Consider the following 62,356-nt stretch of genomic DNA (forward strand, 5'->3'; position numbering starts at 1 on the left):
ATACGGCTTTACGATTGATCCAAACTTGGCAGAGCGCAACGCGTAAGAGTACTTACGTATAGTACTAATATATATATATATATATATACATATATATAATTATATGTTACTAATATGTTAGGTCAAAATTTGTAAAAAAGTGCGCGTTAAAAAAAATTAAAGAATTCTATTTATTTGTCCTTTATTAAAATATTGTGTATTATTTACTTTGCGTATAAAGTATTCAATGTTTATTTTTCTATAATTATAAAGAAAGTTTTACAGTTGTGTTCTGCATAGACCCAAGTTTATGTCTAATTTACTTTTAAAAATAACATAATTTAATAAAAAAAAAAAAAGAATTTTACTTTCTATTTTACAGACTTCAGACTGTAGGTACAAAACCTTAAAAAAAATTTAAGTGAAATTATCAAATTCAAAGACAAATAATATAGTAATCATGAATAATTAAAAACACGTGTATTATGTTAGGTATTATAAAATATCGCTACCAAGTATCATCAATCAACTGTAGTTTAGGGATATCCAATCTACGCCCTCTAAGCGCAGTAAACTAATTATTGTTTAGAAAATAATACATTAGTTTTTATTGTTTGTAATTATTTATTAATTTGTTGCAGACAATTTAAAAAAATTATGCCAAAACATATCTCAATGTTAACCCTCCGTAAAAAAAGATTGAAGACTCCTAAACTAAGCCATTATCTTATATTTATGTGGAAATAATCATTTTATCTTACGCTGTACATATTTCATATCGTTAGTAATAAATTACATTGATAAAATAATAATAGGAAAGTCCAATATTAACTAGCTGTTCTATCGGACTTAATTAGATGTTTTATCTGAAAGAATTCAGTCACAAATTCAAGACTGAACTTAACGATTTTCTTTATAAATGTATCGTAATAATTTTATACCAAATTATATAGAAATGGTATATTTTTGGTACACTATCTTATGTTTTCATGACAACTGCAGCTATATAAAATTACATCAGTCGTGTACCTGAATATAAAATCCATAATTTTTTTCTCCGGCAAATGTATTTATAATTTCATCAACTCAAATATCAAAAGCATAAAATAGCACTAAAGATAATAAATGAAATCTTTTTTCTATTAATATATTCAAACGAAACAAAACCTCCTTAATGTTGAAAACTGAGATCAGTCGAACCTACTGATAAAGACTATATTATAAATTATTAATTGCAATGAAACCACAACTCTTAATATTGACTTAGATGAATCATTAATATGAATATTTGCAACTATAATTAATAGATTATGGACATGATGTAGAGAATAATCAAGGCTACATTCAAAGTATATTTATAATTATAAACAAATACATTGAATACATCGTGATTGCGGATTACAAATTAATAGTAGGCTGTTTATACCTATATGCAATGACAACTAACAACAGAAATAATACATTCGACTCTTTATTTACCAATACTCAGAGTCAGGCAGAGGTGAACTTAGTAATTTAATAGGCTTTCGGCTAGGGCTCGTCCCCGAGGCCGTATGTCTAAAAAACTGTATCATCAACTATTATAAACACGTACAAGTGTTATGTTAGAGGTATTCACATATTATCTATACTATGAAATGCAAATAAGCTATATAATAATATAAAATAATATACCATGGTATGATATTATTATGAACATTATGACTTGGCCCCTTCCTAACCAAATCTGTGGAGTCATCCCTACCTTGAGTGGAGTTTATTGTAAAAGCTCTAAATAAATAAACAGAACAATATATTTTTTGTTTATTAAACAATACTTACAATCTTAAATTTTCCAGAAAATAAGTAATAATAAGCAATAAGCAAAAACTATAGTCTCTACTAAACTCTTATGTACTATTCACATTATTATTAAGGTGTAATAATTCACTCACCGTTATACTTGTGGTATATAATATGTACATCTAATCATAATACGAGTAATGATAGTTGATATTGCCGAAAATTATTGTTTTGATATATAATTCATCGTTTAATTCCATACCTACTCGTATTACTACGGATTATGATGTATAATTCCAATCTACGTGTAGTTAAATTTATACTTAGAAACATATTTGATAACATTATTATGATCGATTAACCGTTCACAGATAGCATAAAAACCTTCTTTAGATTCTATGCAACGACTAGAATACCGCTTAATTTTTTTGAGTGTTAACAATATTATAATATGTTAATTAATACAATAATGAAATACAAATTATTTATTAAAATTTTTGTTTTCATCATGTAAATTTAATTTTAAATAGAAAAATAAATCGCCATAATATTTACATACGTTTATAATATATTATTTTAATATGATTAAACTTATCTGTATTAACTGTTAAATAATATATAAGTGTAGGACTCCTGGACTGTAGCTAACTAAATCATCCCCCTCCCCCTCTGACTAAATCTAACTCTGAAGTAAGGAACAATACCCGTTTACCCCCATCGAAAAATTTTTAACAATAGTATGGTGGCGATACTTTTTTACTTTTTGTCTGTATACCGCGAGGGTCGTTACCGCGGCAGTATACTTATACCAGTTATACCTACTCCCAACCGAATTAAAAAAAGAACGAAACGATGGTAAAACCGATGGTTTATGACGGGTACACATTGACAACACATCATTATACACGCATTATTATGTGTATATTAACGAAAAAAAGTGGTGTTTGTTTAAATTGGACTGTTTTTTTTTTTCATTCTCAAACGTCCAGTTGATATTTTATTTGATATACTTGATAACATTCCTCAGAGCTGTAAAACACGACCAGCGATAATAATTCAAACGAATCTTGATAATAATGTGTATACGAGAATGTATATTCATGAACGAAAGCTACAAACAGACGGGTTCGATGTAAATGCATTCACTACCCCGTGTCAACCAATTAAAAATATATATATTTGAGAATCGTTATCCTTAGGTAGTACGCGTCGCACAGCGGTATATAACCCTAAACCACGGTATAAAAAACTCTTTCTATGCTTATATATATAACTTAACTCTGTTCGAAAAAAATGAACAAACATAAAATATAAAGCTATGTTGTTGTATTTAGTTATAGGTAAATTGACATCAGTGTACCTCGCTTTGTAAATTAATCTGATCGAGTTAATAGTAATTCGATTGAGACGGCAGCACTTGGTATATTTTCAAACGGGAATTCCCGCTTCTGCCAAAAATATACTTTTCCCTTTAAATAAGGTATTTAATAGATGTTTTAAAACGGAAAAATAATTGCAATTTGACAAATTTCATGAAACTTTTTGCATTTGACGGAAAAAGAAATCGACCAATTTATAATTTACCGGAAAGGAAACCGGCAATCGAACGTGGTTCAAACAATGATAGGTAAAAACTTTTCTTCAAATTACTCGAGTATTTTGTTAAAAACATACTAGGGACATTGCCTTTTGTCGTACATTTGAACAACAAACAATAAATTTGATATTATTTTGTTTTATTTAAAAATAAATTCATAACAAGTCAGCTAGTCTATACATAACATTTTTTTTTATATTTTATTTCTATAACCGATAATAACCCTATAAATAAACAAAAAGTTATTGGATTTTCGTAAGATTAAACGAAATATGTATGTGAACCACTCTTGACAACTTGTATCCGGTTATACGGGGTAGAAAAAATAACTTGAAAGTTAAAACACCACAGGAGTCTCGAGGAATTTATCAATATAAATTTTCTAAAAATCGGTGAAGAAGTTTTTGAAATTAGCCGTTAGTAATAAACTAATTTCACATTTATAAATAATATTGTATGGGCATGTATAATATACATTATAGCTATATGTATATTACTCATAATTTTAAGAGAGAGTTGAAGAGCATCCCATAAATGTCTTGCGGTCTAAACAAAATAATTTAAGAAAAAAGAATAATACTCATTAAATTTGATTTTCAAAGATCGAATCGAATTCCACTCAGTACTCGCATGCCATCTGAACTCGATATGTTTAGCGCGTAATAGGCACAATTTTATCCGCGCCGATTGGTTTGTTAGCCCTATAACTACACTCTGTTGCTATATGCATTTATGCAATATGCAATTATTTATATACATATATATATATATTTTTTTTTTTTTCGACGGACAAAGTCATATCATATTATATTACGATTAAACTATATTGCTGTTCGCCGGTTCTGAAGTTGGACTCTGGAATCCATCCACGTGCGCGCGGTTCGAACCTGCACTCTGTCGCGCGCGACTCTATATACGTGACGTCGTGTAATTATATTCGAAAGATCAACGCGCGCTCCGCGTGCTTGGGATTCTGTCGCCACGCGGCGGGAAACGGAGAAACGGTGTAAAAATAAATCGAATAGTTTGGCATCGATACCGCACGGTCTCATTGACAAACCCTTGAACTGACGCGACGAACGCCCGAATATATATATTATTGGAGACGATACGGACCATCATATACGGATTTGAATTCTATTTCGATTATATGGCGAAAATAAAAACAAAACGAATCTCTCTCTCTCTCTCTCTCCTTTTTACTCTCCCCTCGCCTGTACCCCTTCGTGATATATATATATATATATATATGTAATACATCCCCCTCTCCTTACCGTTCGACCGTCGATTTCTCGTCGTTGATCGTCGATCGCGCAAGGACCGCGGTGCAATAGATCTGCAGCGCAGACTGCTGCAGGCTTTTGGAGATGTTTAGTCACTTATTACTATTATTATTATATACACCACGCGATGATTAGTGTGTCTACAGGGAATATCATATGCGTTCGAACTCGTCCGCGGGCGCAGACGCTAAACACATTTCTCTAAACATCGCGTATAATCTTGTTTGCATGTCCTCGCCATTAACAAATCTTTTGGTAACGTGCTAATGAAACGCGAGCGCATGCTCGTGATTTACGGGTCTTGCGTTTGGTCGACGATAAATTTCCGAAAAAAGTCTGGTGCCATAAAAACGTAAAATAAACTACAATATATATAAATAAACGTACGTTTCCGTCAATGACGCGTCGACAAGAGAGATATTTAAAAATAATTTAGATCTATAATAAAAGACATTATTACGAACACATACCTATACATATACAATAAAATATACTTATATATATAATTAATGTGTTATATACATATAAATATATGCCATATGCGTATTGTGAAGTATATAAATCGGCCGTACAGTTCTTAAGAATGCTGCAAATTAATATTTTGAGATTTATATCGAAATACAAGACATGATACATATAGGTATGTATAACGTCAGTATAGTGTAAATGTATGAAGATCCGAGATATCAATTTGTTAAGCCCCCACCCACAGATATTCTAAAAGTAAAAATCACTAAATCTTCTAAAATAGAGAAAGAATGCATTTATTTATGTGATAAAATATTTTTTTCACAAATTATTGCATAGAATATATTTATTTAATTTTCTTATATTTTATATGTTGTTATATTATTGGCAATATTATCGTAACTTATTATAATAACTTAGTAATATTATTTTATAAATTATCATCATATTTTTTTCCAAACAAGTTATGGAACCTTTTTTCATTTAATATTATTTAATGATTAGAGTTCCTACGATTTTTTGATGAGCTTTAAAATTAGATGTAACTTGTAAAACTTCTGTAAAAATAAACAATTATTAGTTGATGGTTTGGATTTTAGTGAAAACATTATTTAAATGCCCCTTGTACTTACACAGTTACGCCACTGAAAACAAATACATAATAAATACATGTAATTATTATAAAGGTTATTATTCGTATCTTTTATTATTGTTTATCTAAAGGTAAATGACTTAGAAAACAATTTGCTTTAAATTAAAAAGTACAATATTTCTTATAAGTTTATATGCATATATATTATATATTATCTACATATATATTGTCAGTAATCATCGTCTTCTCTGCTTCAGTATAAATGCATAAAATGCTGTTTTAAGTACAAAATCATTGCATATAATATAGAAGTGTGGGTTGCTTAAGCTGCAGAGAATGTATGTCAATAATACAATTGATTTTCTTTGATACACATTAAAAACAATGTTTATGGAATAAAATGTACCTACCTACGTATATGAATTAAATAAACACAATACAACATTTATGTGCATAAATTATGTATTTTATAATTTGTTTTCTTATTTAATACAATATATTTTTTTATTTTTTTATTTTTTATCTAGGATATTATACAATTTATACTAAAAAAGTGTACAATAAGCATAATGTATGTTTTTTTTTTTTAATTAAGTTTAATGACTTGAGTATCTTAACCGTCCACTGAAGGTACTTCGGCGTAAATTTACATTATTTGGGTATTTAAGTATTCATATTAGATTAATACAATATATGAAAATTAATGTACGTTTGTATGAGGCATATAGATTTAATAAGCTACTGAACCAATTGGCACCAAATTTTTCACATTTATTTCTTTGGATTCGAAGAATGTTAATAGCTTCATTTTCTAACTCCTATAAACTAGATTGCCTATAAGAGTGGGATTCATGAAAAAACGATTATTTTTTTAGTTATATTAAATATTTACCATTGATAACCCTATTAACCCTATTATTATAAAAATAAAATAGTTATTATATAAATTAGTAAAAACCAGAAATAAAAAATAAAAGCACAAAGGAGACTTTTTTAAGATTCCATATATATTAAAATTGCAATATCCGTATTTTTTTAGTTTATAAACTCTAACATAGACTTAAAACTACTCGATCTAAAAGTTATCAAATAAATTTAGAGCCTAATATAACTTGAACCACTTCAGAAAAATACGGAGTGCTATATCCAATATGATACAGGTGGATTGCCCACCTCGATATAATTATTAGTTGTTTATTAGTTCACAATACAAGTGTAACTTACGCCGATTTACTTGTGAAGTACTCTAAAACGAAGACATGCCAATACTATTTTAGCGTATTTTATATTTGTTCATTTTTTTCCGATCAAAATTGGGTTATGTAGTTAATATAAAAAATGTTTTGTATACTTACTAACTAAAAGTTTTTAAGTAGGTATCTAGTGATTTATATTATACTCAAAATACTAAATAGAAATTACTATTTTTTAAATAAAAATTTAAAGAGCAAATTTTAATGGTTTCATAGTTTTAAATTGAATTACATTTAAACGATTTTTTTTTTATCATTATATAGTTATCACTATAATCGCAAGAAATTATTATACTTTAATGTTTTTGAGAAATAATGATTGAATCATCATAACTATATTGTATATAGATATTTTTACAATTTACCTAAATTACATTTATTTTATTTCATATCTATAATATATAAGTATGTATAAATGAATGTTCTTTGTTGGTTGATTGATGATTCGACAACTAATGGAGTGTTTTCAAAAAATGTTGTATCAATAGATTCCTTGAAATTCGGAGAGTGTTTTAGCTTATTTTTTCAACCTTTATAAATTGCTGTAGGATTGCTTACAGTGCTTATAAACATAAATTTAGTTTTGGCTCACAAAATTTAATATTTTTTGTTTATTTAAATGGGTACTATTGGTTAAAGATTATATTACTAAAATAATAAGTAAAAATATGGCTTATAATATTTTTTACAAATATACTTAAATTAAATAAAACAAATATTAAAATCAAATATTTATGAACAAAATTACAATAACGATTACAATTATTATTTGTTTTTTTAATAGTTGACATATTTTTTGTATAAACACATAAGATGGATACAAATCTTAATGATACTGAATTTACGTCAGCTAAGTTGATTGTGTCTCCAGTTTTTTTTTTGTTTATCTGCATCAAAAATATGTACAGAATTAATAAATAAAAATCACGAAAAGAATCATTGTTATAGTATTATAGGTATATTTCAAATGGAGCAAAACGGAAAACGATAGAAAGATATATACATAAATTAATTTTAACCCGTGTAAAATGATATAATACAATACTAGAGCATATATTTTAAATTTAAACCCATGTTCGTTAATTTTTCTTTAATTTCTGTTAAATACTATACACATATTTTGTCATCATCACTATATATTTGTCCGTTTTAAATCAGTTATATATACATACTGTAAAGTAGCGACCACGATATAGGTAGATAATGTACGGTATCGACTGTTGCAGTGTAATACTGCAGGTTACGCCAGCTACATTTTAAAAGGGCGTGTATATTATAGTAACATATAGCGTGATGGTGATGAGAACCGAAGATCAATCTATCTGTCAGAGACAAAATAATGTATAATGTACGCGCGCGTCTCACGAGTGTGTATATAATAATATGTATTCCAGTTTTGAGGTCGTAGGTAAAATGTATACGCCGCTGCGAAGAAAAGGTACATAGAAAGGGTACATAATATTATATATATATAATATGTATTTGTGGTTTGTGGTTTTTGTAAGCGAGAGGAGAATGAAAAAAACATAATAATAATAATAATAATAATAATAATAATAATAATAAAATAAAAACCCACGCAGGAGAGAAACGGACGGAGAATAAGCGGTCACTTCAAAAGGATATTCTGCAAATTCTTCCGATAAAAAGTTCCCTTTCATGTCCAGCCGCTCCGTCCGACCAATTTAAAACTCGTTAATTGTATACGCTGCGTATTATTACTGCCCGTGTGACGATTTTTGCAATACGAAAAAAATAGTAATACTCTACCACTGTAGCAGAGGACACCGCCATTTTATGTACTATATATCTATAATGTATAGTGTTGTAGGTATACATATCTTTTACGTCTATACATAATGTATATAACAAATAAATACTCATATATCTGTGTGAACTTTCACTATCTAAGTCTTCGATTGGATACGTTTTTGTTTTATACTAAAATAATATATTTTATTATCAATAAGTACAAGATCGCATATGACAATCAATAATTATTTATATTTTATATTCATCAACCACTGTCCACTATAATGAGAATTTTTTTTCGTAATATTTATTTTTATAGAATTTTACTGTTATAATGATTTTGAAATAATTTAATCGTATATAATTGATAATAATATGTAATTATGAATATTTAATGTAAATAAATTATCATTTATATTTTTAAGTCAAGAAAAAATACATGTCTACGAGGTGTGAAATGTCCGAAAATCTAATCTTGGGTAAAAGTAACTAAACTTTACCGATAACTATTACCTATATATAATACCAATCAATTAAATTTAACTCGTTCATATTTATAGTATATCGACAGTGTATGATATTAAAAATACATTTTTAGAAATTATTATTGGCATATTAAACACGAACGTACGCTACAGTGAGTCTGCCAATGATGTTTAGTAAATATTTAAGCATATACTTATACACGATACACGATTTGTATACATTTGTAAATGTGTAATAATTAACGAATACACTATACACGTTAACATAATTTCATATTTTTCTGTAAGTATAACTGTGAAAATGAATTTATAACTCTTGACATTATAATATATTTATTCATATTTCAAGTTATGCCATTCAACGGTATGCCCGGAGTCCCGAGCACGCCATGTCGAGGGAAATATTATTAGCGTTTCGACATAAAACAGCAATGGATTAACTATATATATATATATATATATATGTATCAATATTAAAAAAAAATATGAAAGAAATACATAAATTCTTCGTAATAATGTATAATGGGGATATAAATAAAATACATTTAATAATATCAAATTTATATTAACAATGTATATTACGTCGATACTACTGAAGTGAATTGCTGAGTATATATATTATACGCTGACCTTTCTAAATTTTATTTGATTTCCAAGATCATATTATATACTTATCCGAATTTTGAATTTCAAAATAGTTTTCTATCTCAAACTTATGAATCATTAAAAAGTTATTTGAGTTATTTTAAAAATTTCTTAATTATTAAACAATAAATTTATCTTTCACATTTTTACAAAATTCGTAACGTTTTATAATAATATTAACCCTGTTGGCCCTTGTATATACTATGAAATAACAAATTAATATTAAATTTATATGTTACATCTATATAATTACATATCAACTCATATACTGTCGATCAATTTTAATATGTTTAATGTAATTTCTAACCATATATGTTTACCTATTTATTATGTGTAGGTAATATTATATAGTAGGTATACAAGGCAGCGTTTATCGTAATAATACATTACTATTTATTACTATATATTGGAAGGTTGAACGTTATTTTTTTGACAAGACTCACATTTTTATGAGTTACATATACTCCTTCTCCCCCCACCCCTCAAAAAAAAAAATAAAATATTTTTTATCGTTTTGCTCAATATTCCAGTATAATATACTTTATACAATATGCATACATTTGTATGGTGGTACATAGTTTCGTATACGTCGATTATTTCGGATGTACAATAATTTATCAAAAGCTTTGATTCAAAACACACATAATTAAAATAATATATGAGATCTTCGTTGATATTGCATGGTGGTCTATACAAGAAATACACGAAGTGATCACCGCTGAAGAATCATTTTCTGTCTTTTCTTATTCTAATATATTATGGCTTAAATGTTTAATCTAGTTTCTTATGTTGATACACTTTATTGTTATTAGCCTATTAATATTTAGTATTAACACAGTATTTATTTATTTAATAATAAACTTAATAATATTACTTTGTATTAATACTAAAATATACCTAACACAATGTATTTTTTTTTTTTTAAATTGAGAATAATGTATTTATTTTAATCTTTTAAATTTTGTTTTCCGCACATTTCGGTCGTTCTTGCAGTTCTAACTGCAGCTTACAGATGTGCATCGAGAAGGTTTTATTAAAGCTGTTCAACTTCGTTATGTTGAAAGTAGTTTCCTGATTTTTGTTTCCCCGAAAGGTTTTAGCACTATACTGACTTAAGGAGAATTTGTTATTGAAATCTAGTGATATGTTTTCGGTGTTGTCGCATTTTACTCGGTATTTGTAAGAGAAAAACTTAACTGTTTACCCAGTGATAGGTGACGGATGTAGCGGTTTTGGAGGCCTTTGAACAATCGGTATTATTAATGTAGGAAAAGACGGCAACAGTGGTAAAGGTGGTTAGGTTATACATATGTATATCTTTGCTCAGAATCGTTTTTCGTATACAATGACGTATCATCAAATTTAAATTTAACACAATACATTTACAGTGACCCACTCGACACCAACTGTACAACAGATAGTTATTCATTTTCACAATATTATTGTTTTTTAATAATTAAAAATACTCTTTTGCTGTTGAAACTTATTGGTGATATGTCCAACAAAACATGACTAACAAAAATATATAGGTACCTACAATTTTATTTTATAATTAATAAATGTTATACATTTGTGGCCTATCTCTGAGTACCTACCCTTTAAAAATATATATTTAATGTGTATCTCAAATAGTTTCAATACTCAGGTTATTAAATATAAACAAATATTGTACACAAAACGGTTAAATAGAATGTAACCTAATTTTCTATTACACATTTAATGTGTTCATATCTAACACATGATTCAACATTAGGCAAGAAAGCAAATATGATCGTAGGACGTAGGCGCATATTTATGATTTAAAATAGTATATATTACGAGTATGTACCTAAAATATATATTCTTATAGGAATAACGTTTTTTGTGCTTTATAATATTGTACATTTTTAACGATATTCTATTAATTCATAATTGTATTGTTTTTATATAATCTTTATATAATCTTAGACAATACGCTTTTAATTTTAATACTAGCGGGGATAACAACGAATAGGTAAGGTTTGATATAACATAATATAATATATACTTTATAACGCCATGGTTCGTTGCGTCTGGAGATTTCTAGACAGATATAACGTCTCTGTGCAGGCTTGACGATTAATCAACCGACAAAAAGGTAGTGGTCCACATTAACATGTCAAACGTGTTTTTTTAATTATTTAAAACCGTATTTATTATATCTGTATATTTTAATTTTTACTCAGCTACTGGGTACACTGCAGTGGTATTTTACTGTCATAGTCGTCGTCGGTTTTTTATACAATCGGAATGCATGGTTGTTGTTGACGCCGTCATAAATTTTTTCCGTTTACGTTTCTCGGGCGCAGAAATGATTTTGATGTACCTTTTTTACGTACCTTTCTACACGAGCAATAACATGATACAGTGTTTTATATTTTGACATTATTTGTACATGCATTGAATAATAATAAATAATAGTTATGTAATGTAAAATCATTGTGACTTACGCAACCCTACAGGGTTTGTTCCAAAAATTATCATCGACATCACGTGTATTTTAACAACCCCTTAAACATATTTATAGGTACAAATAAGATAAGTTTATAAGTTTCCTTTTTTTAGTACCAAACGCTCCAGAACATTTTTTAATGTATATTTTTACCTAAGTAGTAAAATATGATATATATGTTACGGGTAATGTTAACATTCGGATAATGTCGACATTATCCGGCTAATGTCGACATTAGCCATCCATGTTGGCTAATGTGTAATTTTTCGTTTATAAACTTGAAATATCAACATTATCCGGATAATGTTAACCTTAGCCAGTCAATTTTGGATAATGTTAAAAGTTATGTACTATTTAATTTATTTAAGTTTCATCACTGCTTGGTATATTAATTTAACGTGACCACTGACCCCAGCTTATCTTACCGATAATCAATCGATAATAATAGAAAAAATTCTGAAATTTGTTTGATAAATCAAGCTGAAAAAATGAAATTTAGGTCTATCCATAAGTTTCCCCCAGCTAACGTCGGAGATAGTGTGAGAGTCACTTTACCCGATGTCGACAGAGGACGAGCAGACCCAAGAAATATTTTATTTGCAGTTGTGGCTATTGAGGACGAACAATATTATAAACTTGGTAATAAATATGGTACTTTGCCACAGTTATATACCAGAAACCAGTTTGGTGTTTGTCCGATATCATTAATACCGCTTGATGAGGTGGTACCTATAGAAAAATCATTGAGGGAAATTGCTGGTCTAATATCAGACGGTAGTGGTGGTCAAGGATACAAAAGGTGTTCATGCAAAGGTAAATGTGATACCAATCGTTGTAAGTGTAAATCATCTAATATTTTGTGTAATTCAAAATGTCATGGAAGTATGCCATGTAATAATAAATAATAACACATTCATTCTATTCTTAAATACTATTTAAAAAAAAATCTTAAAATATAAAATAAAATTTAATATTGTATTATTAGTAGATTAGGTTATTAAAAATGAAAAATAAGCTCATTTAAATTATACTCGTATTATGTATTTTATGGTAATTAGTAATTATTGTATCTTTTTTTTTTTGGCATATGGTTAATTGTATCTAAAATATATTTAATATTGCTAATAATTTAAAATGATTTCCTATCATGCATGATGCAATTTTATAGTTGTTAAGACATTATCCATAAGTCCTTGGCTAATGTCATATTAACCGGTTAATGTTAACATTAGCCGGCATTTAATAATATTCATGGCGGGTAATGTTAACATATGGCTAATGTCGACATTAGCCGGATAATGTCGACATTATCCGAATGTTAACATTACCCGTGACATATATATATATATTATATAGAGTTGTAATTATTTTGTATGATTTTTATAATATTGCAAGTATTGAATAACTATATATAAATACCTTCTAAGTTCTTATACATTCTACAACTAGATTTAATATAATATAAACATAAATTCTGAATGCTAAATATAAAAGTCATTATTCAATTCTTATATTGTGTCATATTACTTATTAGTACTAATGTAATTATTATTATAAAAAAATGATTTCATATACTAAAATTTGAATTACATAATAATGTAGATAGTGGTGTATACGTATAAGACATTCCAAAAAAATATAAAAGTTATTGATTTTTTGTTTCAACCAGATCTTAAAGCAGTAATAATAAGCAATACTTTTATGGTTCATACCTTAGCTATGTTACTTTAAGGAAAAAAATAAAAGGTATTATAATATAAGTATAATTATTATAACACCTTTACTAACAATAATACTCATTCTTTAAGTTTTATTAATATCTTAAAAATGTGAAAACGATTGATTTATTTATTCATTTATACATATATATGTAAAAATAACGGCTAAAAAGGCACAGATCAATAAAGAAAAAAAATTACAAATATTTATAAGGATAAAGGAAATTAACAAAATTACCAATTGTATAATAATAACAAAAGATTTTTTACTTCAAATTTACTTCAGAATTATAAAAAAAAAAATTAAAATCGTTGACCTCATTACAAGAGGTTATAGTAATATATTAAGTGGTAATTCAAGCCCGTAATAATAACGGCGTGTCGTATAGAACAAGTTAGCAGAACGAAAAGAAAACTGTGTAACATTAATAAGTATCGACGATAAGGCTTTAGAACAAAAAATCTATTTTTAATAATCTATTTTACCATAAAAATTATAAATGCATAATACGTAGAAAATTTTTTTTTAACTTTAGGTTTTCCTATTAAAATTTGCTAAGCTAACCTTCATATTTTCAAAAAGCTCAATTAAACGGCATATTATCATATTTTTTTTTTTTTTAATAATAAGTATTATCAACAAATATCTTATTATACTAGCCTTATTACATGCTATGTGACATTTAAGTTATAACGGTTCTATTTATCGGCGATCAGACAATATCCGTTTTCTGTTCCACACCAATTCAAAAACGTTTCGTGAAAAACTCATGTTCGGAGAAACCTTACCAGTAAATATATGAAATGTACCACGAAAAAAATCAACTGATATTTCGTGAAACGTTCTTTGCGGGTATTTATTGCAACAGCAATATTGCGCGTGGCACTCGTGCTCACAAACCACTGTGAAATGGAATCAAATATAGCATCATCATCATGCTCATGCCCCATGTATTAAGGTATTTTTATTATACAGTTAGTTGGTGTGAAGCTTTTATTTCTAATAGCGGCCATTTTTTATTTATGTACCCCAAATGACAGAAATCATAATTCATAACCAACAAATTGGAAAACCTGTATAATTTAAAGAAATAGCAAGGTATGTGGATATTTCAAAACATTTTTTTAATATAAATTTCTTATGTATGACTAATGACCTCCCTTTTTTTAATCTAATCATAATATATATTATATATATATATACCTATGTTTATATAATACATATAATGTTAATAAAAATGTATAGATGATCAAATATTCGTAGTATATCTTTTATACTTTATAGTAATGAATTCATTAATAGCAGAGGTAGGTATTGTACATACGTTGTTTGTTTATCAAAAACTTTTTAATAAACATTAAATTTATAAGAACAATTAATATTTTATACATTTTTGAAATAAATATTGAAAAAACAAAAAATACACATATACAATATAACAATGTTGTATAATCTGTATGGATATGGTAGCCTGTGTAGTCAATGAAGCTAAATAATTATTTTGTTGTATAAAAATAAATATTTTATTATTTTCATTGTTAAAAAATAAAGACCTATAACCGCTACTTCTAAACGTTGATCGAGTTTGGGCATTTTATTTGATTCCCGTAAAAAAAAGTATAAACGAATTGTGTCCACTATGTTGGTGAAATTTTTATTTTCGTTTTCAAGTGTTCTCCATGGTATATTTATAAAGGGGGCCTGGATTCTAATATTATTTTTTCAATATAATATATTGCGTAATATTATAAATTATAATATAAATGGATTTTTTCCTGATTCCTGGTGGATTTGTATCATAGTCAATAAACATTCGACCTTTTTACTATACTATACACTTAAGCTTTGTTTTATAAATAGTTATAATATTTGGTTTCACAATATGTTCTGAATTTACTAAGCTAATATAAAATACTTGATTAGAGTCAAGTAATAAGACGTATTTATTTAACAAACATAAATTAATACCAACATTTATTTATTACTCTTTTAATTATTAGAACCTCTGAATAAAATACACTCAACTCATGTATTCCCTGATCGAGGACTGCCAAAGGTTTACAATTTAACATAATTGTATAAGCAATTATTATATTTTACTATGTATATGGTTATGAATAATATATAAAACATAATATTAAATGATACATCGATCCTGGGCGTATGTAGGATGCTGTCTAGCAAGACGATACTATGTGGAATAATGTCAAAAATGCAGCGCACGACGGTTGTATTCTTTGTAAATAATTCTTTTATTCTTATTTATATATTTTAATATTTATATACATATATTGGTTTACGTTTCCCGCGCTTGTAAATTTCGTTAATTCCGTACAGTCCGCGTGATAAATGGACCGTCGCCGTGCAGGGTGAACGATGCCGGTGTATAATTTATTTATCACACACACACATACACACACATATGCACAGAGAGAGCAACTTTTATCGCGTACTCTACACACACGCTGTTAATGGGCCGATTAATTGAAGAGGGCGGTTATGATGAAAAACGACTTATATTGTGTTATTATATTGGACATGGCGCCAAATGACCGTGTAATTGGTGGTGTGGTATCCGAAATAAACGCGCGGAAAAGTTATAATGTCGTAATATAAGAACACGCTCATCGCGATAATTTAATACTCATCCGACAAAAATATAAATTTAAAATATATATTATACTCACACGCACGCACACATATAAAAATATACGCACCGGAAACGCGTTTCGAGACAAAATTATATTATATACATGTATGGTATATAATGAGAGAATTAATCATCCGTCTTTTTCATATATTATATGTATACGCATAATATTTTATGTGTATGTTTACACGCGGCCACAGGGAAACGCACGTGCAGCAGCTACGGTTAAGCAACGCGTGTCTAGTATTATAATATATATATAGGTATAATAATAGACTTTATATATAAATGCTTAAGACAAAGATTTTGCACGTATTTGTTTTGAAAGACCACGTACTATACACAGAGCGATTCACCAAGCGTGTTCATTTAATTTGTATCCTTTAAAATTATAGACTATATTAGATTCTTACAAGTACAAACTCGCTGAGTTGGATATAAGGAAGGAAAAAGATGCTTTATAAATGCCATGGCTTTAAAGATTCTATCTTGTTTATAAAATTTATTAAAAAAGTATGTAATATTTTATAATCGCTGTAACAGTAGATACATATTAAACAATTATTTTATATATTTATAAATTATACTTAACCATTTTAAAAAACAATGACTATTTATTTTATATGACTTATGAATGTGCATTTTTTGTATCTTCCCCACCCCATTCCTAGTTTCTCCTTGCCTATATAAAAATTTGATTATCATAGAAACTATTCGTTTAAATAAAAAAGAAAATTTTCTACCAAACATAAAATTCAATAAAAATAATACGGAAATTAATTTGAAATTTTTTTATTTATTTGGCCACAGAATACTCCTTATAAAAAAAATTAAAGTAGGTACCTATTTAAAAAAAAAGATATTTACTAAAATCAATATTTTTAAAAATCCAAAAATCGGAATTTTAATACATTTTCAAATATAGTGTAAAATAATATATTTTAACGTAAGATTTAAGTATTTAATTAAAGGTAAACTTACGATAAAACTAAGAGCATTTATAATCTCAAGCTTAGTTTTAGTGTGAAGGGATAATCTTAATAGTGACTATTCGCTGCTTACCATTTTACAATACATATTATTAACTAGAATGAATGACTCACGGCGTATTGAAATTATTATAAAGCCATCTCTCCCTGCATCCCCTTTTATTTAAAAATTTTACTGAGCATGCTACTTCACTATTTCAGTTACTATAACGAATATAATGTTATTTTTGCTTAATATTTTTAAATAAAATTAAAAAATGTATTCGTACAACATAGTAATTGGGTACTTTCTACCCAAGCAATAATATGTGTAATTTGAGGTTTGAAAATGTTCATCTATTAAACTAACGTTATACAATGAAAACGGCGTCAATAATTATTTTGTAAAATAAAATGTTTGTATTTAATCATAAATAATTTACACGTATTTTTCATCATTTTTATAGCCAATTACAAAACTTGACATCGTTAATAAACCATTATCATGTATTGGTACAACGATAGGTCTATATTGCATGCGCGACTCGTGCAGTATACATTATGTACTCGCACAGTCATACTTAAATTTCATTCTTGTAAAAATATTTTTAAAAATTGTATTAATAAATACAAATACAAATTCGTCTAATCGGAAAGCATTTAAAATACGAGTACATTTCAAATAGTTTTAAGAATAAACATTTAGAAATAAATAGAATTTAGAAATACTTAGCATGTATTAAGATACTTGTATTTAATGTTATTTATTGTATTGCACTATGACTTATAAGTACCTACCTACGTAAAAAAATTAATTTTGTAACTAGTAATTGATAATTTAAGATTGTAATGTCATAATTACTTACCATTAACAATTTATATAACCTGCTTTGTTTTTTAAGTGAAAAATAAAAATAAAATTTGTTATTCTTGTTCTGAAATATTTTAATATTAATTAAACAATAAACAGTCATTATTGAAATATAAAATTAATAACCGTTTCATAATCTAATTTTAACTATAAATAAAATAATATATTCATTATTATTAAAAAAACAATCTGAAATGTGAAGAATAATTCTTCTGAATTTTGAAAAATATTTGATTTTAAAATAAATATATGAAATATGTTTAAGAAAATATTTAAAATAATTTCTAAATATTTAATGCTAAAAGTATTTAAATAAATTTACTATATAAAATAAAATCCTTACTCAAATACTCTTACTAAAAAACTTTACAAGAATGCACACTTTATATTATTTACTTCACATAATGTGCAAAAGTCATTGTATTGTACATACGCAGTAAACACACTATTGTACGCATAATAAAATCATAATCTATATTATAAAAGGTATCCATATATATATATATATGTTTATATAATTTTTTTATGCGCTTATATAATATACAACACGATTGACGTAGAATATTTATTGCTTTGCAAAATTAATAATCGCTCGCTGTTGTCGTCCGATCTAGGGACTGGTATAATGCAAAACTCGGCAATTTAATATATTATCTGCACGGGCATATAACGTTATTAATAATGGTAATAATAATAATAATAATAATAATAATAATAATAATTTGATGATTGAAAACCGGACGACCCTTTACAGCTATTATAATAACCCGAGAATCTTCCTGCTTCTTCATCCACAAGAATATAATATTATATTATTATTTTACGACAATAGGACGTGTACGTGAAAGCCACAAATTCTCCTCGACGTACGCACCCTCTAATAAATAGATATAAATATAATTTACGCATACCAAAGAGTCGATAAAAATAAATGATGAATGTGAGAAAGGGCTGACGATCGCCATGAGTACTATTTAACTGATTTACGTACTAATATTCCAAGTTAGTTCTTGTGTGTTTTATATAGCTTAAAATATTTGTATTAATATCTTTGTACAGTTCTTACCTATATACAATATTTTTACAAGCGTTTTTAAACTGGATTTTAATCTAGTCTTGAAGAAGAGGTGTTCCCATATTATTTCCATTTCTCAACGATTATGGTAATTTTTAGACTTATCCGTAGAAATCTGTTTTGGAAGGTTTATACTTTTTGATTTTTATGGGAGAAGCTGCAGACGCCCAACTAGACCAGTGTACACAAGTAATACGGCCGTATTTAGGATATCGAGGGTTATAATTTGAGCATTAATTTATAATTTACTATAGTGGGTAGAGTTTTTATTCTATAGGTAGTATGGCCTTGTGTGAGTTTTTTTAGCATAAAATTTCCAAGTAAGTTTTTCTATATTTTAATAAAACAATTAAAATTATACAAGTACAAATACTTCAAACCGCAATAAAACATACTTGTCAAAAAAACGAAAATTCACTTTGAAAATGAATGTACTTAGTTTCATCTGTGTAAATGAATAGTTCAGCAGTATGATGTCTATACTTGTAATATTATACATACGCGTGAAATACGTCTGTATATAGTACAGTTCCGATTAATCCAGTGTGATGCGTTATTGCATTTTACGACACGCCCCGAATAGTAGTATTACATATTACTATTATTATGCATGAGCAAGCAGTATACGCGTTTAATATAATATGTCCGAATAATAATGATAATACGTCGGGAGCGTGTGTATTGCAGTCCACCCCTCGTCGTAAAGTGCGCGCGACCATTGATCCGAAACTAATTTATTATTTGTTTTATTAATATACGCATACGCCAAACAGGTGCTTTGGGTCGTATATACATTTAATAATTCGCCCGTTTGATTTATCGAGTCCCCTCCGGAAGAGTGGTGCGATATTACAATACATTGTGTGTATATAGAGTACCCGTGGATATAATATATGGTGGACGAGTATTATAGCTCTAGTGTTGAAAGAAGAAGGCGCTGTGCTATTCAATTCATATTACACAAGACATAATTTATTAATTATTAAATATACATATATGCACACGGTAGAAAACCACGAACGGGGATTGTATATTTATATAGGTTAACATATTTTTACTGAAGAAAACAAATTTCGTGTGTATAATATAATATCATAGCATGTATAATAATTAATATGTATTGTGCGGTATTTATATACATACCTAAGTCATAAAAGTTTTCAACTCGCGAGCGCGTTCGATAGACGTTAATACCGTTAAATACTGCTTGTCAGTTGTCGTCCACGATTCTACCGTAAAGTTTCTGTTTGACATTACACAAAGTAGTCCGCTAAATATGCTCACCCCTAGTTTTTCCTTTAATAATCGATATATTAAATTCAAATTTTATTTTTTCTAAATTTCTAAGTACCTATACTTATGTAAAGATCATATTTTAAATTTTTCGTATTTTTCGTATTTTAAATAACAGCCCCACTTTTTTACTGTACATTTTATTTATTTTTTTTTTTTTAGCTATTAGTATATAATTGTACATTATTAAGTGGATAATTTTTTTGAAAATGTTGATGTATCTAATTCTAAATTCAAATGAGTCGTATTAGGTGCGACTTCATCACAGTTATTATTATTATTATTCTTCTATGAGTTCCTATTCGTTCCGGATGTTGGATATCATATTGGCTATGCTATTCCTGTCAAGTAATGCCCGAAATAAATCAATTAATGTTGTATTGTACCAGTCACGGAGATTCTTCAGCCAAGATATAAGTCTCCTTCCGACACTTCTTTTACCTTCTATTTTTCATTGTAATATAAGCTGTAGTATATTATTATTAAATACATATAATATATATATTATACATAAATAGTAATTTATAAACTGTATATATTATGTCTAAGTTTCCAACGTCACGTAAAAATGTATACAAAAAGAGTTCTTATACATAGTAGTTATATGTTTAATAGATTTTTTTTTATTATTATTAAAATAAAAAATATACAATAAGCAAATATGATATATTAGAATAGTTAACATGGTAACATGGTATGAAGAAGGAGGCTGTCCAGTGATAGAACCCTCAGATGTCTAATATTTAAATAAGTATTATATGTTATTGATATAATAAAACGTTCATAACAATCAAAACATAAAAAAAAAAAATTAAATAAATGACTTGATGAAATAACAATATTACACAACTATATAATATTAGTTGTACCGATCAATAGAGTAAAACAAATCATATATTTAAATAATAAACATTTTAAATATATGAATATTTACACTAATAAAGCGTCCAAAACGAGTTATTAATTTTTTTCCAATAACAATTTCGTTTACAGTAATACGACTTACGGATAAATTATTTATTAGATTATAATATTATTATATATTATTATTTTTTGCAATCCAGGGCGATTGACCTGGTTTGCTTATCTCCATCTTTTCTTGAATAACATACCATTTATTTGAATTATAATTTTTGAAATTTTTAACTTTTAAGTATTCTGATAATTAATATAGACATATTTTCAACTACTTATATTTATTATGCTATTTAAAGAGTGTTGTTTGTAGTGATGACTGGTGGCTAATAATATGACATTACAATCTTTTTTCTTCTAATGAAAACAATATTTATTTTTTTTTATGATATTGTTAATTAGATGTTTTATGTTTTAAATTTTGATGTATGTAAATTTAAATTGAAATAAATAGTTTCCAAATTATTAAACATAATATAGTAAATAGTGATAAGATTTAATATAAGAGTGTGGAACTATACGTATAATGATTTTAAGTTTCATTAATTAATTAATTAATTAATAATTATACATTGGCATTTTTAATCAGTAAAAATGTTCAAAGTATGAAAAGATACTATTAAACTATAAATATATTATACCTATTTTATATTTTAAATAAATTCATTATCAATAATTGTTATATTAAATGTATATAATTTTTATTTAGGTGCATAAATATTTTAAAAAAGTCATCTACTAAAAAAATCTATTGTTAAAAAAAAAATTGTATTAACTCAGTATTCTCTTTAAATAGATTAAAATCTCAATATTTGAAAATATTTCCTTTAAATGTAATAGGCACTAATAAATTCTAAGCATATGAATTTCAATAACAGAATAATTGAAAGATAAAAAGACGAACATGTGGTTGGTGAATCACTCTGTATAATATACACATTCTTTCTACTTTTATCTTTTGATTAATGATTTTTTCATTATTTGTTCGCAGTACTTTCTATAGCTGCAAACAATAATAGGAACTATTACGTCATTAATTCATTATAATGCAATTAAAACTTTGAAGGTACATTTAAGTATTTGATTTCATCGAATTAAAAGTTTTACAATCAAATCGTTTTCTTGCAAAATCAATCCATACATATTGTTTTTTTTTTTATCATATTATTACTTTTTTTTTTGAACATTAAACGATGACAAACGATTAAAAAAAAAAAAATCAATGTATTTATAACTTATCATATTGTTATATACTCAAAACTATCAATCAAAATAATACACGTTAAAACTTAAGAATTATTATAGCTACTATAATTATACCACATATTATTAGAAAATTGACAGCTATATAATTTATATTGTGTAAGTTAGTACACATATTTTGTCTCATTTACAATTTTATTTCATGTAAAATATCTCTAAAATAAAATTATATTAAAAAAAGTGTTCCAGTTTCCCGATTTTACGATATGCCTATGGCATATATACAACTTCCGAAAATAAATGTGCTTACATATTACTTTTACTGAAAATTCAATAATCATAGATATATATTATTGCTAAACGTCAAAGTTATTAATTTATTTTTGTTACAAATCAGCAAAAATTCAAAATAAAAAAAATAATTAACAATAATATTAATATTTTGAATGAGAGAGCTAAATGATAAGTAAAATGGTAAATTAAAATAGGAAATAAGGTTAAACTGTACATACTTTATTGAAATGTAAACATTTGGTTATACCTATCATCTTTCTGTTTAGTTTTGTGAACTATATTTTTACAATTTTTTGAATAGAAATAAAATTCCTATTAAAAAAATTCATAGTGATAAAATAATGTTTTTTATATGTACCACCTACTTACTTATAAAAATCGACTATGTCGTGTCGTCGTGTATATACTGTAGAATGAATAAAGGTTGATTAAACTGTGACGTGTGGAAAATTATATCCTCTTTTTAAAACTAACGTTTTTTAAACGACTTTAAATCTCGAAATAACAATAATTCTACTATCATATGTGTAATAAAGCAATTGTTAAGATGATCATTTTATTTTATAAATTATTGTAAGTTGTAACTTATTTTTAATAAATCATCTTTTATCAATGTGATTTTATTAATTATAAAAGTTATTTGTTCGTAGTTTGATAGTTTGTTATGTATTCGGTATATTTTTACCTCGCGCGATCAGACCAAATAAAGTTATTGATGTTATTGTTTTCGATTTTTTTTCTTACATTCAAACATGGATGATGTCAAACGAGTTCGCATTGAACATTTTTATTAGAAAACACTAATGACGAAGAAATATAGAACGATGATTTTGATGATGTAAAAGAAAACGATAGTTTGGAGAATTCTGATCACAAAACTGACTCTGAACAATCAGGATGCTCATATGAAGATAATAAATAACACAATGACTGCTTTAAGAATATACATATTACATGATACCTAAATCTAAATGTTCATATTTCAGTAATAATAATATTACAATGCATGTACTGCAAATTTTGATATTTTCACATGACTCGCAGATGAAAATATAAGTTGATATTATTATTTTTTTTTTTTTATATGAATATTTAAACATATTGTCTTTTTTAAATATTTTTTTTATTAGTACAATAATAATAATATTACGTATTTTTAATATAATAATGTAAGTACATTTCTTAAGATGAATTATACAAGATATTTAATTCAAATCCGGATTCATGGAAATAGTTAATATTTTTAAATTTAAGTAGTAAGAAAAATAATAATGTATAGGTATTTAATAATAATTATTGTTAGTATTAAAAAAAAAAACTTTTTTACATTGTTATTTTAAATTAGTTTTAACAATATATTTCATAACATATAAATAAATATCTGTTAAAAAAAATTTATATATATTATACAGAATGAAAATGTATTAATTTTTTTTGTAGACAGATTAATATATGCATATAATATTTAACAACAAGCATTACATATTTTGGATAAGTATAGATGAAAATTGTAAAAATATATTGTGTAACAAATTTTTTTACTGTTATTGTTCTTTAAGTACTTATAAATATATACCTACTTACTATTAAGATTTGTTTTTAAATTCAATTTTTTTCGTTATTAATTTACTAGATCTCATTTGATTTGAGTTTTTAGATATTGGTATTTTAACACCACTTATTTAATTCTCACTCTACACTAATAGACAGTGACTTCACGGAGGCAGCTGGGGCAATCGCCCCCCGTACTTTGATTTTAAGTATGCACCACTTTCATACTTCAATTATAACATTTATAACGAATGTTATTAAAAATAGTGCTTTACTTTTGTGTATAAAAATGATTTGATTATTATTAAAGTATTTATAGCTAATGAGCTTTGACACGCAAATGTTCATTAAAACGTGACTAGAGATAAAATACCATCACAATTATGATTTTATAAATATATAAATATAAATATAAATATGAATACCTATATAACTATGTAGTAATTATTAAAGTATTGATGATGAATTTCCCTGGCTTTCCATTATCGCGCCGCCAGTCTAACTAACAACGAATGTACCTACTTGATCATTTTATTGGAGTGAATTGGAATAATATCCTTGTACAACAATAGTTAAATTTTTCGTTCTAAAATCTAAAAGTCAGCGCCTATGACTACACCCACCAATACACTCTACGGGTTTGCAATATGGGATATTATATTGCATGCACACAATGACACGATATGGTATAGTAATTTTTAACGAGTACCTATCTATTATCAACTACGAGTATAATACATGAAATGATTTGAGACGGTTTTAGCGGATGTTTAATTGGTAAATCCTCATGCTTGAAGGTCCGCTTCTATATTTTATTATTTGGACCATCTAAATTACACCAGAGAAGATATTTGTCACGATTTACTCGAGGATAAGTTAAGCATGTCCCCCATGCTTGTGTTTTTTCAGACTATAATTATTTCAATTTTCAATCTGCCGATCGTCATTGATAAAATAAATACCGTGTACAAGAAACGTTTTGCATTTAGCAACATTGTATACCTATGACACGTTGTTACGATATTATAATGTAAGCAACGCGCACACGTATACGTTATACATAAAACATTGACAATATCGCGCAATTTAATATAACATATTAAACGACATAACACAACATTGTAATGATACACATTATACGTACAAGACGACGACGACACGCGGCAACATCAGCATCGACGATATTATATACCACAACAGCGATTTCACACGGCATGAACTATATATTATCTATATATATATATATTATATGACTTGTATACTCGACTAATGATGTATTACGGCCGGAAACCGGTGACACGAAGTCGTAAATTAACAGTACAAACCTCTAAAAACGCGCGCGCGTAATATATATAATATTATAAATATGTGTGTGTGTATGTGTTATTATACGCATACGATTGCGAAGCGAATATATATTATAATATAATAATAAAATTATATATACGGGGTGATACATTTAATGTAAAACGAAATTCATTATTTCGGAAGAAGCACTAACGTTTTTGAAAATATTTCACTTACAAAATTTTAAAAAGAACATTTTTGAAAAAAAATTATATATTTTCTTACTATTTCATATTATTGCTAATTAAGGTTTTTTCTCATTTCAATGACAACATATATTTTTAATTTCATATTTCAAAGTGAAATTCGTGGAACATAATAATATATTCAATCGTCAAAAATCAAATGCTGGACAAGTAATTCTTTAATTATGAGTTAATAATGACTTTCTGAGTGTTTAAAGTTTAGATAACCAAAAAAGTGGATTAGCATTTTGCGGAATATTTTTGTGGAAGTTACCCATTTCCGCCAAAATAATATTGGCCGTTTCCGCCATAGCCCTTTTCCGCCAAAAACGAAAAAGGTACAATTCCCGTTTCCGCCAAAAGACATTTCCGGAAAAAAAGTTTAGAAACCAATGGTCTTAATTTTTAAGCAATATATATGTTGTGGTATATATAAAATAAAATAGTAATGTAAAATGTAGGTAATAGCAATGACATTTGTAAATAATTGCGAAATTGCGAATAGGTACAACAAGATATACAGCGAAAATCTTCGATAATTATTGATAATCGTCGATAAAGGAAGGAAGTATCCACTGTATTATAATTTATTTATAATTCGTACACAATAATTATCTGACAAATGTTAAATTCTTATATTTCAATTCAGTATCTGTTCTGTTCGTCATCAGTTTAACAACAGTCAATACGGTTTTTAAAATGGAATTTGTTGTAAGCAAAAGAGGTAAAACGATGTTGATATTTGATGGTTTTAAATATGTTTTTGGTTATACGTCATAAACAAATGTAACTCGGTGGAGATGTTAATTATTTAAAAATAACGATATGTTTTTCAAAACTCTATCGAGATTATATTAATTGACCTATACTTGTATTATAATTTTAAATAGTTAAATATAATGTATTATTATTATCTACTTGTATTATAATTTATAATAATAAAAATATTTGTATATGATAAGAATATGTAAGATTTGTACATGGTTCTTAAATTGACGGAAACGTCTTTTCACAAAAATATATTCGCTGTATATATTGTTCTACCTATTCGTATTATTTACAAATGTCATTGCTATTACCTACATTTTACATTACTATTTTATTTTATATATACCACAACATATATATTGCTTAAAAATTAAGACCATTGGTTTCTAAACTTTTTTTCCGGAAATGTCTTTTGGCGGAAACGGGAATCGTACCTTTTTCGTTTTTGACGGAAAAGGGCTATGCCTAAATCGGGGAACCGGTTTTTTTGGCGGAAACGGGCGATACCCATTTTTGTATTACTCTGATCGCACAACGTTTTTATACATCGAAATAATTAAAAAAAAAAAGATAACGTTAAAAAATATTATGTTTTATTAAGCTGCTTAAAATAACTATTTAAATACTTATTTTCATAAATATTAGTAGTTTTTGAACTAATAACGAGTGTTTTACGTCAAGTACGAGTAGATCACCCAGTATAAACACATTATTATTGTCGTCTATAAAAGCCGGCTTTATATTATATTATTATAATATACGTAACTCATTATCATCTCTCTCTCTCGTCTCATCTCGAATACGATCCTCAACGACGAGAATTCGATCCAATTTTAGCTTCCTATAGTATATTAATGCAACACGTCTGCTGTCGTAATTGCTATTAGTGTTGTGAACACGCACGTTATATGGTATATTTGTGTCGATTCGCTGAAAATAATAAGATTTATCATCCGGATCATAAATCGCGCTGTCTGCATCCAGTCGGTCCTACCGAAATCTCATTTATATAGAAACGCGTTTTTCGCTATGTAATCTCTTCTAAAGTTATTAAAAAACGACATATTTCTGTATAAATATATATTTATTTCTTCATGTCTTCTAGTTATTACTTTTTATTTTTTTTAATGGCAACATATACTATTAATTCCTTAATTCATAGCGGAATAAGTACTTCATAATATATTTGCACGGTTAATTGCGTCCCGTTTTGAGTAAGCAACACAAAAAAAGTAAGCCCGTGAAATAAATTCTTAGATGAAATAATAAAGTGTAAATAATCGCGTGTTGCTATAAGCAATAGCACTTCATATCATATACATTTAATTAATATTTAAATTGTGTATCGTACAATATACAATAATATACATGTCCTGGACGGGAGCTTATAGTTTGCGGTCACGGTTAAATGTATACATTTTCAAGTTGTGTAATTAAGAGGAATCTTGAAAGGCGCCTTTGCGGTCGTTGATTGTGAATATCAACCGTTCTTTGTGCAGTTTTCTCTCGCAGCCAACAGAGCAAGATTCTATGTAAGTCTTGGTGCACCCGTCTTAATTAATAAATTCTTCTTTGTTTTACGTAGGTAGGTACATATTTATATTATAGTTTACAGTAAACTTTGAACGAGCGAGGCGAAACGAATAAAATCGTGAGGGAGAAAATAAATAATGCGATGATAAAAGTGTATTATACAAAATATTATTTTTCGTATTGCACAAAATTATAATCATACAAAGTCATGATAATTATATAAGTGCTATATAAATACGCATGCTGATAAAATCGAAGAATTCAAAAATTAAGCATGGGTAGGTAATGAGGGCTCACTGACAAACCTCTTCCAGTACATGAACTTTGATTTTCTAGTAAGACAGTAATGGTGTAAAAAAATTGTCTCGCAAAAAGCTTTTACTTTTAGCTATTTACTAATTTTAGGTATATCTACTTTACTATGCCGTATACTCATAAATATATTTAAATTAAAAAAAAAAAACTAAGAGTGGCGAGATCCCTGGAACAGAGAAACTTGTTCGCTGGAACACGGTAGTTCGGTTAGATGAAACTATAAAACGTTTCTAAATATTATAATGAAAATACCAATAAAAAAATATTGGCACTCTAAAATTCAAGTATGGACTTATGTGAGGGAGGGAATAATAATCAAACCGCAAAAACTAGACATACAGTCATCATTGCTGCTGCCGTCTTTACGGACAATTCGTTTATTCGGACGGGTAGTGTGAGATGAAAAATGGGGTGCGGAAAAACAGCTGCTCTTGGACAGTTATATATTGTATGTACGATAATGTGTTTCCACTTGATCCGGGCCACGGCCATTTGTCGCGCGCGCATCGTTTGTCAAACGCGCCGCAGCAATTCGTTTGTCCCCTTTTTATAATTTGAATTATTATTATTAAAAAAATAAAAAATAATAAAAGGCGACATGGTACTCGGTATCACGTTTAATTATTACGCTGCATTCGATATTATAGTATTTCGATAAACACGATTTAGACGGTTTATTTGTTTTTTAATAACGAATCGTACATCATTATTTGTATGGTCCGAATTAAAGGATTCGTAATACCTATGGCCAGAGAAAAATATTGTTTGATTTATTTAAGCGATAACGCTTATTAAAATATAACAATTTTTAAATAAAAATTTAATATTTTACTATCTATATAATTGAATACATCAATTTTATTATGTATAATATTTTTTTCACTGTATAATTCTGCAATTTTTCAGCTGTATTATTGTCGCTGAATTATTATTGTATCAATTATATTATTTTATTCTAACCGTTTTTATTAAACGTCAAAGGAAATAACGAACCTAATCATTTAATTGTATATAAAACATTATGACTTAAATCGTATCTATGTGATGACCTAAATAATGAAAGTAATCAATACCTATTATTATTTTCAAAAAATTGTTTACAAAATATTCAAATTTAATCTACTTTTTGTATCCATAAGTTATGGTGTACAATTATTAGTGTATTGTATGCAGTATTGTAGCTATAGAGAACGGGTACATCGTCAATAAAAGCGAAAAAACTTAATAGAAAAATTGTAAAACATCTATTTTTTGTATCACGTACTTGCGCAAATAAAATTTTAATGCCTACAATATTTCAACAATGAACGATCTGAAAAAATAGTCAATTACAAGATAAAAACTATAGATCCGAAATATATTTCGTACACGAACAACTATTATTTTGGATTGTGAAAATATTTTAAACATTAAAATTTTATTTACGCAGGTACATAATTCAAAAAAAAATTTTCTGTACTTTTTGTATCTTATTGACGGCCGTCCATGCTTTCGTTCTTTATAGTACGTGAATGAAATATATTTTGGGTCTATAGTTTTTATCTTGTAATTGACTATTTTTTCGGATCGTTCATCGTTGAAATATTGTAAGCGTTAAAATTGTGTTATTAAGATAATTATTATATACAAGAATACTAATGAATAATGGAATTCGTAAAGCAGATAGCTATCAAAATTTCTTCAAGTGGAGAGAGTTCCATACTTTGTTCAATGTGTCAAACGTTGCCAAATGTTCTTTATAGTTATGCTAAAGGATTTTGTATACACAATAATATGAAATATTTATCATGCAATCTTTGTTAGTTAATAATTTATTCATTTTATTTCATAGATTAAAGAAATAATATTATACTTAATAAATTGTTCTATATAACCTGAGGCATGCAGGGAAATTATTGTGTTATTGTTGTAAAGGCATTTGGTTTTATAATACTATAGACATCTACTTTCTTTTTTTTTTATTTAATTAATTTATTTTTTGTTGACATTTTGATAGAGCTGGAATAAATACAATCTAAACTTCAAATAAATACTAGCTTAGAGTATAATTTGAAGTACTATGATAGCGATAACCAAAAAATACTATCCCTTAAATGGCTTAAATTACCTTTAATTCGGATCTGGTCGATATTAATCATGAATCAAAATTAATTTATTCATGGAGCTGATATAAATCTGGAACCATTATCAATGGATGTCATGAGTCACGACTAAATATAGTATAGATCAAATTTTAGTAAAATCACCGTCTGACCCTTATCACAATTGGGTCACCAAAAATCCCGGACCCTTATAAACAACGATATATCGCCGCCAGTTCGTCTACAGACAATAAAAGAAAAAAAATTCACCGATACATTAATAATAATATGTGCGTAACGGATACGCATAATGACAATTATTTATGCCAATTTAACGCCTTGTTTTGCGTAATTGTTCGTTTTTTTTTTTAAAGCACATGTAAAATAATAACGATTTGTAAATTCAATAAGCAAACAAGAGTAAAAATAAAACACGTGTCAAGATTAGATTAGATGCACGTGGTACATCGTTTAACTGCTTGTTTCTTGTTCCATATACAAATATTAACATATTGCACAAAAACAATTTGTTTACATATGAAGTCAATACACGAATATTTTTACACATTGGACATTGGTGGTTAATTTTACGAAATTGTGTACACGTAGTACGGGATCTAGGGAGGAGCAATACGGGGTACTTGCCCCGGGTGCTAGGGGCACAAATTTCTAATTATATAATAAGTAAAAAAAAAAAAAAGAAAAGTTATTGTTATAAAAGGGCGTCAATTTCATATTTTTCCCCGGGTTAAAAAAAATGTTAGATCCGGCACTGTGTACACGCATGTCCATAAATAAGTCGGTTTCTATAAAAATTCACTGTCATATTGAACAAAATTAATTTTTATTTTCATTACTTATGTACACTTACTACTTTTTTTATTCATAAAATATGAAATTTGCCATTTCAACGCAGCTATATATTACCGAAATTATATTAATTCATAACTAATATATTGTCTAAGCATAGACTAAATTAATCATTAGTGTAATAAAAATAAAATAATTATTTTTAATATATCATTCATTATTTAGTTGTTATTAATGTATACCTACTCGTATTTTGTATGTCTTGTAAGTTGAAAAATGTTGTTAATGAACCATTAGGTAAGCAAACGTGATAAAAATATAAAAGATGTTTTTATCTAAATATTGCATTTGATACTCTATAGTCTGTGTTATATTATATATTGAAAGTAAACTTTCTAAAATTCTAAAGATATTTAATATAAAAAAAGATTTTTAACATATTAAGCAGGTAAATAAATCAGATTGTTTATTAAATTGTTTGTGTTTACTAACAATTTAACTGTATTCTAAAATCATAGTAAAAACATTAACAGAACTACATATAGTTCATGTTTTTTATTACAATGATTTAAAAATTTAATTTATCAATATAAAAATACTGACTGTATAAAGTACCTATTATAGACTATACATTTTACCTTTATTATTTTATTGTAATCCTTACTTTCGTACACAAGTATACATGTATACAACTAAGTATAGTTAATATACACGTAAGTAATTTATTATTATTATTATTATTATTATTATTATTAATTTCTATAATATATAGGTAATACTGAACGATAATATATATCGTTACATTTGCATGCAAACAAAATATATTATTATGTATTACTAAAATTATTAATTAAATTATACAGTATAGAAAATTATATATATCTAAATAATAATGTATTTAGCACTATTTTTCAAATTATATTTTGGTTTTTTTTTTTTGTTGTCATGTTTTGTATAGATTATTTTATCACTATTATTTGTTATACTTATGTATAGATAGTATTTTGATAAACATAATACCGAGGGCCTCCAAATATTTCACAATAATCATATATACCTAATATATATCAAGCAGCACATCATCCAAAAATATAGCGCTCATGTAAACAATTTGATTATACATTTTATATTAATAGGCTGTTTTTAGATTTCGAGTGAAGCAAAAGATTATATATTTTTACAATGTTTTTTTTTTTAAATTTAGCCATATTTTTGTAGGTCTTAGGCACAGTATATCTACAGCACTTAATGGTTAATACGGGCAATACAGCCCTGGGTACATAATTAAACATATCACTAATACTTGACTATTAATCATGTTCGATAGATTTAATAATTTATTTATAAATTTTAAACCTTTTATATAGATCATGATATATATAGTAGTGTTGATTAATGTGTATTTTAATTTCAAAGAATTTTCTTACAACTTTTAAAAGCAATAATTCAATTGATGTAGGATAATTGGGTGAAAACTAATTAAAGTTAACGCCATTAAAAGAAAACTAAAGGTTTTTATGTTAAAAAAATTAGTACTCAATAGTATGAAGTGAAAATAAAACTAATTTATTCTAATAAGTTATCTTGTTTTTTATTATTATTTACTTCATCGCCATTGTGTAATATATTATACATATCTACATGTATAAATATTAAATAGTATAGGAATATGCGTTTACATCATACAATATTTAAGGTGTGTCTATTAATGTATACGAGGATATTATCATAATATTAAGTAGGTACCTTCGAATACTATTAGAGACAATAGCTTTTCAGTAGTTATCTATTGAAATATGGGAATTAATATTAAATAGGTATACCTATTATTTAGCCTAATTTATAATAATATTAATATAACTGCGAATTACGGTTTAGCTATACGAAAAAACGATAAATATTTCAAATAAATACGGCTATGTTTCCGTAAAAACGCAGTGTCTGTGCACAAAGAATAGTAGAAACGACGTGTATAATACATATTATATAGTCGCGGATGACGAGAATAAGAGGGTCACGCGGCAACGTTATTGAAGATAGGGTGGCAGCGTCACGACTCACGAACGGCGGCCGCCCTACTCGAAGAATTTTTATTACGACTTTTAAACATCGTCGCTGGGTCGGTGGCGTGTAATCTATTAACTTCAATATATAACGGAGAGAGCCGCGGCCTTTTATACTGTGCAGCATCACATCACATCAAAGGACACCCTCTCCATTTTTGTAATAAAAAAAGTTAGTCCTCCCCACTTGAAGAGGACGTTTTACACGTATATATATTAAATACACGCTAACGTCCAATATTGGCGTGCACTCGTGTGCCCAGTACCGCGGAAACCCTTTTTCCTTTCTCTTTCCATCTTTAAAATAGGGGCCATTCACCTGTTTTTTTTTTTTCCAATGAAGTACATGCGTAAATGTATCGCTTCGCTGTCGTACACAGCAAATTAATAATAATAACATTAATAATTAATTATACGTTTTATTAAATAAATTATGCGTACACAACGATTAGGTATACATCCACACAAATAGATACACATAAATTAAGACGAACACATGAACGAAAACATTCAATCGCCAACCCCTTTCTAAATTCTATCACTGAAACGAGAAGACGTTCTATTTTTAATTTATTATTTTTGTAATTATAATTTTACCAAATTGTATTAATTAATTGTTATAAGATAATATCATTACACAATTAAACAATTAGTAAATATTTTTAATTGAATGAATAAATATTGTTAAAAATCTTAATTTTAATTGTATAATATAAATAATCGCTATTAACATACTAGTAAAGTGCAGTAATTATTTGTTTAATGATCAATTGTTGGTAATGGAGAAAGAATGAAGGTCCTATAATTTAAAAAAGAAAAAAAGAATGTCGTTTTTTAAAATTTGGCATGAATAAATATTGACAGTAAACGGAATGCTTATTTTTGGTGGGAAATTATAACGTCCGTGTGATTAATTAAGTGTTATCAAGACTTAATAAGAACTTATTATCTAAACTGATAGTAAATAATAATATATTAAAGTTTATAAAATAGTTTTTTATTCATGTTTGCAAATTTGAAATTCGTTTGAATTTAATTTCAAAATTTAAATAGTAAAATATGTAATTATAAAATTGGGTTTCTATTAACTTTTTTTCAGTTAATCGGGTCCCGGAAAAAAAGGTAGTACCTAGGTAAATTTAGTTTTAAGAAAAAACAAGTAATATATTTTAGATTCTGAACGGAGTGATGAATGTATTGATTTTACAATGATGTGTGTTTTTTTTTTGTGTGTCTGTGTACAGTATAAGTAGTCGAAATAATGCTTCAATTTCAAACTTCGGGGATGGTTTCCGATGGCAAAATGAATATCCTTGGTGCATTTTAGAGGTAAAAAGTAAACATTTTCCAACAGTTTTCAAAAAAATCGAGAAAAACAAAAAAAAATGACAGAAGAACGGGAATTTTTACTCAAAACCAGTTTTCGACCAAATCGATTTTTTTATATGGTTGTAATTCAAAAACTAATCACGGTAAATACTTGAAATTTTTACCAAATGTTTATGTTAGTGTTATCTATATACAGTTAAATTTTCAAAAAATTTTGATTTTTTTTGAGTTATTTATAGACCACTGAAATTATCGATTTTTATGAAAATTTTTTTTTGAAGTGTCGATAAAAAAATATTGGATGACCAAAAAATTTTGAAAATTTAATACAAGGTTCCTTATGAGTTGTTCTTATTGTAGCTAAAAAAAATTAAAAATCGTTAGTCACAATTTTTGTTATAAACGTTTATAGTTCAAATATTTACGAAATCTATCGAAAACGCGAAAATTTGTATGTAATTTTGAAGTTGAAAAATCATAAATTTTTTTGTGTTTATAACTAAGGATAGCTATAGTAAAAACTCGAAGCATCATTATAGGAAAAATTTTAAGTGCGTTTGAATTTTAAATTTTTACGAAATAGCGTAACGATAACGATTTATCCTCAAACGATTTTAAATATTTGTGAATATTCAAAAAGTATAAGTCGTAGATAGTTGAAAATTTTACCAGTTATTTAGATTGACATTTTCTTTACATGATTTAATTTTCAAAATATTTTGATATTTTATGAGCTATTTATAGACAACTGAAATTTTTAACTTTTCTGAAGTGTTGATAAAATTTTTTTGGCCCAATCAAAATACTTGAAAATTTAATACAAAGTTTCTCATAAGTTATTCTTATAGTGATCAAAAATTTTTAAGAATACATAGGCACAATTTTTTTTTTTATTAGCATTAATTGAAGTTCAAATATTGACAAAAATTCGTCAAAACCATGAATATTAGCAAACTATTTTGTAGGTATAATTCATAAAAATTAATAATTAATTGATTAACTATGACTTTTGCAAATGCGTGTGCGTCCTAATTGAAAAATAAAATATTTGTTTCAAAATAGAATGTATGACAATATTTAAATATAATATATTTATATATCATAGACTGACAAATCATTTCCGTTCAGAATCGTTTTTCGTATACAATGATACCTATCATTGCATTCAAATTTAACCTACCCTAGTCTGAGGTTCACCCCACCCCCTAATGTACAACAGAGCGGTACCCACTTGCCTGATTTTTTTAATATCAATCTTTATTAGAACTCAAATTAATAATAAGTAGGTATCTATATTTGATAATTTTGTTATGGTATAAATACTATAAATTGTATAAATTATTGATTAAAAAATCAATTTTTATTATTATATAGTTAAATCAGAACTAAATTAACTAATTGAAATTAGTTCCACGTAGGTACTTTCTAGTTAATAATATTTTTAAAATATAATAAAAATAGAAGTATATAAAAAAAATGAATTTAAGAACGAGATCCAACTTACCAACTACTTTTTTACTACTTGTAAAATGAATATAAATATTATCACTATATAAAGTATAAATTGTAATAGTCCATTAATTATCTATAGCTATGTACCTACATACGTAATATTCAGATATAACTTACAAATTAAACATACCTATAATACTTAAACACTTACTCATTTATTAACTATATATAGGTATAGATTTGTAATTTTATATGATTTACTGCGGTTTTAGATTCAAAAACTTTAACAAATTATAACTTAAACCTTTTACCTATTATTGGTTAGAACAAAAAAAATTTCATCATTTCATATTCTTGAGTAATTATAACTATAGATTTTAATTTGTTTATATTTTGTTATCGAGAACAAATTTTATTTATCAATATTTTTAACGTTATTTTGCTTTTGCAATTAATATATTAGGATTTAATTACTAAATTGTGTAAATTATATTGTGATGTTAATCTGTTAATTCAATTGAATGATTTGAATTATGAAAGTTTTAAGTTACCTATTCTATTTTACTTATTCATTCATAAAGTGCACCTTAATGCTTTTTACGCAATGTAAAGAAAAATAAAGGATTAGATATTTTTATCTACAAATTGTGGTTTTATGCTATAATAATCTACAGACTACAGTCTACAACTATTGTGAAAATTGGTTACAAATTACAATACCTACATGTTATTCACTACAAAATTTCTAAATTTTTATCGAAAGTACAGTTAGGTACCCATAAAGAACTAGATACTTACTAGTTACTACATTCAACCGCTACTAATTTTTTCATACGAACTAACGAAGTTTACCGCTATAAATGAGTTACCTATATTCTTTTTTCACTATTTAGGTTTTAAAGGACAATTATGAATTAATATTTTATTAATATCTAATTAAACTCACAAATCCATAACTAGAAGTTGTGAGAGAAGAAATATGTTTATAAAATTGATTAAAAAATATTATCAAAGAGAAATTTTGAATTATGTGGTAAGTACCAAGTAGTTGTTTAATTTTATCTAAAAGGTACTTAGGTACTTATATTAGTAGGTATTCTAAGTGATATGTTATAGAAAATAATAAAATAATCGATTAATATTAAGATTTTTGTTGATTCGGTGAACGAAATAGTCGAAATATAATAACTTTAGTCATGAATATATTACAGGTTGGTACCTAATGTTTCGATTAACAAATTTGTAGAACTTGAATATTCAACTACACATATTATGTGACATGTGCATTGTACACTTACATTGATAGTTATTAATTATTATTACCTACTTTTTCAGATATGGATAGTTTAAGATGTCTTAATCCTAAACAAAAAAAAATGAGAAAAAATGTTTTTTCAAACTCATTTATAGTTTGTACCATCAAAGTTAAAGGTAATTTAAAGAATAGTTTTACGCAATTCGGCATAAGTTAACGTGCTATAAAAATAATATATAAATAAAGTGGATACATAATTATGCATGTAGTAACTAGTATGTACTATGTAGGTAGGTACTTAATCAAATAAAATATATTAGACACATAGCCATACTAATAGCTCATAATTAACAAAATAAACTTAGTTTTATTACTAGAGATTGTTAAGTTTATCTATTTAAGACTAATGAAAATAATACCTATAAAAAAAAAAATAAGTTTTGAAGTTTAAAATTTTGAATACTTCCTGTTTTTCTGTATATAACAGTATGTCTGTAAGTATTTACAGTTTAAAAATTGGTAACCAGAAGCCGTCCCAAGAAAGGGCTAGAGGCCTTGAGCTTTTAAGCCAGAATTAAAAAAAAATCGTATATTGTTAAAAACAAAATTAAAAAAAGAAACAATATACCATAGACTATTACAGATATGTATTAGTGTGTAGTTAGGTGTATGCATAAATAAATAATAACAGTATTAATATTTTTTTAATATAAAGTATAAATAATCCATAATAATATGAAATACGCTATAGTATAATATATTATTGTGAATATTATGACTTAGCTCTCCCCTCAACTAAGTCACTGGAACTACCCTTATAAATAACAAGTATGATTTTATTAAGAATAAAACTTTGGTAAGTTGATCCACAACCTTACAATTAAAAATGTATATTATTATTTATTGGTATTTTTATTTACTGTATCAAGTATAATTACAACATTAGATAGGTATATTATAAATAGTTTAAACTAAAAATGTATCCAAGTGCAATCTTGATGGTACACATTTTATAAGACCTCGAAATGTAAGGTGTTATTTTGTTATTCACACTAAAAATTGTAGTGTAAAATATACTTTAAGATAAGAAATAGTTTCCAAATTGTTCCTGTTAGTATTTTAAATTATAATATTTTGATTTTTGACTAGCTTTGCACATAATAATTATAATATCAAGTTTTAAACTCGATATATTTTACTGGAATTTTTCAATTCATTGTATTTATTTGACTTCTTTCATTATATAAGTTGACAGGGGAATGCTAAAAATAAATTATTTAATGTTTAACCTTTTCACTAAAAAAGTTAAATACATAATTGAGGAACATAAACAAGAGGCAAAAATAAATAAATTAAAATTTTTTATCAATTTATTTTATTATTTTTAATGTATTAAACATGTTTATTAATATGAATATAGGTAGGTACAAAATATATAAGAATTATTATTGGTTTTCAACTGACAATTCTCATTGAATGCATATTGTATAAGTAATGGTACTTAATTTTATATAACGAAAAACTGTATGAACATTTTTAAAAGAATAAATTTAGAGTTTTCAGCAATCCTACAGCATAACACATAAATGTTTATATTATAACATGTTTGTTAAGACGCTCAAGTTGAACAGTTTAATTGATGTGTAAATAATAAAATTATGATAATTATAATTAGCAATAGTAATAATAAGAAATTATTGCTTATAAGTAACTAATCAATATTATTCTAAGAATCATAAATTAAAAATATTAATGTTACACTTATAGTACACCAAAACAAATTCAGAACTATATTAAATATTTATAAAAATAAATTATCTGTAACATACAAAAAAAAAAATAAAAATAAAAATTATTAACAGTCTTACAGTATTCAAAAATATACCTTCTAAATTTTATAACTTATAAGTAAACTCCAGTTCTTATTTTTTTAATTTGATGTAATACTGGAGAACTACTTTTATTTTTATATTGTTCAGTTCTAATTTGTTTATCAATCATTTTGTTATAAAGAAAAGTCATCAAATTAGTTTTTTCCAAGTATATGAATGATTTAACTAAATTACTTAACGTTTCAAATACATGTGTCATCTCAACATCCTCGTTTCTTAAAATGCTTTCATTACAAGCATCAATAGTATACTTATAAACAGAGTTACTAGTTAAAATCCACAGTTGATTACCATGTGCTGCTAAATTCAAAACATTGTTTTCAAATTTAAGAGTTTTTATATTTTTAATATTCCATTTATTTTCTTTTTTCTCTGTTTTAATGATATGTACATCTTTAGAGTTATATAGTTGAATAGCAGCTAAGTTTTCAATTTCAATAACATTTTGAACTGCAGTATGAAGAGTTAGTTTATCAATCAAATCACCATTATTGAAGTCCCACAAACGCAGTGTACAGTCACCAGAGCCAGATAGGATAAAATTGTTCAATAAACAAATTCCACTAACATACGCTTCATGTCCCATCATGTAATAAACAATGTTTTTACCATTTGGATAATGTGAAACTCGTACTTTTTCATCATTGTCACATGTAACAATATACTTTTCATTATCACTAATACAAATGTCAAGGATCATAGACGAATGACCCAGGATACGAATAGGGAGTTCTTCAAATGCATAAACATCACCTTTTTTATCACCGACAACAATTACATTAGTTTTTGGTGTAAAAACTATGTTTGTTGCATGCTTTGCTAGTGATTTGTTTTCCACTAATGTCCAGTTTGTAGTGTTCCAAATGCTTAGGAGTTTTCCTTTGTTCGGATTATAAGCAAATAGTGTGCCATCAGCCGAAAATGCCGCACATGCTTTTTGCAAGTCATGGTTATTGATTGGAATGTTTTTGTACGCTTCGCCCAAATTTTCAGTGAGATTTTTTACATTTCCACTGTCTAACGAATACACAAAACATTTATCAACATCTATTGAAGACACTACAACAGTTGTTCTACTAACAGCTATACACGTCATATTAATATTATATGGGTTAGGTCAAATATTTTAATAAGCACTATAAATTATTATTCAATCACTATTAAAAACAAGTTACAATTCTTAACTTAAAAATATATGAAGTTATTAACTTATTTTTAATAATAATTAATAACATAGAACCAAATGACAAACACTGCGGTGGTAAAGTACAGTATTATTTATAAATAAAAACTAGAAAAAAATAAAAATATACCAAGTATAAAATGTTTAAACGTTTTAACTTATAAGTATTTATTAGAAATTAAATACATAACCAAAAATAAAATTATTTTTTAAATCGTTTTATTGGTATAATTAAATATCGATATTTATTACATAATATGTGTTACTGTAGTTGCTCAATAAAAATTAAAATGTGCTTTTAATAATTTTAGAGTAAGTAACAAATAATAATTTAAAAACAATTATCTATTTTTATTTTTATTAATTAATTATTTTGGTTTTCCTGACATTTTTGGTGATTAAATATTAAAATGTATCTACCTATTAAAATTTACAAGAAAACTATCGATATTATGTCACTTCGAATGGTTATCATTATCTTTAATCGTGTTGGGTATGCATATGATAATACATCAATATAGTCTAATCTATTCCATATTATTTATTCACACGTGCGCTGGTTAATATCATTGCTATAGATAAGGCTTAAATATTGTTATTTGAAAATTTTGATCATATTATTATATATTATTATTATTTTTATTTGTTTATTTAATTGACTGTTATACGAGTGTTTGCTGTTTCGTATAAAACTGTAATTATTAGTCATTAATTCTCGTGCAAAAGTATTGCTAAAAAGTAAATTACTATTAACTAAAAGCGAGTAGAAATCAAGCTACTACAAACTGAACAGTGTTAATGCTATTGTATAAAAAAATCAATTTGTGTATAGCTTCATCATATAATGTCAGATTCGCCGAGGCCTAAAGGATTGAATACTTCAAATGCTGGGAAGTCCTCCCCAGCTCGAGGTAATTTGATGTAACTTGTTGAGTTTCTATTTTATTAGGTCTGAGAATGTGTTACAGAAGTGGATGTTTACTCTGGTCGGCCTGCTCAAGGGCATAGTGGTAATCTGACTGGCAATCGTCGCATATTGAAAGATACCGCAGCAGATATCTTCAATCGTATGCAGCAATGGAAAGTTTATCAAGATAGAGGATGTGTTTTAATATCAAATATATTCAATTTGAGAATGGAAACGTAAGCATTATTTTTATATTGAGTACTATGTAATTTATTACATTTTTAAAAATAAAAAAATTTATAGAGTACTAATTATAATATTGGATTTCATGTTCAGTATACTTTTATTTTGTATGCAAATTCCACAGGTCAGGCATACAATTTCCAGATCAACTTGGTAGTTTAGTAAAGGAGCTAAAAAAATTATGTGAGCAAATGGTAAGTAAAAAATAGATATTCTATGTCAACAAAATCAAATTCAAATTTGAACACTTAATGTTTTTTATTTTTATATTTGCAGTTTGATATTGTGGAAGGACTCAAAATTAAATTAAGGAATCTTATAGCCATATCAGTTTTAGAAAAAGGCAATACGACTCCTCTTTTCATATCATGGACAACAGAACATTTTTGTATGGTTAAAGAAAAAACAAAATGTTTATTAATAGACACCTAATTTACATTAATATTTTTTTCTACAGGCAAAGTAACTGAGAAAATATTAATAGCTTATCAAAAAGAGCAAAAACTTCATCAAAGTCTTTTATTGAGAATAGCAGACAGCTTAGATCCTGATAATCTGTTATTTTATCTTTCATGTTGGACATATCAACCATATTTAGATCATACCATTGAAAAAGAATTGCATTGTATGATTAAAGAGACTAGACATGTATGAGTTAGTTTAACAATAAATTAAGCTAAAATAGTTAAGAATCATAAAAAGTTATTAATTTATATTAATAAAACTATACTCTAACTTAATTAACAATAACAAAGGATTTTATAAGTCAAAAATACTAGGAGTACTCTCTTGAGCACATTTGCCAACAGACTGAATGAATTTCACAAAACCGGTATCTTTTGGTTTTTCCAAACCTCTCAATAAACGGTTTTTCATAACAGCAACAAATTCTCGATTGCTCAACTGTCCATCAACTTGAAATTAAAAAAAAAAAGTTAATAACATGAATAGTTTTAAGAATATTATGAATATTATAAATGTAAATTATAAACTCACGGTTTTCATCAAATATTGTGAAAATTACATTGATCAAATGGTCATTTAAGTCAACATGAGCTACAGTTTTTGCTACATGTTTTAAAGTGGCTATAAAAAAAAAATAAAGATTAATAATTAATATTTCGATAATAATTATAATCATTTATTATAAAAAGTGAATTAACCTTGATCAATTGATGCTCCTGCAATATGATAAAATGTAAGAGCTGTATCTACATCATTAATATTATTCAAAAAGTGAAAAAAATGTAAGTAATCTTCTTCACTAATGCCTTGAGTGTTTTCTTTGAATCTGAAATTAATAAAATTATTACTTTATAAATTAAAACAATAAACCTATTATTTAATTATTTTAATAGAATTTGGGATTAGTTAATAAAAAAATTTTGAATACAATTTATAATATATATTTTCTATGATTGTGTTTGGCACAATATATTATTACCACAAGAATATTTTGTATATTTTTGATGAATAAATAACAATTTTCTAGTAAAAGATAAAAAATAATTACTTCAGGTAACTTATGAGATTTACTTTATAAATACTTACACTTTTTTCACTCGCTTAATTATGCGTGCTTTTTTTTTAGGTGCATATCCCGCATATGCTAAAAGTAGATCAGTAAATTCTACTTCTGTTATGGTACCGTCTTCACTAGGACCTTTTCGTTGAAACTAAATTTAATTGTTGTTTAGTATAAAACCTGTTTACATAATATAATGTTTTAAATTATAAATTACCTCTAAACCTAAAATTTCTGTTTGTAATTGTTGTTGAAAATCGAGGAATTTCTCTATAGTTAGTTTTTCATCAAGATTTTCACCAAAAAAATATGTTGTTAATGCTGAATTGACTCCCTAAATTAATATACAAATAAAATATGTGAAAAAAAATTATTTTATAAGCTATGTACCTTAAACGTATTGCCAGTATTTGCATGATCTCTATGACGACTTCCGATACTTGTTTGATGTCGGATTAAGGTAGCAACCTTTTCAAATTCTTCACAGTCTACATCACCATCGCCATTTAAATCAAACATTCTGAATGCAATTTCAAAATGTCTTTTTGATGCTAAAATTAGATTTTAAATAATAGTAACAATAAATTAATAAAATGTATTAATGCTACATACTTGACAGTACAGTAAGTAAAAATATATAGTCTGAGAAAGTTATCAAACCAGAACTTCCAAGCTTATAAAATATACTATCTTCATTTAATGCCAATTCTAATTTCATGTGTGTATTCTAGAAATTCAAACATATACTGTTATTAAGGATTAAGGATCATTAAAATATTCAATTATCTATACTACAAATTGAAGTACTTATAAAATATTAATTTTGTACTTTTGGGTCATATTTTTTATATTGATCAAGACCAAGCCCATCTGGCTGTTTGATGCCTGGTGTCATAGAACGAAGGAAGTCATCTGGTGTCATAAATACTTCATGAGTCTCTTGTCCATTAGAGTGCATATGTGTTACTTGTAAAGTAGCAAAATATCTAAAAACCTTGTCTGGTGTTGAAAAATGACGTATCCTGTTCTCGTATTCTATAATCTGAAATAAAGTAGATTGTGTATTATTATTAATTGATTATATCATTGAAAGTTGAAACCCTTTATACCTTTCGGTCACGAAATCCAACTTTTTGTTTAGGTTTTTTTTTTTTTTTGTCAACAGTTTCTTCTAGAATTTCTTGTACTGGATTTTCGGTAATATCGACATTGCTGTCAGCATCCACAGGAGGAAATATCACCTCAGCAACCCTAAAAAAATAATGATAAATCATTAGTAAATATATTGTTCATAACAAATCAATCAAAAATAAATATTTGACCATACATAAAACATATTTAGTAAATTAGAACGTGGACAACTTATTTTTGTGATAAATATTGCACATTTTTACATTAAAATAATTTAAACATTATAAACTAGCAAATATAAGCTTACTTACTTCTCCCAGTTGATAAATTGATAAACTACAAAGCCTATGAAAGTAAAAATGTAAAATTTTTTTAAAGGATGTTCTGGAGGGTCTCTCTTATGACCAAAGTTCTTATAAGTACGACGATGATCAAATTTGCCAACTTGAAATACAGTTAATGATTTAAATGTTCCATGTTTTTTTAATAAGATTTGTCTTGAATGTAACCCATAACCCAAAGTTGGGCGTAATTTTGTAAGCCACATATCTGAAATGAAGTATATTTTATTAAATGCATTTTTTGACTAATTTGAAATATGTAGATATTTTTAAGCAATGAAATCTACTTTGTTTAATTTCAAACAGAATAAATATTAGGTAATAATTTTTATTTTAAAATTTCTTGTGTCTCCTATTTAGAGGATTAAAAATATAAACTTTAAGTTTATAAATTGTTTTTTTTTTTATAAGCAAATATTTTTTAAAAGAATTTTTACATAAGTAACATGTATCTATAAAATAGTTTTTATAATTATCTTTGTCTATAATTGAATTTTGTATTTTTATTTAATATTTAACAACAATTTAAAGAGAGTTTAAATTTTAATAACTTTTTTTCTAATTTATATATTTTTTAAAACTTAATTATAGGAGATATGAAAATAATATTGAAATAGTAAAATAATGCATGGTTTTAGAAAAAAAAAATTGTTTTAATTAACGTATTATAAGATAAAATTCTGAATACTGTGATCAGAGAATAGATTAAATTTAATCTATTCTGTGCTATGATCATGAACGTGTTGATAGTTAACTGAAAATAAATATCTAGTATAAGTGTTGAGATAACGCATTAATAATGTTTTAAACAACTTAATAATAATAATTAAAGAATAAAGTAAGTAGAGAATTCAATTGGATTAATAAGTAATTATTCCAAAATTATATTTTCTATTATTGAAAATTACTAAAACAACACACCATACATTATTTAATTAATTTTTTAGTGATGATCAGATTTCTGATAAATATAATAATATGCAAGATGATATAAATAATTTTAAACAGAATTCAAGTATTAAAGGTTATCATTAAATTTTGTTTTCTAATTAATTAATTAATTTGAGTCTTCTATTTAAAAACCTTATGTTGAACAAAATAAATTTAATGGCCAATGCTATGTCAAATATCAATCAAAACTAATAAACGGTTATATGTGGGGGGAGGAACGTCGTCATTTTGTTCAGATTGTGTAATGAGAGCACACAGGAGAAAGATTATACTATTGATAAATACATAGAATATTTTTTTAGTTTAAATACAAAGATTTTTAGATAAATAATTGGAATTTGAGATGGTCACCAAACACAGATTCTTATCAAACATTTAGGTGTTCAGTGGGCACCGTTTAGTACTCTTCTATATTACCTGGTTGTATTGTATTTTAATAATGCATTTCACACTCAACGGATTGGACCAATCGCGACATCTAAAATCACACAATCTATTGGATTTTGCGTTTTTCAATTTAATTTCATCGAGTGAATATTAAATAACAAACAAATAATGACTATTGAATGGGTAATTGGCGGACAATTGAATTATTGGAATTTACAAACCGCGCTGAACGTAGAATTCAGATATTGAATTACACTGATAAAACACGGCTGATGCAAGGCAATACAACTGATAGCGTTTATGTCGTTTGTGACCTTCTTTTTAGATTGTTTTCTTCTTTTTTCGTAGGTATACGATTATCGATTTTTTAAAAATCGCTAACAAAGAAGCAGCAATGCGAGGGCCTGACTAGAGAGTAGCAATTTGTTGCGCATGTCCGATATAATCAACACCCGTATTCTTATCTGTTTCGTTTCGGCGTTTTGGCACAGTATCGGGATTCGGGAGCAACGGGTTGATGGTCATTTTTGCTTATTCGTGTGTTGTGCGCGCGGAAAAGAAAACACACACACAAACGGAAGAAGAAAATTGATTTTTTCATCGCCGGCCTTGTACTTAACAAACATACTGTTCATAACCATATTATTAATACTTTTTATGATACATGTTTACCGGAATGCATAATTCAACATGGAACTTTCATCCAAAAATAGCTCACTGCCAAGAGGTGAGTTACCTACCAATCCAATTCTTTAATATAATAAAATTTCTATCGTCCAGCAAAGGCGAAGAATTGTGTTGTCTTGTCCTCTATGCATCGAAAAATATTTTTATCTCGATTATTGACCATTTAATGATTGGCGTCATCGATCGTGGTAGGTTTTATTCATGCTTTTGGTTCAAATGTCTATTATCTGTGTTTTATCGTATTTATTAAAAATTTCTTTAAAGCTTTCAGGTATTAGTAGAATTCGATTTGAGTTATATTTATAGACCCAATCTGTAGGTCACCAATCAAAACAAGTACAATATTAGAATACCTAGATCTATCTGTCATATTTATTCTTACAGAGCAGTGTTACTGATTTTGACATTTCTAAAATTTATATAAACTCTTGAAATTGAATCAACAAGTTATCAATTTTAATAAGAATATTATAAAAATAAATAATAGGGGTGTGTCAAAATATTCTGATTCTAGGTGTGTGGTGTTGGGAAATTTTATTAATTTTATTGTAATCTCATGAATTTTTTTTTTTACAGTCACACAATGGTTATCTAAAACGAGCAACCACAGAACAACTGTTGGAAGTGTTCAACAAAGTAATTTTTCCAAAAATCGATTAAGTTATTAGATAAAACAAAATATTATATCTAAGGATTTATTTAATTTGTTAGTATGCCACTGTCGAGAAGCAAGGCGAGAAATATATCAATTCTGTAGATTTCATAAAAAATTATATTGGTATATTGAATGAACCGTCCAGTGACTTGGATTCTTTACGATTGTTGAGTGGAATTGTTGATACTAATAAAGATGGGTTAGTATAAAAAGGAAATTATTCATAAAAAAATAAAAACAAACGTTATATTTTTTATTTTTTATTTTTTTGGTTATTCATCACTTAATTTTTGATGATTATACTTTATATTGTAGAATATTGCACATATACAAAAGAGTTTTTGTTATTTATATCATTTTTTTCCTAACACTGTATTGTTAACTTTAACAGTTATTAATTGTTATTTATAAGTTACTAGTATTTGATTTTTTATTAACTATTAATAAAGTTAAATTATTATTATGCTTAAGATGTGCCTTGAAGTGTCTTTAATGATGTGTATTAAAATGTTTGTCCTAAGAAAGTATATCCATTCAAAATTAAATTATAGACTAATCAAATATGTAATGGCATTTAACATATTCTATGTTATTTAGTTTTATAAAATAAAAAATACCAGCTAGATGTATGTTACTAAATACTAATTATAATTACAACATGAAATAAACCAGGTTAAAGTAGTAGTTTTACCCAACATATAAACTAAGTTCATATTTTTTTATAACTGCTATATATAATATATATACTCTAGCCAGTGAGAGAACGCATCAATTCTGTGCATCCCCATGACACCTTGTCATAGTAGACTTTTCCATCAGAGATGCACAAAAGAACTAATTCTCATAGTACCTTGATTTGTTCTCTTGCTGGTCAAAGTTTAGGTATTTCATAGTTATAAATTACAATTAATAGGTAATATATGTAATTCAGTGTTTATATTCAAAATTAATTATTTACAATTTTAATGACTAATGAAATGGAAATCTTAAAATGATTTTGAAAAAAATATCAATATTGTCTTGTCATATAAAATTACAATTTTTTCCATAGACTCATTTCTTTTGCGGAATTTCAAGCGTTTGAAAGTTTATTGTCTGAACCAGATGCTTTATATAAAGTTGCATTTCACTTGTTTGACATAAATGGCAATGGAGAGATTTCTTATGGTACTAATATATTAGTTAAGAAATTGTATGAATACTATTGAATGTTAAATATATTTATTTTCATTTTCAGATGAATTTGTGTCAGTTATTAAAAAAACTGAACTGTACTTAAAGATACCTTTCAATTTGGATAGTCAATTTATGAAATTGTATTTTGGAGAGAAGAAAAATCGGCTTATTAATTATTCAGAATTTGCTCAATTTTTACATGTATTAACATTTTATAAGTAGTTTTACTTAAGTAGTAAAAATTAAATTATTAATTTTTATTTTAGGATTTTCACGAAGAATGTGGAACTGAAATTTTTCGTATTTTTGATAAATCTGGTTCTGGTTTCATATCTGCTAATGATTTTCAAGAAATAATGCTGTTGTCCAAAAGCCATTTATTAACTAATGGTGTTCGAGATAATTTATTACCAGTAAATTAATTTAAAATCTTTAAATAGATGATAAATTTGAATTAGTATAATTTTTTAATTTATAGGCTGCAGGAGGGGGTCAAGGAGTACATCGTGTTAGTTTTCCATATTTTATGGCTTTTATATCACTTTTAAATAACATGGAACTTGTCAAACGTATTTATTTAAATGCCAGTAATGAAAATCGGAATCTGGAAATTACTAAAGGTCTTTATTTTAGATTTTATGTGATTTATAATGTTTAAAATAATTAGTTTCTTATATTGTACTATAATATATTTGTCATTCAGATGAATTTTTGTATTCTACTCAAGTTATGTCTCAAATTACTCCATTAGAAGTTGATATATTATTTACCTTGTGTCATCTATTACATCAAAGAGCTGGGTAATTTAATTTTACCACAATGTGTAGGTATATTTTATAATCCCATATATTTTTTTTTTAGTAAGATTATTTACAATGATTTACAATCAATAACACCAGAACAGTACTATAAAGAAATACATAATCGTAGAATAGCTGAAATCCATGCAGTATCTGTAAGTGTAGTTAAACAATTATTATTTCTAACCGTTATCTAAATTACTCTATCATTGTTTCAGAGTCCATCTGATAGAGGAGTTTTTATTCAAGTATTGGAGAGCTTGTATCGATTCACTCTGGGCTCAATATCTGGAGGTAATATTATTTTGCATTATTCCAGTAACATGATGGTGGCATGTTTGGTACTGTAGAAATATATTGATGTATCCAATTTAAGTATGGACATATAAACATGTATGTATGAGTGATACCAACTGCCCCACAACGCTCTAAATCTTTTCGTTCATAATTATTTTTTATTTCTTTGTATACTTGATGAGCTATTCCATATAATTCACCTAAAATTAACTAGTTAACTAGATACTATAAATTATTTCAACTATTTAAGCTATTTTAGTGTAAACAGTTTACCTTGACATATAAGTGGACCACCAGAATCACCGTCACACAATCCTTTTCCATTATCTTGTTGTAAGCAAATAATTTTTCTCCTCTCCCAATCTTGAAGACCTGGACATGCTTTGGCAGACATTGAAGAAAATACTTTAAGTTTATGTAAAATTGTATTATGGCGGCCAGGTGGTTTATCAACTTCTCCCCAACCTACAGCCGTGCATGCTATATAATCATTTATTGGAAGTCCTCTATCTGATACATGAATGATATTAACAGCGATAGTCATAAAAAATGGTTTGACACGAATAAGAGCTAAGTCATCATTGGCAACTCGTTTTACCTTAATAATAAGCCAAAACCATTTTATTACTGTTTCACATTTACATGAATAACTTACTGACTCTATAATTTGGGTGTATATGAACTTCTGTTCCTTGTCTGACTTGTGAATTATTTGTTCGTTCAACATAATTTACTATGCCTGCTATAACTTTGATATCGCTAGGTCTTATACCTAATATATAGTTAATTGAAAAACAGTGAGCTGCCGTCAAAACCCATTCTTCTGATATAATTGCTCCTGAACATGACATGGTCTTATGATATATGACTGTCATAAAAGGGAATTCAAAACTTTTTGCTACTTCTCCTCCGGCCAAACAAACTGGTTGATTATGGTAACATATTACAGACACTATAAATAATAAATGACTAACAAACAAATGTTTAACATTCATATTTTTAAGTCAAAATTGAATGGTATAATAAATATTTTTAAGCACAAAATTTAATATTTGTATTTACATTATCTATTATTGATTGATTGACTATAAAACCATAACAACAGTATAAAAAATTAAAAAAGTATGTATTTTTATTTTAGCTATTGGTGCCACAGCAGTGTATCCAATTGATTTGGTTAAAACTAGGATGCAAAATCAAAGAGCTGGTTCATTTATTGGCGAACTCATGTATAGAAACAGTTTTGACTGTTTTAAAAAAGTCAGAAATATTTTAAATTAATGTTTTGTACAAGTTTCTATTACTTATATTGATCATAATTCTATACATTTTTAGGTAATAAGACATGAGGGAATATTTGGACTTTATCGAGGTCTATTGCCTCAGCTGATAGGTGTTGCTCCTGAAAAAGCGGCAAAACTCACAGTTAATGATTTAGTACGAGATAAATTACGTCAAGAAAATGGAGATTTGGCTGTCTCTGCAGAGATAATTGCTGGTGCTTGTGTTAGTTTATTTTGAATTACATACATTTAAATTATAAACTAAATTTTAATATCAATATTACTTTTAGGCAGGATTTTCACAAGTTATATTTACCAACCCATTAGAAATAGTAAAAATTCGTTTACAAGTTGCTGGTGAAATAGCATCCACAAAAAAATTGAGTGCTATTACTGTTATTAAAGAATTAGGTTTCTTTGGTTTGTATAAGGTAATCAATTTCTTAATAATTACAATGTGAAATTGTCAATTGATAAACATTCATTATAATGTATTTTACTTTATTATTTAGGGAGCTAAAGCTTGTTTTCTACGAGACATACCTTTCAGTGCTATTTACTTTCCAGCATATAATCATGTAAAACAGGCTTTCGCTGATGAAAAAGGTTATAATCATCCATTATCATTATTAGCTGCTGGTTGTATTGCTGGCGTTCCAGCTGCATCGTTAGTTACACCAGCAGATGTTATAAAAACCCGGCTGCAAGTTGTGGCACGAAAGGGCCAAACTACATATAACGGATTAGTTGATTGTGCAATGAAAATTTATAATGAAGAAGGACCTAGGGCATTTTGGAAAGGAACAGGCGGTAATTTTAATATATACAAAGTTAAAATAACCATTAAAATTTATAGTTAAATCAAATTGTATTTATTTTGTTTAGCACGCGTATTCCGCTCTTCTCCACAATTTGGAGTGACCCTTTTGTCTTATGAAATTTTGCAAAGATTGTTTTATGTAGATTTTGGAGGCTCGTAAGTAGTAAAAAATACACAAATTAAACTGTATTATATATATATTAAATTAGTTTAATTATTATTTAAAAAAAAAAAAAAAACAATTTTAGGCGTCCATCTGGTTCAGAAAAACTGGTTTCAGTACATGGTGCTGGTGATGGAATCACTCCTTCAAATCCAGATCATATTGGAGGTTATCACGCAGTTCTTCCAATATTAGAAGGAATAGAATCTAAATTTGGTCTTGTATTTCCTAAAATTAAATCAGAAAAATAATCATATCATAACCTGTTACAGCTACTTACATTCTGAACATTTAATATTAATTGTTATTTTTGATATTAATATTTTTATCTCCATACAATTTTTTATATTTTAATTCATCAACTAAATAATTATGTATTTATACATGAAATCATGTATACACGCAAACACAAATTATGTAAACTATTCCTGTTTCTCTTTTATATTATCCTATTTTATTTTTTTTATGGCGTGTATGGATTAATATGATAATGCTCTTAATTATTGTACACCAATAAAATTATTTTTTTAAACCAATTAAAATTTCAATGTAATAATTTTAGAATTAATAAAAAAAGAGTACATTATTAAATATTTAAATATAAAAGTATATATTTTAGTTCTTAGTTTTTTTTTGTAAACCTTGGTGTATCTACAATATTCAGAATATTCTAATTAATTGAATTGATAAATGATTTATTAAAATCTTAAACATGGATAAGTACAATGAAACTTCCATATTATGATATCTGTTGAGAAAAATAAATTTATATTTTAGAGAGATTTATTAAGTATAATCAAATAAATTTATTTGGTCCTTAAAAATATTTTGTTGAAATGAAGTTTCACTGTACAATTTAAACGTCCTGAATGATTTTAACACATCACTATAAATTGAAATTTTACTACTAATATGCATGTGCAATAAATTTTAATAACACTAATAAGTAAGGCTAGAATTTTAATGATCTAAGAATCTAAGAAAAATGATCTAAAAATTCCTAAAAAAATAATCAAAAAGATGACTCAATAAGAAAAAATGACCTCATAAATGCTCGAAAAAAAAATTATATTAATAAATTACCTAATAAATAGTTATTTATATTTTTAAGTATACAAATAAATTCATCTTCTGGTTTAATGGCCAGTGTCATTTGTTCTAAAATGAATACATTTTGAAATAAAATAATATCGTAAAACTAAAATTTTAATTTAAATAAAACTTAAATTTAATAATGAATTAATGAAGACAAAACGTAATCAAACATTATTATTGGTTATTGCTCGGTTAGTCCAACGAGTATATTTTATATTGTACAAACGATTGGTATTTTGAAATATTAAATATTTTTAGAAAATATATTTACGATTTTATTCTAATGTTGTATTATTACATGTTTGTACAATAATTTATAACGATCATTTAAAATTCTATTAAAAAAATTTTAATAATATTTCTCAGATTTCAATAAAGTATAAAAAAAATGCCCACTCAACTGAAAAAATGACGTAAAAATGTTAAAAAATGACCTCAAATTAAAAAAGTACAAAAAATGTAAAATTAAAACTATGTGGTTAAACTCGTAGATGACTAAATCAGAATTTGTGCTTGAAAAGCCATATCCTGTAAAAAAAAAAAAAAAAATGCGAAATCCTATACTATCCTAACGGCTAACCTTACTAATAAGTAATAATCATCAAATCTCAATTTTATTAATTTTATGTTTCTTTGGATTTATATTGGAATTGAAAGGCTAATAAATAAAGTAATAATATATTTTATATAAAGCAATGAGGAAGTAATAAGATGTGTGTTGTGTAGTGTACAACTTGTACAAGTGTGTGCGATTTTTATATTTTATATAATATAATGTAACAATTTTATCGAAAAGTTTTGTGATGTTTACACTAAATTATTGCAGTGCTGTCCATTATGAAACAATTTTAATTTCCACGCTAAACCCGCACTGTTTAAATATTAATTAACAGATATTTCTTTTTTAAAAATTTAAAAATAGGTGTAGGTACCTATTAGTTATTACTTAACACAAAAATAAAACAGGAACTCGTTAAAATGCTATTTGTTGTACAAGTTTTATTCAATAAAAATGTCTACTGTCGTTTACATTTTGCAGTGATTTTTTTTTTCAAATCCAAATTAGGTATTGCTAAACAAGACAACACATCAAAACCAGGTATTTATAAATTTATATATCAATATATCATCTGTTAAGTGACAATTTAGCGACAATTTAATACGCATTTATTTTGTTTAACTGTGTTAGATTAAAAGAAGATACATTCTGTAATCTGTACGTAGATACCTATATATTGGCTATAGCCGTTATAGGTATTATACATAATATGATACCTAGGTACCTATTTATGTAATATATTGCGCGTACAAAAGAAAATCCATTTTACGGATAAGTGCGTCCGATTACAAATGTAATTATCATAGTCTACGATCGACGATCGTAAAGCTTATTACCCTTCAAACAATTCCCATGCTCCATAAACACATTTGTAATTTATAAATGGTTTTTGTCTTGGACGGACTTGACTAGTCTCATCCTTGAAATTGAAACATTGTATTTTATTAAAGGATTAAGGTAGCCTATATAATTTTTACCAATAAATTATTGAAAATAAAATATGGTTAAATCTTTGCTTATGGTTCTACAGGTAACGATAAATATAAAATGTAAAAAAAGTAATCATCGGGATAGATGAATCATGAATATTATATTAATATAGGTATACTTATTATCAAATGATAAGAAGTGATGCTATGAACTATTATGACAGAAAAAAGTAGACGAGTACCTAGCTTTATTTTGAGATATTTTCTTTGATACTTAAATTTAATCAGTTATATTTTAGACTCCAAATAGAACAATGGATGTATTGATTTCATAACAATGTGTGCTCGGATGTGTGTTTTTTATTTTTTCTGTTTGTTATCACTCATCAGACGACAGACATCACTTTTTTTAGCAATAATAATAGAACATTTTTAATTAGGGCAATTCTCAAATTTGAGGTTAGTATAGCTGGTAGAAAATTAAATTTGGTATTTTAATGATAAAAATTAATCGGTAAAACACGTAAATTCTTTTCAGTCCAAATTTTGTTAAGATCGATTTTGTTTTAGTTCAAAAAAGTTAAACTTTAATTTTGAATTTTTCAAAAAATATTTGTAATATTATTTCAAAAACATGAAATAATGTTCGTGCTATTTATAAATACTTTTGACAATTTAGTTTTATTTTAGTTATATTTTATGTATGATCAAATATTTGTTAGCGCGTAAAAAAACTTTTCAATTTAATACAAATAATACAATATTCCTCGTAAGTTATACTTACATAATATATAGTATTTTAAAAATATCAAAAATGAATTGGCACAATTTTATTTATTTTTTATTTTTTGACGAAATAAGTTATTCACAAATTTTAAACATAAAATAGTGAGTTTTAATAGATTTTTTTGTATTTAAAGAAAATTATTATTTTTCTTGATTTGAAATTTTTTTTTTTTTTTTGACAAAAAATAGCTTAAATTAAACTTCCTTTTTAATTAAAAAAGACTTACTTATAGCAATATAAACATATAATATATAACAAAATATTCTTAGAACTTGGAAGTATCAATGGTAAGGCTGATTATAATTTATCAAAGAATTTAAATTATTCTCATTAATAACAGCGTCCAGCTATACCTAATCAACGAAGAGATAAAATTGAATAGATATTTGATACATATGACATATAATATATATATATATTTAATATCTATATTATACATATAATATATATACATATTTAATATCTATATTATACATATAATATAGATATTAAAATAGTATTTGATTTGCGGAGACATAAGGAACAGAGTCCCCTTTCTTTTTTAAATTTTTCTTAGCGTACCCTTTCTGTTTATTAAAAACAAAATGCTGGAAACGTGTATATAAGTACATCACATTTTTTATTCTGAAGCAGAACTCTAGGCTAATCTAACTTAATGTCTCCTTGTGGCATGTGTGTGTGTGTGTGTGAGGAGAAGGGGATGACACGCAGCTTTTAATATTTTTATTAAATTCGGAAAAATTTGAAAATTTGTAATTATAGGTTTCGAGCAAAATAAGAAATAACATTTTTAGTTACAATTATAATATAATATATATAATTCTCAACTTCTGATATTATAATAAACAAATCAATTTAAAATTTAAAAATCACTAGGTATTTAAAAATAATAGTCTATAATAGAATATAATAACGGAATTTTACGGAATTTTGTATTAACAAATTTGTCAAGAACTTCTTCATCATCTAATTTACTAGCGATTTCTGTTTCAATTAAAAGTATGGCCATGCTTGATAATCTCTCTTGAAACATTATAGATAAAGTAAGTAGTTTTTTATAAATTTAAGTTTGTTGAAGCTCTTTTCACATGAAATTGTTGTGACGGGCATTGAAATAAAAATACTTATAGCAATTTCAAAATTTGGATACGATTTTTTATTCTTATAATCGTGAATCATTTGTTATAAATCCAAAAAATTTACTGATTCAATATTTGGCAAAATTGATAAAGCTGCTTGTTTAAAATCTTTAATTTCTTCAACTGTTTTTACAGTATTTATATCTTCATTATATTTTAGTCCTAGATCTTGGTTTTTGCAAATCATGTGAATTCATATTAGTTAATGAATGATCGAAAGAAATTCAAAATCGTTTGATACTTTCATAATGTTTTCATACCACCATGTCAAATACTATTTACTTAAACAATTCAATAATTGTAAAGCGTTAAGCGAATAAATCAATCAAAAAATAAATGTTTTACTAAAAATATAATATTACGTTTAGGAATCGGTGCGTAGTAGGTATTTTTAAAAATGTATTATATTATAAGATTATTTTAAATGTAAAAAGAAGATCTATGTTGATCGATAAATGTAAATTATACAACAAATGCATTATAAAGTTCACTGGTTGCCGGTTGGTATTAAATTATTGCCCATGTTTACTTCAGTAAATACACTGATTTTTTAGTTATAGGGCTGTGAAGGGTTGAATTCAATATAATGCATAATATATTACAGTCGACTCTTGATAATTCATAATAAATTTCGAATTACAGAAAATTCGAATTGCTAAATAATTCAAAATATTGAGAGAGCAAAAAAAATTCAAATTTCTGAGAATTAAGAGAAAAAATTGTTTTTTTATTAGTGTACATATGCACATAGTTATTAAATATTTCAACAAATTAGGTGGTATTACAGTTATTTATTGTTTTTAAAATGTAAACTAACCTACCTTCTATGTGAATTAATTTATTATTATTAACAGACAATTAAGAAATAAAATGTTTATAGTAAAGTTCTAACGATAATAACTCTATAGTTATCGAAAATAATAAGCTAAATTTTTACACGATTGTATAGTAAATTATCAACGAAAAGATTATAAGAAATATATTTGGTGAATATACTTTAAATGATCGAACATTGAATGGATGAAACTTCGAATTGTCACGTTTTAGAGACCAGTTTTCCCAAAATTCAATTTCAAATTACTGAATGGTTTTTATTCAAATTATCGTGAGATTTTCAAGAAAACGAGCATTTATTTCGAATTTCCAAAAGTTTCAAATTATCAAAGTTTTGAATTATCGAAAGCCAACTGTATTATTATTATACCGTGTTATAAATAAATGAAATAGCGAATTTAACTTAGTATTCGATATTAGTATTTTTATTACAATAATTGTAATTTAAGCATCTTAAAGTTGATTTTTAAAATATGATTCGGTATTCAACATAAGGTTAGGTTATTGGGCGATTATTTTATCAAACTACACTCATTATTTCAAAATCTATTATTTTTTTTTTTTAATATTTTTTTTACATAATTTTCAGATGAAATAAACAACATTTTTTAAAATGCTTAACATTTTTTAATATTGTTCATCATTATAATTTTGTTTACGTTTTTACTTTTTTAAACGATAATACAATTTTTTAATTTCATATTTTGAAGCTTAATATTTTTTGAAGTATTTCGATATACAATAATTGAAAATTTGACAAGTCGTTTATGAATATTTAATTTAAAGTTTAGTTGAGCGGTGTTGTGACGACAGGGGGTTACCTCGCAAAATGTTGGTCAAATGCTCTGCTTACTCAAGTTTTAAATACTAATAACTCATAAGCTACTCGTCCAAATCCCGATTGTTATGTATTAAAATTCTCCAAAAAATATTTTGTTTCAGAATATGAATTTTAATGTCATTCAAAAAATTAAAACGATAAAAAATATTGTTTTATTTCGTTTGAAAATTATGTAAAAAAAATTCGTTTATAGGTTTTTAAATAATAAGTGTTGTTTGATAAAAGAATCGCTCAATTTATTGATTGAAATAACATAATAAGTTCTCAACGAAACGGTTTTGATATTGCAATACTTTACAATAACATTTTAATAAGTAATTAAATTTATAATGTATAATAATTAGATTTATTTAATACGTATACTTACTATTAGTAGGTACTTAGTTTATATTAATATGATAAAAATAAGCTCATCCCATTACTTTATTTTTTTAACGATTTACTTATAAGAATATTTTAAATATTTTAATTACTAAATAAACTATAAATATTTATAATTTGCGTTACAAATGTAGCGTCTAAATACTCGTAAATATCTAGCTATGCTAAATTATATTATATGATTGTTCATGGAGAACAATTAGCGTTTTTTTAGCGTGAATAATCGACATAAAATGTTAAATGGCATTTAAACGTTTTAAACCATTAACTGAACTAAAACAACTGAGTATTTTTTATTATTAGCTAGGTGAAATAAAAATATTTATTTTAAATCGTAAGATATCATGTAAAACTTTAATAAAATGGTTTTAGACAATACCGTGATGATAGGAAAAGCGGATTTAAGACATTATTGTGCCCCACGGCAGGTATTTTTCAATTATTGATTAGGTACCATACACCTACTATAAACATACAATACTGACTAGTGACTACAGTTCTCTTTAAATCATATTTTGATAATAGAACTATATAATAGGACTATAGGAGTATCATTATATTTTAATATACGTATTATGTGGTTGTATTGTATAATATGCTCGATATATCGATAAAGTTATCGTAATAATGATTATTATAATAAGAATAAATAAGCAATAAGACAAAAATATTAAATAGTTTAAACGCTGTCACCTATCTGGCTAGATACTAAAATTTAGTCTCAATATTTAAAAAAATTCATTCAGTATCTACCTATAGAAAATGATAATTATTGTAACAGTTGAATGTTTTGTGATTCTACGATTTTTGTAAAAATACTAAAATAGTTTATTGAAAAATTGTAAATGAGGAATATCCAATTCTTCCAAACTTAAATATATCTCTTATACAAGGGCATCCATATTGGTAGGGGGGCAAGAGAGGGACATGTCCCTTTTGGAAAATGTTGAAAAACTGCTTACACAAGATCTACAATGAGTGGAGATTGACTTGATAGATTATGCATGATAAGCGTAGGTACACAGGGTAAAAATTGTTGATAAAACGATTGAAAACATAGAACAAGTAATAAATATATTTGGTGTTAAAAAAAGAAATTTACAATGTTTATTTGTAAATTAATATTTTAATAAATTTATATTATTAATCCAATGAAAATGTAATAAATTACTTTTATGGTTAGGTAATGGGTTAAATAATTATTATTTCATAATCTTCCAGTTTGATATTATATAAAATATAATAGTATAATGTTAAATTGTAAACCCCTTCTTATCTCACGGACATGATTAAAATTTTGTCCCCCCCTTAAGAATTTTTCTATGGGCGTCCTTGCTCTTATATAGCTTTTAAAAATATTTATGGAACTACACTTAAACTGTTTTTTATTATTTTTATAAACAAAGGATGTGAAACTTAGTATTACATTTTCAATCTTATTTATCAAGCATAATTTTTTTAATCAATTTATATAAAAAAAAAAAAAACGAAAAAATTAATTATTTTAAATAATTCAAGAGTAAAAATATTTTGAAAATATTACTATGTTGAATAAAAAATAATCAACTCAAATATTTGGTGAAAATTTGTCTATCTACCTATATATGGTCTTACAAAAATGGACGTGGTTTACCGTAATATTTTAAAAGTATAAATAAAAAGATTTTAATTTAATAATAAATTTAAAAATTTTAAACTATGATTTTACAAAAATAACATTTTTCAGTAATTTTACATACATTATAGAATACATATAAAAAAAAGTATATATATATAAGTTAACTATTATTGATATTACGGATATTATCCACAAAACATAAATTCCTATCTCTTAAGAAAGAATTAAAAGTATTTACTGTTTTATTTAATGTTCGTCACCAATACTCGGCTAAGTTACCTCTTTAATAAGTCTTCATTTGTACCACATATTTTCTATTTTCAGTCTAAGAAGTCTTCAGTTAAAAAACTGCTATAAATCCCTCGAAAATGGAAAATTCATTAATTCTGGCTTTGTTGTCTGGTTTATAAGACGAGAGAAATATTTGACAATGCTGGTAGGATGATTACAATACCTTAAACTTTAATCATTTTATTTTATTATTTGATGGGATAGGCTCTTTTACACATATGTAAGTAAAATATGTAAAATATATATAAATAAATTATTATAGCATGCTTAATATATTTGTGGTTAAATTACATTGGTAAAATACACAAATTGATTAGTTTAATGAAATTTAGATATTAATAAAAATAATTTAAATTTAAAAATTTGGGTCCACATTGGTGTTTTTCATTAGTCTTCTAGTACGCTTTTTGTCAAATAATTAGTGGTGGCATGTGAAACATAAAAAAGCAGTGAATTGAGTTAAGCGTTGGCGCGTTATGGTACATTAAAGCTGATTAGCGAGACAAATTTATGACTAAATTTTTGCCATTTAATAATCCCACAAGCATACAATGAACCTAATATTTGTTGTTCGTCTTTTTAATAATAATTTGATTACCTAAGTTCGATTGGTGATTTATTATCGCTATCTTTAGGTATTAAAATCACAATACAAAATGCATGTATTATCATTGTCCCTGCAATATCAATGCATTTTTCTAAAAACTTTTTTTCTACATGTATAACTTTTCGAATTTCTTTTGTACACCTGCTGCAATAGTGGTTGTTGAAATATTCCCCCCTCTCACTGATTACACATACATCATATATGTATATTGTATATATTATATTATGCCTAGGTACGTATTCAAACGTTTTGGCGGAGGAATCCTCAGGGATAACACATGTAAATTAAATCCTACATCTAAGAAAAAAAGAGCCCTCATTCTACTCATTTTCTTAGAACAGTAATGGACGGTATTCATACACATATAGATATACACAAATATATATATATATATAATATATATCGGTGAGAGAGACGCCATATATATTACCTATGTATAGTGTGCGAAAAGGGTCGATGATGATTGTGAGGAATAGTTGATCTTTTTTAGCATTATTCGTTATTTTTATTATTTTTATGTGAAACGTATTGAAACACATAGCAGGAGTTCGTCACCGAAAATCGACGATAAGGATCTTTAGCTAAAAGCTTGTTGCCGGGGGGTTTTTCTTCAAGGCCAAACCTTTCGTCCCACAACTGCTGCAGTTACACCCTCTCTAGCGCGAGTTTTCCTATGGTTTTTGAGCGTTGGAACCGTTGGGTCGCCGTCAGCGGATCGACCTTTGCGATGCGCATGTTGTGTACACACCCCCTCCGTCGGTTTCCCGGAATACTACTACTATACTATATACTATATAGTAGTAATAGTAGTAGTAGTAGTAGTAGTAGTAGTAGTAGTAGTAGTAGTAGTA

The 62,356-nt window shown here is 26.3% G+C and overlaps 6 protein-coding genes across 6 annotated transcripts; 3 read left to right on the top strand and 3 right to left on the bottom strand.

The window, feature by feature from the left end:
- Positions 1-12,510: 12,510 nt before the first annotated feature.
- On the top strand, positions 12,511-13,213 carry LOC112602729. Its single transcript, XM_025350964.1, has one exon. The coding sequence runs from the start codon at positions 12,795-12,797 to the stop codon at positions 13,209-13,211; it is 417 nt and encodes a 138-aa protein (XP_025206749.1). The 5' UTR covers positions 12,511-12,794; the 3' UTR covers positions 13,212-13,213.
- A 26,672-nt stretch (positions 13,214-39,885) lies between these two features.
- On the bottom strand, positions 39,886-41,042 carry LOC112602625 (tRNA (guanine-N(7)-)-methyltransferase non-catalytic subunit WDR4). The gene has a single exon (XM_025350801.1). The coding sequence runs from the start codon at positions 40,969-40,971 to the stop codon at positions 39,886-39,888; it is 1,086 nt and encodes a 361-aa protein (XP_025206586.1). The 5' UTR covers positions 40,972-41,042.
- A 598-nt stretch (positions 41,043-41,640) lies between these two features.
- On the top strand, positions 41,641-42,897 carry LOC112602451 (cyclin-dependent kinase 2-interacting protein-like). Its single transcript, XM_025350517.1, has 5 exons — positions 41,641-41,969; positions 42,027-42,201; positions 42,333-42,402; positions 42,485-42,596; positions 42,666-42,897. Exons 1-5 carry the CDS (start codon positions 41,903-41,905, stop codon positions 42,860-42,862), a joined length of 621 nt encoding a protein of 206 aa, XP_025206302.1. The 5' UTR covers positions 41,641-41,902; the 3' UTR covers positions 42,863-42,897.
- Positions 42,891-46,775, bottom strand: LOC112602450 (calcium uptake protein 1 homolog, mitochondrial). The gene is made up of 11 exons (XM_025350516.1): positions 46,574-46,775; positions 45,176-45,413; positions 44,843-44,984; positions 44,563-44,775; positions 44,346-44,460; positions 44,124-44,284; positions 43,951-44,067; positions 43,760-43,884; positions 43,372-43,499; positions 43,205-43,294; positions 42,891-43,122 (listed from the first exon to the last, which is right to left on the bottom strand). The coding sequence occupies exons 2-11, from the start codon at positions 45,409-45,411 to the stop codon at positions 42,968-42,970; spliced, it is 1,482 nt and encodes a 493-aa protein (XP_025206301.1). The 5' UTR covers positions 45,412-45,413; positions 46,574-46,775; the 3' UTR covers positions 42,891-42,967.
- A 273-nt stretch (positions 46,776-47,048) lies between these two features.
- LOC112602449 (calcium-binding mitochondrial carrier protein Aralar1) lies at positions 47,049-52,913 on the top strand. The gene is made up of 16 exons (XM_025350515.1): positions 47,049-47,270; positions 47,807-47,866; positions 47,942-48,084; positions 48,937-49,052; positions 49,123-49,262; positions 49,328-49,474; positions 49,540-49,681; positions 49,765-49,861; positions 49,923-50,016; positions 50,080-50,155; positions 51,300-51,418; positions 51,494-51,664; positions 51,732-51,872; positions 51,954-52,251; positions 52,327-52,417; positions 52,510-52,913. Exons 1-16 carry the CDS (start codon positions 47,208-47,210, stop codon positions 52,673-52,675), a joined length of 2,064 nt encoding a protein of 687 aa, XP_025206300.1. The 5' UTR covers positions 47,049-47,207; the 3' UTR covers positions 52,676-52,913.
- LOC112602452 (trypsin-like) lies at positions 50,162-51,286 on the bottom strand. Its single transcript, XM_025350518.1, has 3 exons — positions 50,818-51,286; positions 50,432-50,756; positions 50,162-50,358 (listed from the first exon to the last, which is right to left on the bottom strand). The coding sequence occupies exons 1-3, from the start codon at positions 51,151-51,153 to the stop codon at positions 50,162-50,164; spliced, it is 858 nt and encodes a 285-aa protein (XP_025206303.1). The 5' UTR covers positions 51,154-51,286.
- Positions 52,914-62,356: the final 9,443 nt, after the last annotated feature.

This window comes from Melanaphis sacchari, unplaced genomic scaffold (assembly GCF_002803265.2).
Source record: "Melanaphis sacchari strain LSU unplaced genomic scaffold, SCAv2.0 Contig8_pilon_pilon, whole genome shotgun sequence".
NCBI lineage: Eukaryota > Metazoa > Arthropoda > Insecta > Hemiptera > Aphididae > Melanaphis > Melanaphis sacchari.

What these genes read in the sequence shown, in the direction of transcription:
- LOC112602729 (XM_025350964.1), top strand. Translation starts at nt 12,795, where the DNA reads ATGAAATTTAGGTCTATCCATAAGTTTCCCCCAGCTAACGTCGGAGAT.
- LOC112602625 (XM_025350801.1), bottom strand. Translation starts at nt 40,971, where the DNA reads ATGACGTGTATAGCTGTTAGTAGAACAACTGTTGTAGTGTCTTCAATA.
- LOC112602451 (XM_025350517.1), top strand. Translation starts at nt 41,903, where the DNA reads ATGTCAGATTCGCCGAGGCCTAAAGGATTGAATACTTCAAATGCTGGG. An exon ending in GAAGTCCTCCCCAGCTCGAG is followed by an intron (nt 41,970 to 42,026) that starts GTAATTTGATGT and finishes AATGTGTTACAG; the next exon opens with AAGTGGATGTTTACTCTGGT. An exon ending in ATGGACAACAGAACATTTTT is followed by an intron (nt 42,597 to 42,665) that starts GTATGGTTAAAG and finishes TTTTTTCTACAG; the next exon opens with GCAAAGTAACTGAGAAAATA.
- LOC112602450 (XM_025350516.1), bottom strand. Translation starts at nt 45,411, where the DNA reads ATGTGGCTTACAAAATTACGCCCAACTTTGGGTTATGGGTTACATTCA. An exon ending in CAATTTATCAACTGGGAGAA is followed by an intron (nt 44,985 to 45,175) that starts GTAAGTAAGCTT and finishes TTATTTTTTTAG; the next exon opens with GGTTGCTGAGGTGATATTTC. An exon ending in ATAAAAAATATGACCCAAAA is followed by an intron (nt 44,461 to 44,562) that starts GTACAAAATTAA and finishes TTGAATTTCTAG; the next exon opens with AATACACACATGAAATTAGA.
- LOC112602449 (XM_025350515.1), top strand. Translation starts at nt 47,208, where the DNA reads ATGTTTACCGGAATGCATAATTCAACATGGAACTTTCATCCAAAAATA. An exon ending in AAATAGCTCACTGCCAAGAG is followed by an intron (nt 47,271 to 47,806) that starts GTGAGTTACCTA and finishes TTTTTTTTACAG; the next exon opens with TCACACAATGGTTATCTAAA. An exon ending in AGATAATTGCTGGTGCTTGT is followed by an intron (nt 51,665 to 51,731) that starts GTTAGTTTATTT and finishes TATTACTTTTAG; the next exon opens with GCAGGATTTTCACAAGTTAT.
- LOC112602452 (XM_025350518.1), bottom strand. Translation starts at nt 51,153, where the DNA reads ATGAATGTTAAACATTTGTTTGTTAGTCATTTATTATTTATAGTGTCT. An exon ending in ATATACACCCAAATTATAGA is followed by an intron (nt 50,757 to 50,817) that starts GTCAGTAAGTTA and finishes CTTATTATTAAG; the next exon opens with GTAAAACGAGTTGCCAATGA. An exon ending in TGGTCCACTTATATGTCAAG is followed by an intron (nt 50,359 to 50,431) that starts GTAAACTGTTTA and finishes AGTTAATTTTAG; the next exon opens with GTGAATTATATGGAATAGCT.